The sequence below is a fragment of the Neophocaena asiaeorientalis genome, unplaced genomic scaffold (assembly GCF_003031525.2).
Source record: "Neophocaena asiaeorientalis asiaeorientalis breed wild unplaced genomic scaffold, Neophocaena_asiaeorientalis_V1.1 scaffold228, whole genome shotgun sequence".
NCBI classification, from domain to species: Eukaryota; Metazoa; Chordata; class Mammalia; order Artiodactyla; family Phocoenidae; genus Neophocaena; species Neophocaena asiaeorientalis.
The window spans coordinates 1,715,781-1,787,869 of NW_020173762.1; positions in this window are offsets into that span (position 1 = coordinate 1,715,781).

A 72,089-nucleotide genomic window follows, 5' to 3' on the forward strand; every position below is an offset into this window, starting at 1 on the left:
CAGGGGTTTAAAACAACTTGAAACAATGGGAAAAGAGGCAAATAGAAATTTAGGCTAAATGGATTAAAATAAATTCTTGAAAGAGTAAAGTTTTATTAATTTGTATAAAGATTATCAGAAATAATTAGTATATTGACAACCAAACCAGTAGAAACTTCTCTCCCTTAAACTGTTGAAATTTACCTCTCTGGTTTAATATGTGATTAGATTGCGCAAATACAATTATGTATATGTGAAAACTCTAGGAGTTTTATATGAAGAAAAATCATATACAAGATATCCTTGGAAGTTGACTTTTGCTTTTGGTTTATATTTGGTGTGTAGGAGTGTGTGAAAAAGGAAATAGTACTCAGGAAATTGCCACTTTCGTTTTCTTTATCATTAATTCATCACTTTATATATTTATTGATCTGTTAGGCCACAGAAATAAAAATGAAAAACCTTTTTTGTCTTCAAGAAAATCGTACAGTAATGGTGATGACAAACAGGTTAAAAAAAGGAAGAGATTTAATATACACCATGACACATGCCATATGAAGGAAAGGATAGTGATAAATTAGTTCTGGAATAAATAGTTCTTCTCCAATACATTCTGTTGTATCCTCAATGGACACATTGTAAAGGAAAACAGTAACTTCCATAGATAATTATGTTAGAATCTAAAAGAAAGTTGGGGAGGGAGATAGCACTGAGACACAAACACAAGTGAGGTGCTGGCCAATTTTATTTCCAAGCAAGAGAGTCTAAAATTCTTAGGTACAACATTTGTGTACCTTTCCTAGCTCTTGAGCTTTTTCTAAACATCTGAATATTCAGGAACAGTAAGGAGAGAGTAAACAGCAATTCCTGGGAAATTATTAAGCAATTAAGAGAACTCAGCAAGGATTTAGGTGAGAAACCAGGAAAGTGGGGGCTAGTGGTGGAAGTTTAAAGAAAAAGAAGACTTGAAAAACAAACAAACAAACAAAAAAAACACCAGAGAAAGAAAGATGTCAGAGGAGTAGGAGGACGTAGAGTTCATCTGTCTCCACAAATGCATCAAGAATACATCTACAGGGTGGTGTTAAGATGTCAGAGGAGTAGGAGGACATAGAGTTCATCTGTCTCCACAAATGCATCAAGAATACATCTACAGGGTGGTGTTAAGATGGCAGAGGAGTAAGAGGATGTGGAGTTCATCTCTCTCCACAGATGCATAAGGAATACATCTATGGATGCAAGAATTGTCACAGAACACTAGCTGAACACTAGCAGAAGACCTTGGACACTGGAAAGGACTATAAACATCTCTGAATAACTGGGTAGGATGAAAAAAAAAGAAGGGAGAATGAGGTAGAGATGAAGTGGGATGGGGCCTGCACCCCAGGGCAGGGGAGCTAAAGCAGAGGAGAGATTCCGGAATTCAGGGAAAGCCCTTCTCCAACAGGGAAATAGATTCAGACAGAAGGGAAGCATTTAAGGCTCTCAGAAGAGCGTGAAGTGGCCGATTTGTGACAGACGGGACAGAGTGAGACATACATAGATGGTCTGTACCACAGCCCTATGTGCCCTGGACTGGAACATGTGTTCACAGGTGTGCAAGGGGGCTGGGAGCCGGAGCGTGGGGATTGGAGAACAGGCCCAGAGTAAGAACTGCTGTTGGCTGTGGGGAGACAGACTGAGGGAACAGAAGGGAGGAAATCTGCAGCAGGGAAGGCCTACAGAGGAAGACCAGACTGCCATGGGAGCAGGGCGCTGCTGAGTCACACGCAGGGGGAGGAGCCACTATTCTAGCCTCTCTCTCCCCACATGCCAGCGCAAAAAAAAAAAAAAAAAATACTCCAGAAGGAATCAATTGAAGAATAACTAAGGCAGAAGAACGGATAAGTGAGCTGGAAGATAGGGTGGTAAAAGAACTGCCACAGAGCAGAATAAAGAAAAAAGAATGTAAAGAAGGGAGGACAGTCTCAGAGACGTCTGGGACAACATTAAGTGCACCAACATTTGAATTATAGGCATCCAGAAGAAGAACAAAAGAAAGGGTCTGTGAAAATAGTTGAAGAGATTATAGCTGAAAACTTCCCCAGCATGGGAAAGCAAATGGTCAATCAAGTCCAGGAAGCGCAGAGAGTCCCATACAGGATAAACCCAAGGAGAAACACGCAAAGACACATATTAATCAAACTAACAAAAATTAAACACGAAGAAAAAATATTAAAAGCAGCAAGGGCAAAGCAACAAATAACATACAAGGGAATCCCCATAAGGTTAACAGCTGATCTCTCAGCAGAAACTCTAGAGGCGAGAAGGGAGTGGCAAGATATATTTAAAGTGATGAAAGGGAAAAACCTACAACCAAGATTACTCTACCCAACAAGGATCTCATTCAGATTTGACAGAGAAATTAAAACCTTTACAGGCAAGCAAAAACCAAGAGAATTCATCACCACCAAACCAGCTTTACAACAAATGCTAAAGGAAATTCTCTAGGCAGGAAACACAGGAGAAGGAAAAGACCTACAATAACAAACCAAAAACAATTAAGAAAATGGTAATAGGAACATACATATCAATAATTACCTTAAATATAAATGGATTAAATGCTCTGGACAAAAGTCAACACTGGCTGAATGGATACAAAAAGAAGAGCCATATATATGCTGTCTAAAAGAGACCCACTTCAGACCTAGGGAAACATACAGACTGAAAATGAGGGGATGGAAAAAGATATTCCATGCAAATGGAAATCAAAAGAAAGCTGGAGTAGCAATACTCATATCAGACAAAATAGGCTTTAAAATAAAGACTATTACAAGAGACAAAGAAGGACACTACATAATGATCAAGGGATCAATCCAGGAAGAGGACATAACAACTGTAAATATTTAGGTACCCAGCATAGGAGCACCTCAATACATAAGGCAAATGCTAACAGCCATAAAAGGGGAAATCGACAGTAACACAATAATAGTAGGGGACTTTAACACCCCACTTTCACTGATGGACATTTCATCCAAAATGAAAATAAATAAGGAAACACGAACTTCATGACACATTAAACAAGATGGACTTAATTGATATTTATAGGACATTCCATCCCAAAACAACAGAATACAGTTTTCTCAAGTGCTCATGGAACATTCTCCAGGATAGATCATATCTTGGGTCACAAATCAAGCCTTGGTAAATTTAAGAAAATTGAAATCGTATCAAGCAACTTTGCTGACCACAATGCTATGAAACTACATATCAGTTACAGGAAAAAATCTGTAAAAACTATAAATGAAAAAGGAGAAGTAACAACTGACACTGCAGAAATACAAAGGATCATGAGAGATTGCTAAAAGCAACTATATGCCAATAAAATGGACAACCTGGAAGAAATGGACAAATTCTTAGAAAAGTACAACCTTCCAAGACTGAACCAGGAAGAAATAGAAAATATGAACTGACCGATCACAGGCACTGAAATTGAAACTGTGATTTAAAATCTTCCAACAAACAAAAGCCCAGGGATAGATGGCTTCACTGGCGAATTCTATTAAACATTTATGGAAGAGCTAGCACCTATCTTTCTCAAACTCTTCCAAAATATAGCAGAGGGTGGAAAAATCCCAAACTCATTCTACGAGGCCACCATCACCCTGATACCAAAACCAGACAATGATGTCACATAAATGAACATTAGAGGCCAATATCACTGATGAAGTCAGATGCAGAGATCCTCAACAAAATACTAGCAAACAGAATCCAACAGTACATAAAAAGGATCATATACCATAATCAAGTGGGGTTTATCCCAGGAACACAAGGATTCTTCAATATATGCAAATCAATCAATGTGATACACCATATTAACAAATTGAAGGATTAAAAACCATATGATAATCTCAATAGAAGCAGAAAAACTTTTGACAAAATGCAACAACCATTTATGATAAAAACTCTCCAGAAAGTGGGCATAGAGGGAAAGTACCTCAACATAATAAAAGCCATGTATGAAAATCCTAGAGGCAACATCATTCTCAATGGTGAAAAACTGAAAACATTTCCTCTAAGATCAGGAATAAGACAAGGCTGCCACTCTCACCACTATTATTCAACATAGTTTTGGAAGTTTTAGCCATGGCAATCAGAGAAGAAAAATAAATAAAAGGAATGCAAATTAGAAAAGAAGAAGTAAAACTGTCACTTTTAAAACTGTTTGCAGATGACGTGATACTATACACAGAGAATCCTAAAGATGCTACCAGAAAACTACTAGAGCCAATCAATGAATTTGGTAAAGTAGCAGGATACAAAATTAATGCATAGAAATCTCTTGCATTCCTGTACACTAACAATGAAAGCTCAGAAAGAGAAATTAAGGAAACAATCCCATTTACTATTGCAAAAAAAAGAATAAAATACCTAGGTATAAACCAACCAAAGGAGGCAAAAGACCTGTATGCAGAAAACTTTAAGACACTGATGAAGGAAATAAATGATGATACAAAGAGATGAAGAGATATACCATGTTCTTGGATTGAAAGAATCAAAATTGTGAAAATGACTCTACTACCCAAAGCAATCTACAGATTCATTGCAACCCCTATCAAATTGCCAACTGCATTTTTCACAGAAGCAGAACAAGAAATTTTACAATTTGTATGGAAACACAAAAGACCCTGAATAACCAAAGAAGTATTGAGAAAGAAAAACAGAGCTCGAGGAATCAGGCTCCCTGACTTCAGACTATACTACAGATCTACAGTATTCAAGAGAGTATGGAACTGGCACAAAGCAGAAAAATAGATCAGTGAAATAGGATAGAAAGCCCAGAAGTAAACCCACACACATATGGTCACCTTATCTTTGACAAAGGAGGCAAGAATATACAATGTAGAAAAGACATCCTCTTTAATAAGTGGTGCTGGGAAAACAGGACAGCTAAATGTAAAAGAATGAAGTTAGAACACTTCCTAACACCATACACAGAAATAAACTCAAAATGGATTAAAGATCTAAATGTAAGACCAGACACTATAAAACTCTTAGAGGAAAACATAAGCAGAACACTCTATGACATAAATCACAGCAAAGTCCTTTTTGACCCACCTCCTAGAATAATGAAAATAAAAACAAAAATAAACAAATGTGACCTAATTAAACTTAAAAGATTTGCACAGCAAAGGAAACCATAAACAAGACGAAAAGACAACCCTCAGAATGGGAGAAAATATTTGCAAATGAGGCAACTGACAAGGGATGAATCTCCAAAATATACAAACAGCTTATGCAACTCAATATCAAAAAAGCAAACAATCAAATGAAAAAATGGGTGTAAGAACTAAATAGACATTTCTCCAAGAAGACATACAGATGGCCAACAAACACATGAAAAAATGGGCAACATCACTAATCATTAAAGAGATGCAAATCAAAACTACAGTGAGGTATCACCTCACAGCAATCAGAATGGCCATCATCAAAAAAATCTACAAACAATAAATACTGGAGAGGATGTGGGGAAAAGGGAACCCTCCTGCACTGTTGGTGGGATAAAAATTTGTACACACGTTGGAGAACAGTATGGAGGTTCCTCAAAAAAACTAAAAATAGAGCTACCATATGATCCAGCAATCCCACTCCTGTGCATATTCCTGGAGAGGACTGTGATTCAAAATATACATGCACCCCAGTATTCATTGCAGCACTATTTACCATAGCCAGGACATGGGAGCAACCTAAGTGTCCATCAACAGAGGAATGGATAAAGAAGATGTGGTACATATATACAATGGAATATTACTCAGCCATAAAAGGAACAAAATAGTGCCACTTGCAGAGACATGGATAGACCGAGAGACTGTCATACAGAGTGTCGTGAGTCAGAAAAAAAAAAAAAGAAATATCGTATAATGTCATGGAATGTAGAAAAACTGCACAGATGAATTTATTTGCAAAACAGAAATAGAGACACAGATGTAGAGAACAAACTTATTGATACCATGGGGGGAAGTGGAGGTGGGATAAATTGGGAGATTGGAATTGACATATATACACTACTATGTATAAAATAGATAGCTGATGAGAACCTAATGTATAGCACAGGGAACTCTACTCAGTGCTCTGTGGTGACCTAAATGTGAAGGAAATCTTAAAAAATGGAGGTACATGTATACATATAACTGATTCACTTTGCTGTACAGCAGAAACTAACACAACATTGTAAAGCAACTACACTCCAATAAAAATTAATAAAAAAGGAAAAAATACCCACTATATATATATCAATAGTAGTAGTTTACAGATAAAATTAATTTGTTGAGGAAGAGTGAGATGTTCAGAAACTCCCAAATTCCTGTCTTGGGTAGTATTAGAAGCCAAGGGAGAGATGAGTTTGGAGGAGGTACTTTTGAGTTGGAGGTGCCTGTGTGTAATCTGAATGTCTACTGTCCTTTTCCATTTGGACTGCTATAACATAAATGCTATGGACTGGGTAGTTTAAACAGCAGTTTATTTCTCACAGTTCTTCAGTCAGGGAAGTCTAAGATCAACACGCCGGCTGACTCAGTGCCTGGTGAGAGCTCACTTCCCTGTTCACAGGCAGCCATTTTCTCACTAAAACCTCATGTAAAGGAAAGGGTAGTGAGCACGCTAATAAGGCGCTCTCTAATAAGGCACTAAACCCATTCATGAGGGCTTCACCCTTATGACCTAATCACTTCTGAAAGACCCCATGTCCTAATGACATCACAGTGGTGGTTATTTTCAACATATGAATTTAGAGTGGGACACAAACTTACAGTCTAATAACACTGACCTAGGATAGGTAGTAGGTATTAAAATGTGAGTTACACAGTTGTTGATGGAGCTCTTGATATCTACCAATAGTAAACAAATTAGACCTTAATTTATGAATACGAACAAAGAAAAACAAATTAAAAAAAAGAACAATCTAAACAAGCCTTCCATTGAGACAAAAGAGAAAAGAAATTAAAAATAATATAGTATTTATTCTCAGGAATATTTGACTCATAAACTGATATCAGAAAAATAATTTCAGCATCTATGGTGAATTGTTTTAAAAAATATAAAATATATTTTGTGAATTGGAAAGTGACATTAATAGGGAATAGTCAAATAAATAATCCTAAAGAGTGAAGAAATTTAACAAGGAAGAAATAGTAGAATTCTACTCGAAAGATAAAAGAAAAAGAAATTTTAAAAGAAAAGAAAAAACATGGAATTTAGAACCAGATGATTTGTTATTTATGTACTTTGAAGAAAGGAAGAATGAATGAAGTGGAAGACAGACCATAATCAAAGATATAAGGGAAGAAAACATTACACAATAGCAAAAAAAAAAAAAAAAAGAATAAATAAAGGACTTGCTCTTTAGTTGCTGGGCAAGATTGACAATAAAAATAGCTATACTAGACATTTCCTAATGTCATGTCTTTATTTTTTAGATAAATAGTTCTTTCAGATAAATTAAGAAAAAATTTCTACAAAATCCCACTCAGTAAACAAACAAATAAACAAACAAACAAGAAACAAATATAAAAGAAACAGTTTCGGACTGACTTCAGGTATCTGATATGGTAACAAAAGTTTAGATGGTGTGGAGCAATAATTATTGACTTTTGGGTTTATTGATTTCTATACCCAGAATATCTATCTTCCATTTGTGAAGCTGATTTTAAAAGAATATACAGTTCATCCTCATTTGTGGAGTCTATATCTGTGAGTTTGCCTAATCACTAGAATTTATTTGTAACACTGAAATCAGTATTCATGATTCTCTCATAATTATTCAGGGATAGGCACATGTACAGAAAAGCAAAAAAAAAAAAAAAAAAAAAAAATTTTGAGGCACCCAATGCAAACATTCTCATCTCAAGTCGAACAAGGAGGCTTCAGCCTTTAGGTTTCAGCTCTAATACTGCAAACAAGTATGATTTTCACAGTCTATTTAGTGCCGTGTTTTCTACATTTTTGTGCTTTTTGTTGATGATTTTGCTGTTTAAAATAATTCCCAAGTGTAGTATTGACGTGCTGTCTATTTTTCCTAAGTGGAAGAAGGCTGTGGTGTGCCTTAACAGAAAATGAATGTTAGGTAAACTTTATTTAGGAGTGAGTTATAGTACTATTTCTGTTAAACTCAATGTTATTAAATCAAAAATGTATATTAAATAAGGTGTCTTTAAACTGAAACACACATAAAACAAGATTATGCATTTATTGAGTAATAAAAATGTGATCTGAGGCTCATAGGAATCTAATTCTGTATTTCCTTTGAGGTAATAATTCAGTATTTGCTAGTTCTGTATTTGCCACGACTTTATAAAACAAATGCTGTGAATAATAAGAATTGTTTGTACTTGTGGAATAGAAGGATTAGCCATTTCTAAGAAGATATTTAGAGAATGAACAGTGAACAATCTTCAACAAGAAACAATGCTGATGAATCTCACAAACATAATGTCAGATAAAAGAAGCCAGACACAAAGTAATACATTCAGTGTGAATCCAGTTATATAGTGTTCAAAATCAAGTATGTAACACTACACTGTAGTGGTAGAAGTCAGGATAGTGATTGCTATTGTGGAGGGCATGTGACCAGAGAAGGCACAAGTGCTTCTTGGATGTGGTAAAGTTCTGATATTAATCATGTGCTTGTTACATAGATATGTTCAGTTCTGGGAAATTCATTGAGATGTACAATCATGATTTGTGTCCTTTTCAGTGTATATTAAAGATAAATTTTAAAATTTGATAAAATTGAATATGATGCAAAGTGAAAAGAGTGAACTAGAGCTGCATATATCAATATAAATGAATGTCACAAATGAAATATTAAGCCAATAAACAAAAGTGATTGCAGTGTGTAATACCATTTATATAAATTTTAAAAAATAGCCAAAATGCTATATATTGTTAAAAGATAAATATGCATAAGTTAAAATTTTGAAAGAAAGCATGTAAAGGATAAACATTATATTCAGGAGAGTAGATAATTTGGGGAGGAGAAGAGAAAATTAAGCAAAAGTATTTAGGAGCTTTCAATTATATTATGATGTGACACTATTTCTTTATATGGATGGTAGGTAGACAGATGATTTGTCTAGCCATATCTTGCAATCATTTCATATTTTAGATGAAATGTTTCATCATATTAAAAAGGTACACCTTAAAATAAATTTTACAGAAAATTCCTGATTATTTCACCAAATGTAGGCAGCTCAAATATACAAAAGCAAAGTGTTTAGAGGCTAGTTTTTACTTCTGTATGACACTAAGGGATGGCATTAAAAGTAGGGGTTAGATACAGTTTCAAATTAAAAAAAAAACGTTTAAAATTCAGCTTTGCCAAATGAGTGAATGAATGCTCAGGTAGCAGTAGGTGGTCACCTCAAGAAATTTTCAGCTGCACAAAGCATACATTGACACTTAGTGGGCATTTAGTCATCATATGATTACTAATAGAATCTTGAAACTTTATGATATAGCATAAATAAACCTCCCAGAGTATTATTTACATGTAAAGATTATTCTGAGTCTGTTTCAATCGCAATGTCTGCATTTGTAAAACTGGTATTGAAAAGCATTTACCACATGAACAGGTAATGAGGATTAAGCAACAAAGAACAAAAATACTAGAGTTTAAAAATGCCACATGAATTCTAAAGATTTATTTTATTTTATTTATTTATTTTTTGTTGGGTTAACTTTTTTTAACATCTTTATTGGAGTATAATTGCTTTACATTGTTCTGTTAGTTTCTGCTGTATAACAAAGTGAATCAGCTATACATATACATATATCCCCATATCCCCTCCCTCTTGCATATCCCTCCCACCCTCCCTATCTCACCCCTCTAGGTAGTCACAAAGCACCTGAGCTCATCTCCCTGTGTCATGTGACTACTTCCCACTAGCTATCTATTTTACATTTGATAGTGGATATATGTCAATGCCACTCTCTCCCTTCATCCCAGCTTACCCTCCCCCCTCCCTGTGTCCTTAAGTCCATTCTCTATGTCTGCATCTTGATTCCTGTCCTGCCCCTAGGTTCTTCAGAACCACGTTTTTTTTTTAGATTCCATATGTATGTGTTAGCATACTGTATTTGTTTTTCTCTTTCTGACTTACTTCACTCTGTATGACAGATCCTAGGTCCATCCACCTCACTACAAATAACTCGATTTTGTTTCTTTTTTATGGCTGAGTAATATTCCATTGTATATATGTGCCACATCTTCTTTATCCATTCATAAAGATTGATTTTAAATGTTTGTTAACTATAGGAGTTTCTTATATTTTTTGAACATTATGTAACGAACATTATGCAGTAATCTGTAGACAGACCTGGGATAAGCACAAATCTTATTCATAAAGTCATCTTGCCAATTATCCTTCCTTTGGTGGTTTAGCTAGTTACTCATCATGCAACTCTCTGCCACTTACAACTACTTAATACTACATGTTAACTTTTGTAGCATTATAGATGCCACCCACAGAAAAAAAATAAAACATATGTCATGAGGAATCTGCAAATAAAGTAAAAGGGTTTTTAAAAACTTTAAAAAGTTGGCCTAACATGCCTTATATTCCACATTTGCTTTTGGCTATTGTTACACAGAACAGCAAGCTAAATAAGACAGATTTTCAAGGAGCTGAGCTATAAATTTTTTGCCATATTATTTGATGAAGGTATATAGTGTCATTTTCTACTTTATTAACTTCATGTGATATGCACTCTGATCTTAAAAAATTTATTATTTTGGGAGAGAGAGGAAATAGCTTGTTGAGAATCCCCTCTATCCATAATTTATTGGGCCTCCTACTACTGTTATGCATCTGAAAAACTGATCTGTTTATATTATCTAATACTTGGCTAACGGGATACATTTTGGTTTTTCTTTATCTACAGATGTGACAAAACAAGACTAAGAGATATCTTATTGAAAGGCAATGGGATTTATGAATAATCAAACAGGTAAATCACTTCTTTCTTTTATTGTTTTTTTTTGGCAACAATCCATTTCTATTTAAAAGATTGTCATTATCCTAGTTCTGTCATTGTTTTTTTCTTATTGTAATTTCCATCATTTCCAAGCAATATGTGTGAATTTGACATTGACATTGTTCATGCTGGATGTGCTTTGTTATAACATTATCTTCATTTCCTTCCAAACAGTCTCAGTAAGTAGATTGTATTTAACTAGGCAACAGAATAATTTTCAGCTTATATTCATTTAAGCCTAAGCAGTCGATGTGCCTCTTAAGTCCTTGGGAATTATTAAACAGGATGCCCACTAATATTAGTGACATTATGCAGAAATTTTCCTTAATAAGGATGCTGAGTGTATATTTTCAATAAGGAGGGATATTTCTCTAGATCAGTTGTCCTCACCATTTATTATTTTCTGCAGAAACACACATGAAAGATGATGCTCTCGTAACCAGCACGATCCCACGGATTTATGCTGGAGGGCTTTCAATCCCCCATATGAGTTCACTGTTTTCCACTTGTTCAGAAATGTTCAACTAAATGGCAGTTAAATACTATTCTAGGAATAACTACAACCAACTTTAAACGTTTTTTGGCAAATTAAATTATTTGGGAAAAGCAATATTTTAAATATGATCAGCAACAAATCTTTTAACATGCCTTTCTCTCACCAGCAAGGCATATCAATATCTTGGTTGAGGATTGCTGTTCTAGATGATCTCTAAGACTGTAGGCCTGAACTTGACACTGAAAACTCAGAGATTGGTAAATGGCTATCTTTGCATACCTCATTTATAGAATATGCTCGTATGACATTGGTAACGATTCATGTTAGGAGGATGGGTAAACATCCAATTCCTAGACTTCTTGTTAATCCCACTAAAGAAATGAAAGAATATTAACACTTACTATGCTTTTGTTTTTTCTTATACTAAGACTCTCAACACTCAAAATAAAAGAATGAGGATCTTATCAACCTGGAGGGGTCTAAGGGTGGAATGGGCTTGATCACTAAAAACAAACAAAGGCAACACAAAATTGAGTTTCCTCATTACGATGAAATCCTGATTACTGGAGGAATTATCTGCCTGAAATGATATCTCAGGGAAAGAATGCTTTTAAGTATTTGCTGAATTACTAGGTGCTGTGTTTGACTAGAGTTCTCTGACAGTCTCTACTATGTCATTTAACAGTGAGTTAGACGCAAAAGCCATTTAAAGCCAATTTGTGCATTCTATTAGATGCACAAAACAAGTGTGAGCCAGAGAGACAGCAAATCTAAAAAGAAGAGAAGAGATTCTAACTCACAGGACTCAGTGATTTCATAAGCCCCGAAAATCTGAGCAAAATCATCTGTACATGCACATTTTTAACAAGAAAAGAGTATATAACCTCTATTGGTTTCTTAAATGGGGTTCATGATCTATTTTAAAACACCACTTTAGTATTAACATTTTATAAGGGACTGAGACAAACAATTTTGGTAGACTGGGGAATGCAAAGGCCGTAGTTGTCAATATAGATCACTTTCTGGCCAGTCTGACTAAATCCACCTCAATAGTGTTTTCTTTTTAGTTGAAGGAAGTTGGACACCACATGCAAAATCACAAAACTTTCCATAATATCAAATAAAAATAATTCTAGGGCTAATCATCTTGGGAGTATTGTTCTGTTGCATCTCTCCATTCCATCGAACCAAGGATAAGCAAACTATGCCCCGTGGACCAAGTCTGGCCTACAGTCTGCTTTCATACTGTCTGCCAGCCAAGAAACTTTTATATTTTTAAAGAATTTGCAACAGGAACCATATGTGGCCTATAAAGCTTAAAATATATACCATTTAGCACTTTATAGAAAAAGTTCACCATTGCCAATCTGTGAATTAGACAACTCATTAAGTCTTTTGGATGGTATCTAGAATTTATTGATGGCTACCAACTGCCTAGTTAGGACCCGGAGTCGGTTACACATTTGTAAGCAAAAATGATACAAATTACTTGCTTTCATGAATCTCACATCTGTTTAGAAGACACAAAAATAAAAGAAGTAAGTGAATAAATTATATAATATGTCAGAAAGTAATAAATGATGTGGAGAAAAACAGAGCAAGGTATGGAAATTTGGGAGTGTTGAGGGGCAAGTGAGATGTGCTCTTGAATAGGGCAGTTAGAGTTGACCACGCCGAGAAGGCGATATTAGTGTCCACTTGGAAGAGATAAGGTAATGAGGCCTTGGAGGAAGGGTGCAGCAAATAGCTAGGGCAAAGGCCCTGTGGTGTTGTGTTCAAGGAAGATGGAGGAGAATTAAGAACTGACTTTGTATATCAATAAGACATGTTTTAACTCTCTCTTAGATATGGTTGATCTTAAACGTGTTTACTTTAAATTTTACCACACGTATATCTAACCTTATGTTATTAAAATTCACCCAAGCTTAATAAGACATTTGGATTTCCGATTTAAAATGTTATACACAAGTATTCTGATCTGGTAATTTTGCCGAACTGCTCAGTTCCTAAAGGGGTATCGGTATGATAAGGCATAGATGTGATTTTTAAGCTGACATTAATTCTTGTGTTTAGGGTAATACAATATGAAATAATAAATAAATAACTGCTGCAGAATATCTAATTGCATAAATATGATTAAGCACACAAAAGATTTTTATTTGCCTTAAGACTCATGCCTGAATGAGTTGCTGAGAACTTGTATGGATGTCTTTTAACTCTGCACTGTCCAATTTAGTACTCGCCATATGTGACCATTTAAATTTAAAACAAAAGTAATGAAAATTAAGTAATGCTAAATATTTAGTTTCTTAGTTGCACTAGCCACATTTCAAGTGCTCAATAGTCACATGTTGGCTAGTGGTTACTGTACCAGTATTGATATAACATTTCCATCATCACAGAAAGTTCTATTGGAGAGTGCTGCTCTAACAGAAATACTAAATATGAGTACAATTCATAGAACTTTAATGGAGAATTGGGACAGAGAACTTATAAAAATTAAGATGTATCTAAGAACAAATATCCACCTAAGGGAATAATATACGGAGGAAAATTAGTCAATCAACTATTTATTTATTTATTTTTAAACATCTTTATTAGAGTATAATTGCTTTACAATGGTGTGTCAGTTTCTGCTTTATAACAAAGTGAATCAGTTATACATACACATATGTCCCCATATCTCTTCCCTCTTGCATCTGCCTCCCTCCCACCCTCCCTATCCCACCCCTCAAGGTGGTCACAAAGCACCGAGCTGATCTCCCTGTGCTATGCGGCTGCTTCCCACTAGCTATCTATTTTATGTTTGGAAGTGTATATATGTCCATGCCACTCCCTCACTTTGTCCCAGCTTACCCTTCCTCCTCCCCGTATTTTCAAGTCCATTCTCTAGTAGGTCTGCATCTTTATTCCCGTCTTGCCCCTAGGTTCTCCTGACCATTTTCTTTTATTTTAGATTCCATATATATATGTTAGCATACAGTATTTGTTTTTCTCTTTCTGACTTATTTCACTCTGTATAACAGTCTCTAGGTCAGGTAGTAGAGTCATTTTCACAATGTTGATTCTTCCAATTCAAGAACATGGTATATCTCTCCATCTATTTGTATCATCTTTCATTTCTTTCATCAGTGTCTTACAATTTTCTGCATACAGGTCTTTTGTCTCCTTAGGTAGGTTTATTCCTAGATATTTTATTCTTTTTGTTGCAATGGTAAATGGGAGTGTTTACTTAATTTCACTTTCAGATTTTTCATCATTAGTGTATAGGATTGCAAGACAATCAACCATTTAAATCTAGGTAATGCTTTAGATTAATGAATGACATCTAAATGAGAAACAATTTTGCATTATCACCAAATTATCCTAATAACTTTCTTGAAAGCTACTCTAGCATTATCCTCTTTTTCCAGAAAAAACATCACTTTCAATAAATTTAAGTAAATTGAGTATTGCCATTAGGACTTGTTTATTGACTCTATCCTCTTTTGAATCTGTAGTCTGCATCTTTCTAATTAGACAGTTTCTAGATACTTACATGTGCTATTTATATATGAAGTAGGTAGGAATAAATTTTATTCCAAAAATCCAGCCAGAACACATGTAAAAACAGAATATTTTATATTTATCTGAAGATGTAAATTGAACTGGAATGTTCAGTGCTCCAAGACAGCACTGATTTCCTTAATTAAGAGAGGATAATTTTCTAGCACCATAATTGAGGCCAGCACTGGAGCAGGAAGTCATTTTGGCTCTGGATTAAAGCAATATTAAACGCTTACCCCCTGGGGATTCAGAGGACAAGTAGAAAAAAGATACACTTCAAAGTACCATTCCCTGGATTGTGATGGTCTTTGAAGAAATCTAGACATAAGAATAATGGCTTCACCCTAGACATTACAAAGTTCTTCAGCTACTGAAAAATTTAAGGTGAATAAGGAAAAGATAATGTGATAGGTTTTCATGCAAGGAGCAATTAAATGTTAAAGCCCTGTGATTTGTATATTTAATACAGGCATATAATAGCATTTATAAAGTAGTACATACCACACTGTGGCTCACATTCAGACCATAACTCAGTGTACCAAGAAACATGGCCACATACTGATTAACAAACGGCCAGAACCCCGATGATTTGATGTGGGAAGATATTTTCATATTAAAATGTACACTTGACAAATGGAAATGTTAACAATAGGATTGTAGGTAACCTGTCATAAGTTTCACACAATGAGCACTTAGTTGATTTTATAAACAGAGGAGAGTACAGGACTGAACATATTATAATTGAAAGCTCAAAACTCATTTTCTAATGTAATTTTTTTTCTTCTTAGCTTAATAGAAATATCTGGAAAAATAAAAAAGGGCACAGAACTTGACATTTCTGTCAGGTTGTACCACGATAGGGAAGTGGATGCTGCTATGTGACTGAACATACCTTTCAAGGTGTACCTGAAATGTTTATATTATTAATATGTCCAAAGCTTCCCCGATGAGTAGACTTTGAAACATAAACTACCAGATTTCCAGTAAAAGCTTAAAACAGAACAAAAAGATGAAACAAAATATTTTAGCTAATGAATATTTTCTCACCAAACCTTGTATCTCACCCTTTAGTTGGTCAATAAAACATTGCTAGAAAAAATGAACTTCCTAATACTTTCACTGAAATGTGCTACATTTATGCCCTGGTTTTCAAATGGTGGGGCAGGGGGAGAAGTAGACCATCAGGAAAAATTATGAAAACACAAACACAAACAACAACAACTAATACCTAGGCAGCCTTGCACACTATAGATTTAAGATGAAATTGCTACAAAATGCTTTTGTTGCACTACAGAAGATGGTGGGAGAAAATACAGTCTTAATTCAGGTCCCATAATCATTTTCTGTTACATGTTTAGAAGTCCTGCTTTCTTCCACTGCACAACAATTACACAGCAGAGCATAATTATTTTACAGTCAATTGAGTACATCAAATGAACATATTTGTGAAACCTGATTTATACTTCATACTTGCAGCACTATAATGAAGCACAACTTTACCTCCCACCAGACTTGTAGCCAGTAAAACGGTCAGAAGGACTCTTTGCTTTGGCTCCAAAGCAAAACAATTGAAGTTTGAGCAATTCTTTTGAAGTGAAGGTATTGCACTTAGCTTTTTCCTATCAAGTGCACTGCAGAGAGTGAGGCAAAGGAAGCAATGTGGTATCTGTGGAGAAGCTCCATAAAAGTTTTATGGCTTTAGTTCATACCCTGATTCTTGCTGTGGTGAGCAAGTACATTTTTCATTAGCCTATCCCACAAAGCAATGAGATGGTCTACAGTTAAGTTATGACCTTCTCCATATAAACTCAAACTTGTTTTCATTGTAATTCAATAACCAATAATTATTTATGAAGGTTTGCATAATTACCCAAGATAGTACAGGAGCTTGGTCACATTATGACCTTCATAAGAACTTCTGTGAACATGTTATTCCAAGTTTCTGAAGACATACCCAACTTCTATGTCTTTCTCACACATTTGTACAGTTTGCAAGGCTTCATCTATTTGCAGAGATGGCTTCTTAGTGCCATCAGTGACTTTGACATGGACTCCATAAAACATGTAAATCAGGTATTTCTCTTTTAGATGAAAAACAGTTCTAGGATGGGGCTTCCCTGGTGGCGCAGTGGTTGAGAGTCCGCCTGCCGATGCAGGGGAAACGGGTTCGTGCCCCGGTCCGGGAAGATCCCACATGCTGCGGAGCAGCTGGGCCCGTGAGCCATGGCCGCTGAGTCTGCGCATCCGGAGCCTGTGCTCCGCAATGGGAGAGGCCACAACAGGGAGAGGCCCGTGTACCGCAAAACAAAAACAAAAACAAAAAAAAAAGTTTTATGGCTTTAGTTCATACCCTGATTCTTGCTGTGGTGAGCAAGTACATTTTTCATTAGCCTATCCCACAAAGCAATGAGATGGTCTACATTTAAGTTATGACCTCCATATAAACTCAAACTTGTTTTCCTTGTACTTCAATAACCAATAATTATTTATGAAGGTTTGCATAATTACCCAAGATAGTACAGGAGCTTGGTCACATTATGACCTTCATAAGAACTTCTGTGAACATGTTATTCCAAGTTTCTGAAGACATACCCAACTTCTATGTCTTTCTCACACATTTGTACAGTTTGCAAGGCTTCATCTATTTGCAGAGATGGCTTCTTAGTGCCATCAGTGACTTTGACATGGACTCCATAAAACATGTAAATCAGGTATTTCTCTTTTAGATGAAAAACAGTTCTAGGATGGGGCTTCCCTGGTGGTGCAGTGGTTGAGAGTCCGCCTGCCGATGCAGGGGAAACGGGTTCGTGCCCCGGTCCGGGAAGATCCCACATGCTGCGGAGCAGCTGGGCCCGTGAGCCATGGCCGCTGAGTCTGCGCATCCGGAGCCTGTGCTCCGCAATGGGAGAGGCCACAACAGGGAGAGGCCCGTGTACCGCAAAACAAAAACAAAAACAAAAAAAACCCCCCAAAACAGTTCTAGGATGATGTTCTGAGGCAGTTTCAGAACAAGTCACAGAATTAAATAATAGGTGATATTGTTGAATTTGCTAATTAGCTACATGCAGTGTATATGTTTTCTTTATTAATTGCTTCATTTTAGCCAAATGGACAAGAATATAAAGTCTTCTGATTTCACTCAGGACTAAAGGAAGGGAAATAGGTATCTAGAATCAATGAGAGCACTGTGTGGTCCCTGGTTTGTCTGTAATTCTTTATCTTCAGGGTCTGAGCACGGGACTAATATGGGGACTAAAAAACAAGATTCCTCTATCTACTGTTGACTTCCAAATGAAAAAAATTATTCATTCCTTTCATAATACCTGTGCACAGCAGCTCATGTTGATGGCCTCCAAGCACACTAAACTAACACATTAGGGTAAACAGATGTTTTCTCTATTAACAGTATCAACCATCTGGCTGCAGGCCAAATCAAGTCTTGGGAGTGATTTCAACTGGTCGGCCTGTTAATGCGAAAACTGTCTAAACAGTCTCTCCTGCTAATCTTCCCAGTTCTACAGATGAAGTTTCTTCCAGTGTATGATTCAGCAAGAACAGGAAGAAGAGAGATGATTTCAAAGATTTAATTAATTCTTGCTTGCAATTTTATTCAATTACCTGTTTAAAATATAAAATGTACAAGCTTTCAAGATGCTAAGATCTAAACAATGTGATGAGGAGAATTAGAGAAAACCTAGAAATAATTTCTTTTAAATACTGGAGTCAGCTGTGGTATCTAATTTAATCTTTATTTAAAGAACCCCAGTCCCTGAGAGACCATGAAACTAGGTTGCAGACTGCCTACGAAAAAAATAAAAGAAGAAAAGTAACTTTTGCTAAAAAAATGGGTAGAAACATGACCATCTCACATATTACTTACTTTTAGTCATTAAATATTGTTTTCTCATATATAATTGCCTTAGTTCATTTTAGTCTTTCCTTTAACGATTCTTGAATTATATAAACAAAATATTAATACAGACTTTGTATTCTTTGTCTAGCCTAAATCGAATAAAACAAAGAAAAATTATAATTCATAATAGCATTATTTTCATAGATGTAAGATCCTCAAACAAGGTTTATTAAAAATTAGTTTCTTTAATTTATTCTTCGACACTTGTGGTAAATACTGAATTTTGGACAATTTCCTTTTGGTCTTGCTTTTTAGTCAATTCTTTGCCTCCCAAATCGTTTTAGTTTTATTACCAGATCAGCTATGCACAGTCCGAAATTATAACCCAAGAAGACACATTTTTATAAATGGATGATTCTTTGGGGCTAGAAATTATTTAACTGATATTGACCCACAAAAATGACATCGTCATGTGGCTAATACCTAATATAAATATTTCTTATCCTGTGTATGAGAAACTACAGCCTGGAGGAATGATTAGAAATTGTGTTTTAAGGCTTTTAGCTTCAAGTTTATTTTTAATGGTTTTCTACAGGTTCCATATGATTTCTTGAATGAATGAACTAACACAGAGGTGCAGTGCAATGAATGCACCAACAAAGCATGTGTCATAGTGTGCAGAGAACTTGAAGTGGGTGGATATAGATGTAAATCCTGAGTTAGGCACTTATAAGTTGTCCATTCATTGAACAAATGCATAACAAAACTCCTAAAAAATTCATTAAAATGCTTATTATGTGCTGGGTACTGGATTAAGTCCTTGATATACCATAATGAAAAAGACTGACATTAGTCTTGACCTCACTGTCTAGTCTATTAGAGAAAGCAGACACAAGCTGGCAACCAATAAGATAAGTATAAATAAACATTGAGATCCATGCTATGAAGGAGAGTGATGTGACAGAAAGTAATGGGAATGCAAGAGATTTCTGTGCATTAATTTTGTATCCTGTTACTTTACCAAATTCATTGATTAGCTTTAATAGTTTTCTGGTGGCATCTTTAGGATTCTCTATGTATAGTATCATGTAATCTGCAAACAGTGACAGCTTTACTTCTTCTTTTCTGATTTGGATTCCTTGTATTTCTGTTTCTTCTCTGATTGCTATGGCTAAAACTTCCAAAACTATGTTAAATAATAGTGGTGAGAGTGGGCAACCTTGTCTTTTTCCTGATCTTAGCAGAAATGGTTTCAGTTTTTCACCACTGAGGACGATGTTGGCTGTGGTTTTGTCATATATGGCCTTTATTATGTTGAGGTAAGTTCCCTCTATGCCTACTTTCTAGAGGGTTTTTATCATAAATGGGTGTTGAATATTGTTGAAAGCTTTTTCTGCATCTATTGAGATGATCATATGGTTTTTCTCCTTCAGTTTGTTAATATGGTGTATCACATTGATTGATTTGCATATATTGAAGAATCTTTGCATTCCTGGGACAAACCCCACTTGATCATGGGAACAACCTAAGTGTCCACTGACAGATGACTAGATAAAGAAGATGTGATACATATATACAATGGAATATTACTCAGCCATAAAAAGAAACAAAATTGAGTTATTTGTAGTGAGGTGGATGGACCCAGAGTCTGTCATACAGAGTGAAGTAAGTCAGAAAGAGAAAAACAAATACCATATGCTAACACATGTATGTGGAATCTAAAAAAAAAAGAAAAAAAGTGGTTCTGAAGAACCTAGGGGCAGGACAGGAATAAAGATGCAGATGTAGGGAATGGACTTGAGGACATGGGGAGTGGGGAAGGGGAAGCTGGGACAAAGGGAGAGAGTGGCATGGACATATATACACTACCAAATATAAAATAGATAGCTAGTGGGAAGGAGCCACATAGCACAGGGAGATCAGCTAGGTGCTTTGTGACCACCTAGAGGAGTGGGATAGGAAGGGTGGGAGGGAGATGCAAGAGGGAGGAGAGAGATATATGTATACATATAGCTGATTCACTTTGTTATAGTGTAGATACTAACACACCATTGTAAAGCAATTATAGTCCAATAAAGATATAAAAAAATTGTTTTTAATAAAAAAATGAAAGTAGTGGGACTTGGGGTTTTTAGCTCAGTTGGTATTGGTGGATCAGACAGTGCTTCTCTGAAGAAGGGTCATTAAACTGAGGCTCTGAGAAATAATGGAGGCAGCCATTTGGAAAGTGGTAGAGTGACTGAGACAATGGGAGTGAAATCTGTAAGCCCCATGAGAAGAAACAGCTGAGCATGTTAGAAAATTGAATAAAAGAAAGATACCACCTTTTAGGCAAGATTTTAAATCTCCCACAAACTTCACTGAGAATGTGTAAAAATAGGTCTAATGTGATCTACCCTATATATTTCTTTTTTTTTCCTTAGAAGCCCCATTACAAGTTATTTTTTTAACATCTTTATTGGAGTATAATTGCTTTACAATGGTGTGTTAATTTCTGCTTTATAACAAAATGAATAAGCTATATGTATACATATATCCCCATATCTCCTCCCTCTTGTGTCTCCCTCCCACCCTCCCTATCCCACCCCTCTAGGTGGTCACAAAGCACTAAGCTGATCTCCCTGTGCTATGTGGCTGCTTCCCACTAGCTATCTATTTTATATTTGCTAGTATATATATAAGCCCATGTCACTCTCTCACTTTGTCCCAGCTTCCCCTTCCCCTTCCCTTCCCTGTGTTCTCAAGTCCATTGCCTATGTCTGTGTCTTTATTCCTGTCCTGCCCCTAGATTCTTCAGAACCATTTTTCTTTTTAGATTCTATATATATATGTGTTAGCATACAGTATTTGTTTTTCTATTTATGACTTATTTCACTCTGTATGACACTCTATGTCCATCCACTTTACTACAAATAATTTCATTTCTTGTTATGGCTGAGTAATATTCCATTGTATATATGGGCCACATCTTCTTTATCCATTCATCTGTCGATGGACACTTAGGTTGCTCCCATGTCCTGGATCTTGTAAATAGAGCTGCAATGAACATTGTGTTACATGACTCTTTTTAAATTATGATTTTCTCAGGGTACATGCCCAGAAGTGGGATTGCTGGGTCATATGGTAGTTCTATTTTTAGTTTTTGAAGGAACTTCCATACTGTTCTCCATAGTGACTGTATCAATTTACAGTCCCACCAACAGTGCAAGAGGGTTCCCTTTTCTCCACACCCTCTCCAGCATTTATTGTTTGTAGATTTTTTGATGTTGGCCAATGAGGTGATACCTCATTGTAGTTTTCATCTGCATTTCCCTAATAATTAGCAATGTTGAGTATCTTTTCATGTGCTTTTTGGCCATCTGTATGTCTTCTTTGAAGAAATGTCTATTTAGATCTTCTGCCCATTTTTTGATTGACAAGGGATTAATCTTCAAAATATACAAAAAGCTCATGCAACTCTATGTCAAAAAAACAAACAACCCAGAAACTGCTTTGGGAATAATGATACCTAATGTACATTGATAAATCTTATTTACCATGTATTATTTTTAAGTATTTGATCTGAATTTACTCATTTAGATCTTATAAATAAGATACACTTCTCTCTCTCTCTCTCTCTCGATGAGCAACTGAGATTTCTGTTTACTTACACAGTTAGTAAGTGAATGGCACAACTAAGTTCAAATCCAGCAATCTGACTAAAGAGATCATCTCTTAGCAATAGCACTGCATTCCTGGAATGCCATAATGTAGAAAAAGTGTCTAAACATATCAAATTTGCTCTCATAAATGTAGAAATTGTTATTATCATTATCAATGCTTTACATGACACATAAATATCTCAGCCTGGCCCAGCACTGACCTCTCCTACACGTATATTTTTACAGTTTATCTTTCAATAATTTTGAGAGTAAAATGTTTAATTACAGAACTTGGGGACCACAGGCATAAACTAACGCTGTCTTGGTCAAACTGTGACCAATGGTTGGCATATATAAAATGTGAATTTGCCATCATTGGCCTGATGTCGTTCTTTTAGTGGATACAGCAGCAGTGCTACTACTTCATGAATTTCTTAAGTTGGAAGGGAATTTAGAGGTCATAAAATCCAAATTTCTTATTTATTGTTAAGACCCAGAGAGATGAAATTACTTGTCCAAGATAAAATATGGTTAGTACTATAGCTACACTAGAAACCCAGTGATTTTTTAGGTATTCAAGGCAGGTTTAAGGCAAATGTGTATTTCTTGAGCTGGAATTAAAAGGAATGGATAGAACCTTAGTTATTCCATCTCGTACTTATTCCATCACATACTGGCAGGGATTTTTTTCTTTTCTCTTTTAAATTAGTGACCTCTGTGATAGAGCTGACCAGGACTCACAGGCAGTCCTAGGAATATTTTAGAGAGAGACCATGGGCAGTTTCATGGATTGTGGAATCAGCATGCCTTAGACAAAGGTTGTTAGCTTTGACCTCATCATTGTTTAATTTAATGGTCTTAGGTCAGTCATTTTCTCTTTAAAGCTTCAATTTCCTCACATAGTGACAGAGGAAGTGAAAAAAAATCTTTAAAGTCCTTTGTTGCTTTAAATTTTATGAGAGCGATAGTCTGAGTTTCAGAAAGAAGAGTTGGTAAACAGAGAAGTGAAGACACCACAGATTTCAATTTTGCCAAGGGCTAGTCTTGAGTCTGGTGCATCTTGAACTGGATTAGTGAGTAGGTAGATATTGATTAGGACACTAGTGATTATCCAGTAAATTATGCATGACTGAGTTTAAGTAGACCAACAGGATACTTTTGGACTGTTTCCCACAAGATGGACTAACATTGACTGCTCGTTTTCCGGAATGATGTGGGGCAACTCAGGGCTTTACATATGGGTAATAATGGGAATTTTAAAATTTAGATTCTAAAATAAAAGACAACTAAGGTACTGGAAAGTGAGTTCTAATATTTTGGGATTTTTTTTTAAGTTATTAAGATCCTGAGACATCCATTTGTTACTGTATTTTATATATAATATTGAAGCAATTGCTAAATGTTTGTGCTGTTCAATATTTGGTAATGATAGTAAAAGAAATACAGGTAAATTTTAGGTACATAGTTCTGGAGTCAAATAGGGTTAAAGAGTTGATTGCCTGAGTTAGCAGATTGTGGTGGGAATCAAGTGGGAAGATGTGTATAGAGTGCATACTCACCCTCATTGTGCTTCAGCTCCATTGGCTTTTTTCAATTCTTTGATCGCATTACATTTTGTCCAGCCACAGACATTGTGGACAATATTGTAGCTTGGCTCATTCAACCCCAGATGTCCCTCTTATAGCCTACATTCCTTTAAACCAGAGGCTAAAAAGCTAAAACTGCATTTCATAGTGAGCTTCAAGATGGCGGAAAAGTAAGATGTGGAGATCACCTTCCTCCTCACAAACACATCAGAAATACATCTACACGTGGAACTGCTCCTACAGAACACTCACTGAATGCTGGCAGAAGACCTCAAACCTCCCAAAAGGCAAGAAATTCCCCACGTACCTGGGAGGGCAAAAGAAAAAAAAACAGAGACAAAAGACTAGGGACGGGACCTGCACCAGTGGGAGGCAGCTGTGAAGGAGGAAAGGTTTCCACACACTGGGAAGCCCCTTCGCGGATAGTGGTGGAGAGGGGAAGCTTCGGAGCCACGGAGGAGAGCACAGCAACAGGGGTGAGGAGGCCAAAGTGGAGAGATTCCCGCACAGAGGATCGGTTGTCTGCTCACCCGCCGGGGCAGGCAGGGCTGGGAGCTGAGGCTCTGGCTTCGGAGGTCGGATAGCAGGGAGAGGACTGGGGTTGGCTGCGTGAACACAGCCTAAAGGGGCTAGTGCACCACGGCTAGCTGGGAGGGAGCCCGGGAAAAAGTCTGGACCTGCTAAAGAGGCAAGAGACTTTTTCTTGCCTCTTTGTTTCCTGGTGCGGGAGGAGAGGGGATTAAGAGCGCCATTTAAAGGAGCTCCAGAGACGGGCGTGAGCCGCGGCTATCAGCGCGAACACCAGAGACGGGCATGAGACACTAAGGCTGCTGCTGCTGCCACTAAGAAGCCTGTGAGCAAGCACAGGTCACTCTCCACAGCTCTCCTCCCGGGAGCCTGTGCAGCCCGCCACTGCCAGGGTCCCGTGATCCAGGGACAACTTCCCCGGGAGAATGCATGGCGTGCCTCAGGCTGGTGCAATGTCGCCCCGCATCCATACCCCTCCCTCCCCCTGGCCTGAGTGAGCCAGAGCCCCCGAATCAGCTGCTCCTTTAACCCTGTCCTGTCTGAGCAAAGAACAGATGCCCTCAGGTGACCTACACACAGAGGCAGGTCCACATCTAAAGCTGAACCTCAGGAGCTGTGCAGACGAAGAAGAGAAAGGGAAATCTCTCCCAGCAGCCTCAGGAGCAGCGGATTAAATCTCCACAATCAATTTGATGTACCGTTCATCTGTGGAATCCCGGAATAGACAACAAATCATCCCAAATTTTGGAGGTGGTCTTTGGGAGCAACGATATATATATATTTTTCCCTTTTTGTCTTTTTGTGAGTGTATATGCTTCTGTGTGTGGTTTTGTCTGTATAGTTTGCTTTTACCATTTTTCCTAGAGTTCTGTCTGTCCGGGTTTTGTTTTGTTTTGTTATTTTTAGTCTAGTTTTTGGCACTTGTTATCATTGGTGGATTTGTTTTCTGGTTTGGTTGCTCTCTTCTATCTTTCTTTCTTTCTTTTTTTTTTACTACTTAAAAACATTTTTTTTGAAAATAATTATTTTCTATTTTAATAACTTTATTTTATTTTATCTTCTTTCTTTATTTCTTTTCTCCCTTTTATTCTGAGCCCAGTGGATGATAGGCTCTTGGTGCTCCAGCCAGGCGTCAGGGCTGTGCCTCTGAGGTGGTAGAGCCAAGTTCAGGACACTGGTCCACAAGAGACCTCCCAGCTCCACATAATATCAAATGGTGAAAATCTCGCAGAGATCTCCATCTCAACACCAAGACCCAGCTCAACTGAACAACCAGCAAGCTACAGTGCTGGGCACCCTATTCCAAACAGCTAGCAAGACAGGAACACAGCCCCATCCATTAGCAGAGAGGCTGCCTAAAATCATAATAAGGCCACAGACACCCCAAAACACACCACCAGACGTGGACCTGCCCACCAGAAAGACAAGATCCAGCCTCATCCACCAGAACACAGGCACTAGTCCCCTCCACCAGGAAGCCTACACAACCCACTGAACCAATCTTAGCCACTGGGGAAAGACACCAAAAACAACAGGAACTATGAACCTGCAGCCTGCAAAAAGGAGACCCCAAACACAGTAAGTTAAGCAAAATGAGAAGACAGAGAAAATCACAGCAGATGAAGGAGCAAGGTAAAAACCCACCAGACCTAACAAATGAAGAGGAAATAGGCAGTCTATCTGAAAAAGAATTCAGAAAAATGATAGGAAAGATGATCCAAAATCTTGGAAATAGAATGGAGAAAATACAAGAAACACTTAACATGGACCTAGAAAAACTAAAGAGCAAACAAACAGTGATGAACAACACAATAAATGAAATTAAAAATTCTCTAGAAGGGATCAATAGCAGAATAACTGAGGCAGAAGAACAGATAAGTGACCTGGAAGATAAAATAGTGGAAATAACTGCTGCAGAGCAGAATAAAGATAAAGAATGAATAGAATTGAGGACAGTCTCAGAGACCCCTGGGACAACATTAAACACACCAAAATTTGAATTATAGGCGTCCCAGAAAAAGAAGAGAGAAAGAAAGGAATTGAGAAAATATTTGAATACATTATAGTTGAAAATGTCCCTAATATGGGAAAGGAAATAGTTAATCAGGTCCAGGAAGCACAGAGAGTCCCATACAGGATAAATCGAAGGAGAAACATACCAAGACACATATTAATCAAACTATCAAAAATTAAATACAAAGAAAATATATTAAAAGCAGCAAGGGGAAAAAAAAAACAAATAACACACAAGGGAACCCCCATAAGGTTAACAGCTGAGATTTCAGCAGAAACTCTGCAAGCCAGAAGGGAGTGGCAGGACATATTTAAAGTGATGAAGGAGAAAAACCTACAACCAACATTACTCAACCCAGCAATGATCTCATTCACATTTGATGGAGAAATTAAAAAGTTTACAGACAAGCAAAACCTAAGAGAATTCAGCAACACAAAACCAGCTTTACAACAAATGCTAAAGGAACTTCTCTAGGCAGGAAACACAAAAGAAGGAAAAGACCTACAAAAACAAACCCAAAACAGTTTAAGAAATGGTAATAGGAACATACATATTGATAACTACCTTAAATGTAAGTGGATTAAATGCTCCAACCAAAAGACATAAACTGGCTGAATGGGTACTAAAACAAGACCCGCATATATGCTGTCTACAAGAGACCCACTTCAAACCTAGGGAAACATAGAGACTGAAAGTGAGGGGATGGAAAAAGGATATTCCATGCAAATGGAAATCAAAAGAAAGCAGGAGTACCAATTTTCATATCAGACAAAATGGACTTTAAAATAAAGAATGTTACAAGAGACAAGGAAGGACACCACATAATGATCAAGGGATCAATCCAAGAAGAAGATATAACAATTATAAATATTTATGCACCCAACATAGGAGCACATCAATACATAAGGCAACTGCTAACAGCCATGAAAGGGGAAATCGACAGTAACACAATCATAGTAGGGGACTTTCACCCCCCACTTTCACCAATGGACAGATCATCCAAAGTGAAAATAAATAAGGAAACACAAGCTTTAAATGATACATTAAAGATGGACTTAATTGATATTTATAAGACATTCCATCCAAAAAAAACAGAATACACAGTCTTCACAAGTGCTCGTGGAACATTCTCCAGGATAGATCATACCTTGGGTCACAAGTCAAGTCTTGGTAAATTTAAGAAAATTGGAATTGTATCAAGTACCTTTTTCCACAACAACACTATGAGACTAGATATTAATTACAGGAAAAAATCTGGGAAAAATACAAATACATGGAGGCTAAACAATACACTACTTAATACCCAAGAGATCACTGAAGAAATCAAAGAGGAAATCAGAAAATACCTAGAAAGAAATGACAACCCACCCCCAAAGTTAGCAGAAGGAAAGAAATCATAAAGATCAGATAAGAAATAAATCAAAAAGAAATGAAGGAAATGATAGGACAAATCAATAAAACTAAAAGCTGGTTCTTTGAGAAGATAAAATGCTTCCCTGGTGGCGCAGTGGTTGACAGTCCGCCTTCTGATGCAGGGGACACAGGTTCATGCCCCAGTCCGGGAGGATCCCACATGCTGTGGAGCAGCTGGGCCCATGAGCAATGCCCAGAAATCTCTGGCATTCCTATACACTAATGATGAACAATCTGAAAGTGAAATTAAGTAAACACTCCCATTTACCATTGTGACAAAAGAATAAAATATCCAGGAATAAACATACCCAAGGAGACAAAAGACCTGTATGCAGAAAATTATAAGACACTGGTGAAAGAAATTAAAGATGATACAAATAGATGGAGAGATATACCATGTTCTTGAATTGGAAGAATCAACATTGTGAAAATGACTCTACTACCCAAAGCAATCTACAGTTTCAATGCAATCCCTATCAAACTACCATTGGCATTTTTCACAGCACTAGAACAAAAAATTTCACAATTTGTATGGAAACAAAAAACACCCCAAATAGCGAATGCAATCTTGAGAACGAAAAACGGAGCTGGAGGAATCAGGCTCCCTGACTTCAGACTATACTACAAAGCTACAGTAATCAAGACAATATGGTACTGACACAAAAACAGAAATATAGATCAATGGAACAGGATAAAAAGCCCAGAGATAAGCCCATGCACATCTGTTCACTTTATGTTTGATAAGGGAGGCAAAAATATACAGTGGAGAAAAGACAACCTCTTCAATAAGTGGTGCTGGGAAAACTGGACAGCTACATGTAAAAGAATGAAATTAGAACACTCCCTAACACCATACACAAAAATAAACTCAAAATGGATTAATGACATAAATATAATGCCAGATACCATCAAACTATTAGAGGAAAACATAGGCAGAACACTCTATGACATAAATCACAGCAAGATCCTTTTTGACCCACCTCCTGGAGAAATGGAAATAAAAACAAAAATAAACAGATGGAACCTAATGAAATTTAAAAGCTTTTGCACAGCAAAGGAAACCATAAACAAGACAAAAAGACAGCCCTCAGAATGGGAGAAAATATTTACAAATGAAGCAACTGACAAAGGATTAATCTCCCAAATTTACAAGCAACTCATGCAGCTCAATATCAGAAAAACAAGCAACCCAATCAAAAAATGGGCAGAAGACCTGAACATACATTTCTCCAAAGAACATATACAGATCGCCAACAAACACATGAATGAATGCTCAACATCATTAATCCTTAGAGAAATGCAAATCAAAACTACAATGAGATATCATCTCACACCAGTCAGAATGCCCATCATGAAAAAATCTACAAACAATAAATGCTGGAGAGGCTGTGGAGAAAAGGCAACACTGTTGCACTGTTGGTGGTAATGTAAATTATCTCCACTATGGAGAACAGTATTGAGCTTCCTTAAAAATATAAAAATAGAACTACCATACGACCCAGCAATTCCGCTACTGGGCATATACGCTGAGAAAATCATAATTCAAAAAGAGTCATGGGGCTTCCCTGGTGGTGCAGTGGTTGAGAGTCTGCCTGCCGATGCAGGGGACATGGGCTCGTGCCCCGGCCCGGGAAGATCCCACATGCCGCGGAGCGGCTGGGCCCGTGAGCCCTGGCTGCTGAGCCTGCGTGTCCGGAGCCTGTGCCCCGCAACGGGAGAGGCCACAACAGTGAGAGTCCCGCGTACCGGAAAAAAAAAAAAAAAGAGTCATGTACCAAAATGTTCATTGCAGCTCTTTTTACAATAGCCAGGACATGGAAGCCACTTTAGTGTCCATCAACAGATGAATAGATAAAGAAGATGTGGCACATATATACAATGGAATATTACTCAGCCATAGAAAGAAATGAAAGTTAGTTATTTGTAGTGAGGTGGATGGACGTAGAGTCTGTCATACAGAGTGAAGTAATTCAGAAAGAGAAAAACAAATACCGTATGCTAACACATATATATGGAATCTAAAAAAAAAGAAAATGGTCAGAAGAACCTAGGCCCAAGATGGGAATAAAGATATAGACCTACTAGAGAATGGTCTTAAGGATACGGGGAGGGGGAAGGGTAAGCTGGGACAAAGTGAGAGAGTGGCATGGACATATATACACTACCAAACGTAAAATAGATAGCTAGTGGGAAGCAGCCGCATAGCACAGATAGATCAGCTCGGTGTTTTGTGATCACCTAGAGGGGTGGGATAGGGAGGGTGTGAGTGAGGGAGACGCAAGAGGGAAGAGTTATGGGGACATATGTATAACTGATTCCCTTTGTTAAAGAGCAGAAACTAACACACCATTGTAAAGCAATTATACTCCAATAAAGATGTTTAAAAATAAAATTAAATTAAATTAAACTGCATTTCTTTAGAGATCAGTGCATCAGAATTCCAATGAGGCTTTTTTCCACCAAATAGACACATATATATGAGACTAGGAAGGCAAAAATAAATACTGGTGGGGAAGCCTACTTGTTTCTTTTAATGAACATAGTCTGGGAGTCCTTTTATTTCTACAACATCTGTTAAGAGTATTCTTATGTTTGAATATATGAACCTTTGCTTTTCATGCCGTTGAACAGCCGATGGCAAATCAACACCATTTCGGATGGTAACGTTGGATATATCTTCTGTTTGGGTCATTTTTGACTGTTTAGCATCAAGTTTAGCTCCCTGGACTTCCTCCAATTCTATGAGTTAATAATAGGTGTTAATAAGGGCTCTTCTGCTTAAACTAGCTAGAATGGACTCTGTTGTCTGCAGCTAGGAATCCTAAAGTAATATAGTAACTTTGAACTTTGAAAGAAGGGTGCCTCCTTAAAGTTTATTAATATAAGTTAATCTTTATTCATATATGTATCCATTAAAGGTAATTATTGAGCATAAGATACTGGGTTAGATGCTGCACATAAACTGGTGAATTAAAACAGGTAACCCTAGATGTGGAAGTTAAAAATTTATTTGGAGAGATATAATTAACAAGTTAAGAAACAAATAAATATATGCTCAAATAATAATTAGTGCTAAGAAGAAAATCAGTGAGATGAAGCGATATAATAAAGACACCTATTTAGATCAGAACTGGTTTATGAAAAGAAGCCAGCTAGCAAGAATGTGGGCAGTACATATCTATAGGTCTGAAGGTGAAAAATGAGTTTGGCGCCCTCAGAAATTCTGGTGAATTTTCCATTCATCAGTAATATAACAGATAGTTAAAAAAAAAAGAGTGGTTAAATAAGTAAAACCTATAATTTGGCAGAAATTGATGGATAATAAGTCAATTAAAGAAATGTAATTCTGATGCCATAGCAAAACCAGCAATAATAATTTATTTCTGATGACTGACTACCTATGTAATGATTGTATCCAAATACCATAAAGAACCTGTTTTTTTTTTTCTTAAAGAAAAGTGGATGGTGATGATCTCTTAGATGACTAGATTCTCTGAAAAATATGACTCAAATGAATGTCATACTTTCATGAGAAATTGTGTGACATAATATGGTGGTGGAATTCCTATAATCTCATAAGATGAGGGACTAATATAATTATAGATAGCAAAATGAGCAAGCTAAAGAATGTAGAATACAGAATGATCACTTTGAACATGATCATTTAGCCACTATCAAGAAGACTGTTATTCTTCTACAACACTATTAATTTTACATATTAATATTTCTTTTATAATATAAATTTTCCTTTTATAAGGTCTTACTGCTCTTAAAGTCTAAGCAGTGTGCTGAAGAGTCAACAGTTAGTTCCTGCAGTTTTAATGAAAGAGACCTATTATTAACACATTGGGGAACAAACTGAATCTTCAAGCTTTTGAAGGCTATTGATTATGCTGATCAAATGGTGTGAAATGTTTTCAGTGTTCACAGTTCAGATGTGATATCTTCTAGGATCAGGCACATTTTCTTAGTTTAGCATGTTCATTTGCATGTGAAGCAAATTCCCTTTCTAACCCCTCCTTGTCTGTACCTTTGTCCAGCTAAACCTGGCAAAGCATCTTGTGAGTGGGCACGCTGCCATAATGGCAGATGGAGCTGGGCAAGCAAGTTCAAGGGCCAAAATGTATGTCGTATTTGACTAAGAAAGGCACATTGACAAGAGTGTGTATGGAAACAGCCTTTGGTGTACAACCTTGCCCTCTATGGTTGAGATGATATGACCTACCACTCTAGCTGAGCAATGAATTAACTTCGTAAATCTCAAACATTTAAGCTTAATCAATGCAGATCTATTGTGTAGGAAATTAAGGCTAGAATTCAGGGCTTGTTGGAGGAGAGAAAAATGTATACCTTTGCCCTCAAGATGTTTTTTGAAGGAAATATTGGATGTAGATGTTTCTTCCAAATAAGTATCATCATCAACTACAAAAATCATACTGAACATTTATTCTATCCATGCTACTTGTAAGGTAGTACATCTTATAAACAATTTTTCAGAGAAAAGATTTATGATTTTCCTCTTCACAGAAGCATAAGTACATTATCTGAGCAATAGAAATTTTATATCTCTTTCATCTTTATATAACCTATTAATATATTCAAGCTATTCTTTTCTATTTCTTCAGTTTTACCTTTTCTCTCCAACTGCCCTATTGTAATTTACATTCCACTTCATCGGGAATGAATGTTCTAGAAACATATTTTAAGTCATTATCCACCTCATCTCCATCCTCTTAATCCTGTTCTTGTGATCTCTGCCAATGATGTTACAATTACTCTGGTTAAAAACATTAAGTTCGTCTTTGACATTAATTATCTTTTATTTCTATATTTATTTATTCTTCAAAATTTGCCAGTGATGTCACCAATTTACTTGTTTAATCAATCCTCTGCTAGCTATACACATTTCTGTTACTTTAATTCTTAGCCTCATTGTTTCTCACCTGGACCAGGAAAGCACTCCCTTAAGTATTTAGCATAATGGCTTCAAAGTCAGACAGCCCAGGTCATAAATCCTGGCACAGCCATTTAATGTCTCTTGGATCCTAAAGAATCTCCTAAACAGTACTTATCTCTAAAGAATGTGAGAAGGAATAAAATGACATTATATATACAAATATAAATATGTAGATATTTCCTGTAAAAAATAATTACTGTATAGTATCTTTATAAGCATCATTATTAATGTTTTCTGACTGCCCACCTATCTGTGAAAAAATTCATTACTCAGATGCCATATCTAGCCATAAAATGACCAAACACTACTCCCACCCCACTTCAAATTTCTCTGAGTTATTCCCCTATCTTCACAAAATAAAACCTAAATATCTTAGCATGTACTGCAAGAGATAGTGAAGTTTTGATTTCTAGAAGACTGGATTTAGATCTAAGCATGACCACGTAGTCAACAAATATTTATTGGTGACCTAGTGCATACCTGGCACTTCGAAGGCTGAGGATGGAACAAACAGATGCAACCTTTCCTTATTATAGCTATCTAATGTTGATTGACTTAGTCACTCTGAGCTCTAATTTCTTCATTTATAAGATAGGGATAATGGTACCTAGATTTTGGGCTTGTTTGAAAGTTTCAGTGTGATAGCAGATGGATTATTATAATTTTGTAAAGATATTCCCAGTGATAATTAAGAGTAATCAGATTGAAGTCAGGAACAAAAGCTAAGATTCATAATGTTGAGAGAATGTTCTAAATGGAAGAAAATAACAAAACTGAGCATTTCATTTATGCCCATAGGTGTAAAAGTAGTCTTCTTATTCCTTGGATACATACACGACATCAGTTTCTGTTCATTTGTTTATTTGTTGGTTTTTTTTAAGGCAACCATCCCTAATATATGTGTATTTGTTTTCCACTTATATAATGTACTGTTTTCATTCAACATTTTAGTATTAGTAAACTAACATATTCTTATTATTATATATAAATAAAATATAAATATAATTATAATGTTTTCTTTCGATCAATGGATCATTTTTCTCCTAACCTTTTTGGAGAATAATGGCCTAAAGCATACTGTCCTTTGAAAGTTGGAAGGGATTGGTTTCAGGATATTTCTGGGTTACAAAGAGCAAAGAGGAGAAAAGAAGAGAATTAAAGGGAGAAATGAGGTCATCAGAAAAGAGTGGAAGGAAAGAGGAGTTCATGTAAGTAAAAAAAAGGAAGAGCATTTTTCCACATCTATGACATGGTATGAAAATAGCCCTTTATTTAGTGGTTTTCTTTTTAATTTCTAGATATAATTTCAATATTTTATTTCACATTCTCTCACTGTGGAAATATTATCCTGAAATTTCTAGAAAGAACAAAAAACTAATTAATTCTTCAAAGTCAATTAATTAGAAGACCTAGGGTAGAACTTTACACCTCTACCACTCTCAGCAAATCTATTTGAGGTAAACAAGGTATATTATGAGGAAGTTATAAATAGTTGTAATTTGCATGTATGCATGTAATTTGGTTCATTAACATGTATTTTTCTCACTAGATTGTCAGTAGATCAGGGCTTGAGAAATTTTGGTCATTATAGTATTCCTATCTTCTGCCACAGCTCCTGAAACTAAGTAGTCAATTCTTAGAATTAAAATCCAAATTTCTTATCATATCCTAGAAGATTAATATAATCTCACTTGGCAAAAACTTTTACTATGCCTCCTACTACTTCTTTCTCTCTCTGAAGCTATAATTATACTTTGCTCTTTGCTAGATTCCTAGAAAACACCAAGCACACACGTGTCTCATTCCTTTTGTATTGCCATTCTCTCTCCCTGGAACTCTCATCCCCTAGATATCTGAACGGCTTTGTCCATTACTTGATTCAAGTCTCTGCACATATTTAGAGAGGCCTTCCCTGACTCTCCTGTCTAAGATATCACTTCCTGTCACTCTATATTTAACTGCTTTATATTTCTTCCTAAGTTTTATAGTTATTTTATTCAGTGTATGTTTATACTGAATAAGCAGATACTTATCTAAACACAGGGATATGGCATATACAAACATACAAAACCCACTGTTCTTGTGGAACTAGAATTCTGGCCCAGAGATATACAAGATAAAAAGTTTAAACTAAAATATATAATATTTTTGTTAGTGACAAATACTCTATAAAAATAAATGAAGAAGGGGCTTAGAAAATGTTGGGTAGCCAGGGAGGCCTTCATTTTCAGGTGACATTTGAGTTAAGACAAAAAATGTGAGGGAGCAAGCCCTGCAGTGATCTGACACATGAGCTTTTTAGGAAGAGGACACATAAAAAGGCCCTCAGTTGAGGGCCAAGCAAATTTAATCCACGTTCACAGAAGAGGCCACTATAGCTAGAGCAGTGATATTAAGAAATGAAGTAAGAAAAAAGCAGGTTAGAATAAAAAGAGGGTCTCCTGGGCTTGGGAGACCATAGTAAGCATGACTTGTTACTCTGAGATGGTGGGTTTTAAACAAAAAAGTAGTATGATTGAACTTGGGTTTTAACTAAATATCTTAAGTTGGTGGTGCAGTCGTTAAGAATCTGCCTGCCAATGCAGGGGACATGGGTTTGATCCCTGGTCCAGGAAGATCTCACATGCCACTTAGCAACTAATTCCGTGCACCACAACTACTGAAGTCCATGCACCACAACTACTGAAGCCCGCGTGCCTAGAGCCCGTGCTCCTCAACAAGAGAAGCCACTGTGATGAGAAGCCCATGCACCACAATGAAGAGTAGCCCCTGCTTGCCACAACTAGAGAAAGCCCATGTGCAGCAACGAAGAACCAATGCAGCCAAAAACAAAATAAAATTTAAAAAAATATATAGAATGAAGTGGGGCATAGAAGTAGCATAAAGAGCACAGGAAGCTCCTTCAGTAATCCACCAGGTGATGGTGCAACAGTGGAATTAGTAAGAAATAGTGATATTCTGGTTATATTTTGAAGGTAGAACCAATAGATTTGTTGATGGATAGGCAGCGGGATTTGAAAAAAATGTGAGAGCTAAAGGATGACTTCAAGTAACCAAAAGTAAGGAAGTGCCATGGTTAGACTGTGACAGGAGCAGATTGTGGACAGTGAAGTGGATGCAAGTACATGCCTCAATTAATGGTGAAAGAACAACACACAAAAGCAAGAGGTTATCTAGAGTCATTCAATTTATGATCTACTGAGGGAAACAGACAGCAGATAAATGGAGTGTATTAGAAGGAGATAAGGGGCTTTCTATTGTACATAGGATGATGTGTCACTTGAAGTATATAGTAGCTTTTGTAGCAGATAAACATCAGTGGCTTATACAAATAGAAGTTTCTTGTTCATATATAAGTATAGATGGTGGTAGTGACAGTGGGGTGCTCTGCTCTTTGAAGTCATTCTCTACCCTCCACTATCTTCAAAGTGTGGCTCCTGATATCACCTGGAACATCAACATCTAGATGGTTGGTAACAGGAGAAAGTGTAGAGATCTCACAGGAGAGTTTATAGGGTCAGCATAAATGTGATGGACTTTACTTCCTCCCTCACTGATTTCACTGATTATTATACAACCACATGGTCCCATTAGATGAAAGCGTACTTGGGAAATGTGGTCCATGTCTGGGTAGCCACTTACCAGCAACAGCTCTACACCACAAAAGAGGAAATCCATCTTTGGTGGAGAGCTATCTCTCTTTGTTGCAGGCGATCAAGACATTTTTGACCAAATGGTTAACATTTGAGCAGAGACTTGAAAGAAATGGTAAAGTCAACCACATAGCTCTCTAAATGAAGACATTTTAGGCAGAGGAAATAGCAAATGTAAAGATCCTGAGCAGGCAAGAGGGAATGTACTTTCAGAGTAATGGGAGGAAGGTCAGTGTAGTTGGTGTGCAGTGGCCAAAGGGAGAGTCAGAGAAGCAAAAGTCAGAGATGACCAGGGCAAATGCTAGATCCTTTTTAGTTATGGTCAAAATTTTGACTATGACAGAGATAAGAAGCCATTGAAAAAAATTTTAAGCATTGGATGATGTGATACAGTTTTGAGGAGAATTATTATTGCTGCTATTGAGAAGAGATTATGGAGACATATAAGCAGAAGAGAAGAGTTATGAGGCTACTTTCATAGCTTAGGCAAAAGAAAAGAGTGACTAAGAACAAGCAGGAAGCGTTGGTTGGAGATGGTAAGAAGTGGTTAGATTCTGGAAAAAAATTGTGTATTTTAGAATCAGCATTTCTCCAAACTTTATATTCTAACATTTTAAACCTATAAAAAATTGAAATACTAGTAAAATGAACACAAACATCTTTCACCTAGATTCACCTATTATTATTTTGCTATACTTGCTTTACATCCCTCTATTTATGTGTATATGTAAGTATGTGGGTATATACACATTCGATTTTTTTTTAGCTGAACTCATTTAAAGGTATTTTATAGAAAAATCATGACATGTCATTTCTTAACTTCAGTGTACAGCACTAAGAATAAGAACAGTAGCTTACATGACAATAGTATGGAAATATTTTGAAGACAGAACTGAGAGTATTTCCTGATGGATTATTTGTGGGATGTAAGAGAAGAGTCAATGATGTTTCCAAAGATTTTGGTGGAAGCAACAGGAAGTATGGAGATACCATTTACATAGATGAGGAAACCTGCAAGAGAAACAGGTTTGGGATCAGAGAGATTTAATTTCCCACCATTCTTATCTAGATATTAGTTGGGACAGGGCATAATCTAAAAGTTTGGGGTGTGGAAATTTTCTTGAAATCAAGGAAACCTTGTTTGTGGCAGGATAAAATAGCAAAACCCAGGTGCCAGTATATTTTTAGTTAAATAATTTTACAGAAATCCCAAATTAAGAATGGAGCCATTCCATTTAGCATGCTTTGGCTTTCTGCAGCAGACTACCTCACAGAGACTGCTGTAGAGTTAAAAATATATATAAAGTTCAATATGAATAAGTACAGAGAAAGGTAGTCTACAGAGTTAGTTAATGGCTAGACTGTGACCAAAACCCAAGTTCTTTTTACATCTCTGTTCTATCATTCTAATTGTAGACTTCACTTTGATACTGGTTCTCATCGTATTCTTAAAATAGCTGATAGGAATACCTAAGGTAATTTTTATTTGTTCATGTCCTGTGGACATGAAGGCTCTAACCTAAACATAGATTGTAATTCCATCTTTTAAGCATGTTAGGTCCACTTGAGTTGCCATTTCAACAATTACAGTCATCAGAATCCCTCTCTGGAACTAGGGATGAGATAGATAACTATGAATGAATGAATGAATGAATGAATGAAAAAATAAATTAATTAAATTAAAACTAAAAGATTTTATTAGGGAGAAGAAAGGGTAGGAAAACAACAGAATGCATCATCCAGAAAGTTCTCTTACCTCTCCAAATGCAATCAATTCCCTAAGACAAATATTCTAAATTGTTTCACCATAAATTATTTTTCCTGTTCAAGAAATTCACATAAATTGAACCATACAGTATGTACTCATTTGGGTATGCCTTCTTTGATTCTGCATAATGTCTGTGAGATTTATTTATGTTGGGTATGTATATGCTGGTTCTTTTTATTGTTGAGTTGTACTCCATTGTATGAATGTATCACATGGACATTGGGTTGTATACAGTTCTGATAACTTTTGGTAAAGATGCTATGATTATCTTAACAAGTCTTTGGTGAAGGGAGATATACATATATTTATTTCTCTTGGGAAAATATCTAGAAGTAGAATTGCTGTGTTATAGGACATGTTTAATTTTATAGAAACTACCAAACTTTTCTTCAAAGTAGCTGTGCATACACAGTCCTAAATATAGTAGAGACAGAAATAAGGTCTATAGCATTATCATTTATGGTTATAGATTTGTAAAATACAATTTAAAAAAAAATTTTATTGAAATATAGTTGATTTACAATATTGCATTAGTTTCAGGTGTACAGCAAAATGATTCAGTTATACATATATTTATATCTAACCTTTTTAAGATTTTTTTCCATTACAGGTTATTACAAGATATTGAGTATGGTTCCCCTCTCTGAATTACAGACCAATAGGCATACAGACAGAGTTAGTGGCCTCAATTCTAAAATTTCAACCATGGGTCAAGAGTAAAATATAATTTAAATGATTATGAACTTTTAGTTTTTCATTTCCAAATTACAGTGGGAAGAGAGAGGTGAGAGATATGTCTTATATACTGAGAAGGTACACTAAATCTGTCCAGGGTTGATGAACATTAAACTGCTGCCATGTGATATTTGAAGCTCAGAAAAGAAAGTGTGTATGTATCTTCCTGTTTGAGTGAGTACTCAATACTCTCTTACAGATTCAGAGATGGAGTCTTCAGGAACACTCAGTCACTAGAGTAAAGGAAGGGCCAGGACACAGGACTGAAAACAATTCTTCATTTTTAAATAACATGAAACTCCAAGAAAAGTTATGTCCACTGTATGACATGTGTTTTCACTTAGGAACAGCCTGGTTGCTTGTTAAATTATGACAATAATCAGTTTTACCTCCACCCTGTGAACAGTCAGGTTATGAACCATCACAGCCTCTCACTCGCCTGTACAGTCCTTCACTAGAAACTGACCAATAACTTCATGTCTATTTATGTGACACCATTTGCTAGGTACTGAACGTTTGTGTCATCCCAAAATTCATATGTTGAAATCCTAACTCCAGCATGATGGTATTAGGAGGCAGGGCCTTTTGGAGGTGATTAATTAGGTCATGAGGGTGGAGCACTCATGAGAGGGGTTAGTGCCCTTGTAAAAAGACACTCCAGAGAGCTCTCTCACCCCTTCTTCCACATAGGACACAACAGCAGACAGCTGTCTGTGAACCAGAAAGTGTGCTGTCACCAAGCACGGTATCTGCTAGTGCCTTGACCTGGGACTTTCCAGTCTCCAAAACTGTGAGCAATAAATGCTGTTGTTTAAGTCACCCAGTCAATGGTATTTTTGTTATAGTAACCCCAAAAGACTAAGACACCATCCATGTGGGGTATGGGTGAAGTCTAAGACATGCATTTCTAATACAAATATATAGAGTTCAGTCGATTTGTTATGGCCTGATAGTTCTACTTACTATCTTGTCCTACATTTTATCTCCCTAAAAGTCCTGAAAAATAGACATTTGCATATAATAAACTCTTTCCTTTCTCTCCTCTTTTTAAAAAAAATGTTCTTTTTTTTACTAATTTTATTTAAGCTGTGTTTTCATCTATATCTTCTTGTGTTCATGAACTTGTAAACATAACACTGTGTCCTTCTCCCTTCATTTGTCTTCTAGATAAAAACTGTTCTGTATGACTATTTTTTTTCTAATGTACCTAAAAAGTTTCACCCTCAACTCAAAAGTATATTCTCATTACTTCATTTATGCATGCACTCATGGGCATCCTGGTCACTAAATGAAAGCTGATGCACAGCCAGATTTTAAAAGTGTCAACTCTGTTTAAAATTTGTTTCCTTTCCTTAATGTACATGATGCTTCTATTTGTTATTGGCAGACAAAGCTAAACAATTACAGGCCCAATGCAATATTTTTTTCTACTCTGTTTTGAATAAAACCATTTGATTGAGGTCATTGTTTTTATTAGAGAAAAGATGATAATGTGATTATCATATTTCTAGTTTGGGATCTGGGTCTGTGTTTTGATGCAGTGAATAGTTTGGGAGTCATCTGCTCTGGCTCTTTCTATAGTTATTCGTGGCAGTAGGGAGAGGCAGGAGGGTGGACATCATCCTTTGTAGCCCCTTTATTAAAATAATTTAAATTCCTTTAAAAAGAAGCACTCTCTCTTTCTTTTTCTTTATCTTTTTCTCTCTCTCCTTTCCTTCTACCTTCCCTTCCTCCTTCCCCCACTCTTTCTTTCCTTTTTTCTATATCTTTCTTGGTCTAAATTTCTAGGGTCACATCACTTTCAGGAGGCTTGCAATCCTCTTCTAAAAGACACTGCATCTGGCTTCACCATTTGAGCTCATTCTTATCACCACTCTAAGCTCCTACAACTGCCATCATGTCAGACCCAGCCAATTTGATCCTTCCCTTCATTTTCCTAAATCACCACTCACACGAGGTTATTGTGTAGAATGGACACTTACCAAAGAGGTAGCAAAGAGTAATTAGAGCCCAAGAAAGAACAAAATTCAAATAGAAACCACTGTTCTAAATTTTATCATCTCTTCCATGCCCTAAGGAATTTCTTGATGGCTATATTCTTCATTAGCGCTCAGCTTATCACCAACTCCCTGGGCCTCTTTCTCTACCTGATACCCTTGCTACTTGCACTAGGCCACCAAACTCCAAACCTCAACATTGAGAACAATTTTATCTCCTTGTCTTTCTCTCACTCATGCTCAGACCGACCATGAGACCCTCAACTTTCCTAACGTTGTGGACTCAGCAGATTTCTATTAAGTGTTTAACATACTAAAAGCCATGAAAATCATTTTTTAAAAAAGCAATACTTGATCCTGCTACATTTCTAGTTAAATCTTTACCTTTTTTCCCCTACCTATTGAGATTGCTTATCCATTTCCTCATTCCAGTTATAATTTGAATCAGAGCTCTGAACTCAATGATCTGAATCATTTTTGAATAATCTTAGTAAAAAAAGAAACAGTGAACATGAACCACATTGCATTCAGATTAAATTTTCCTTCAGATGGTTCAAAATAGTTTCCCCTTCATATTTAAATATTAAATTGGGTGTACAAGAAGAGAGTGCCAAGCGGGATAAAACAAATATTAACAAAATAGTGAATCATAGTGAATTGAAAGACCAATTTTGTACTATTTTTCCTAGCTTTGTAAGGGGCAAGGTTAACTGATAGCCTTAATGATGTGAACCAAGGACGCTATTTTCATCCAGCTACACCATATGTTTGCCTCTTCATTTCTAAAGTCCATCATGGAAAAGTAGACTGACAGCTATACTGGCTTCCACCACTTTTACATGACTCGAATATCTGGGAAAGTAAGGTTCTTTCCCAGTCTGCTGAGCAAATTGGAAAGAGAGAGCTACTCATGGCCCCATGTCTGCAGAATATTTAGAAAAACCCTAGAAGGTGCTTAAATAATGTTGGCTATCATTATGAATGAGAGGAACCAGAGTATAGGAGTTAAGAGACAAGGCTCTGGAATGAGACAGCCTGGGTTGAATCCTGACATACCGCTTACTTGTTGTGATCTTAGACAGTTAGCGTCAATTTTCTGGGACTCAGTTTCCTCATCTGTGATAAAAATGTCAATAATGATGACAACCATATTAGGAGGTTGCTCAGAGGTTTAAATTACTTGATACATGTAAAATGCTTAGGATGGTGCTGATGCATTTAAGTACTTAATAAGAGGCCCCTTCCTTTGTTTTTGCTTTCTCCAGTGGTGGCCTGGACTCCCTTCCTCTGTACTTAATGGCTTTGATCTTTAAGAGGTCGGTGAAAAATACGGAACATGGGAAAGAGCTGCTGTTAAAAGCATTGCCGCTACTACAGATTAGGTATGGGTCCGTCCAAAAACTTTAGAAAGGGGTCCAACTGGGGAATCTGAAGTATGTCTGTAACTAATGATACTAGTGGAGATTGACAGTGTATACCTAATGTCCAAATCGAAAAAAGGAAAAGAGTCCAGGCCTGAATAAAATCAAGTGTCTTTCATCTGGGGATCCATGGATAGTGCCAACTTGAAACAACTCATTATAGAAAGAAAAAAATGTAAATCATGCCATGCCAACCATCTCTCCTACTTTTTCTTTAATGCTCAAATTTGGAAATTTTGCTCATCTAAATGTGTATAATCCATCACATTTATTCATCATGCTCATGTTTTGGCAAGTGGGAGTCATGAGGATGTATTAGGGTTTTCTAAATGGGTTGTGGGAAGCCTCTTTATTCCATTCTGTCAGTGTTTCCCCCGGCTTCTGGCACTTGTTAGTGATGTTTATACCTGGAATGTGTCAGGTGAACCTTGGTAACGGTTAGAATATCTCACTGGGAACTTACTTTGGTTGTATCCAATTCTATGAGTCTCTCATTCTTCAGTTTCCAGAATTTGTGTCTGGAATGCGTTGGCTCTGTTTGGCAGAAAGCAGGTTCCGATTTGTGACGGAGGGCTGGGGAAATATTCATACATCTGCTGGGAGGTAGAAATTGAGCCAGGGCAACTGCTGAAAGCATTTGACTTTTGACAACACAGAACAGTTGTGTTCCACATATGCGGCTCTGCAAACAAAGCCAGAGAAGGGAGGAGTGAGTGGTATGTGACCTCTTATTTACCAGGAAGGCACTCTGCAATTAACTTGCATCTCCAAAATTCTAGCTGTGTGATTCTGTGGTTATATGCATGAAAGTGGGTATAAAACTAAGCAAATGGGTAACAATGAACAAAGATCACAGAATTTTCAGATCTTGGCTGGAATAAATAAAGTGGCCTCTATATGAAACAAAACAAAAAATAGATTCAAAAGAGGAAGAAAGCTCAGGTGATACAAATCCACAAAACCCAAACAGAATGTCTGATTTTTTATCATACTGCTCTAATATTTTAAAAGCAATGAGCATCATAGAAGTGTTATCGGCAGGGTTTTATCCAAAGGAAACTTTTCCTTTACATTATCTTGCAGTCAAATTACATGTTTTAATTGAAATCAGACTTTCAACCTTAATCTATGCAGATTTACATTCTTAAATGAAAATTCCAGGATAATATTTTGATTGTGTCAGGCAGGGTACTATGTGAATTACTCATTAGTTCATTTCACTGATGGTAAGGAATAGATTTACTTCAGCCTAAGAAAAGAATGTAATTGGTGGAAATTTAAGTGTTTAATGTTGGGAATAGAAATGGCTTTAGAATCTATTCCTTTGGTTGTATTTAAGAAGGTGAAAATTGAGATACGCAGTTCAATTAATAATCCATCAGCGTGACTCCTCAGTGACAGGCACTTCACTGGCTCTAAAGTTACTACTGCGTATGGCTTGTTGGCCTGGAGAGTATCACAAACTAAGGGAAAATGAACACGCAACAAGTAATCATGATAAAACAGAATTATTCAGTCTCTGACACAGGCATCAAATATGTATTACACACTGTCAGGTGGTTGGGGTTCGACTCCAGCTTCCAATGCTTACAAATGCTTTGATCTTTTGTTGGTTATTCACCTCTCTGAGCCTCAATTTCGTATCTCTCAAATGGAGATAAAATTAGTACCTGACTCTTAGAGTTATTACGAATATCAAATAAATCAATCCCAAATAAATCAATATGTAGCAGTGCCCAGCACATAATAAGTCCTTAATATATATTTTATTATTAGCAGTTTGATAATCTCAGAAATTGGAAACATATTACAAATATCTAGCTTTCCCATAATATCCAATACATAATAATCTCACCCATGCATTTATCTCATTGGTTGATTTAAGAAATGTGATAATGATGACTGTATGCATTCTAAATATTCATCCATTCCATGCCTTTGAATAGTATCTATGTGCTATTTGTAACTACAGGCTATACATATAACTCATATCTAATGTAAATGGCCACAACTCCTCTTATATCTAATTAAAATACTCAACATTTTTACTTGAAGGTTTCTTTAGGTAGGATTAGTTTGGCTACATGAGACAAAAATCACACAAATAACAGTGCATGGATAAGATAGAGTTCATTTCTTCCTCAAGTAAGAAAAGTTTGGAGGTAGGATATCCAGAGCTGGTTATGATCAGGGACCCAATCCCATTCTAACTCTCCTGTCTCCTTAAAGTGTAGGTCCTTTCTGCTAGCTCCAAGAGGTCTGCTCAAGCACCTGCCATCATGTCTGCGTCACAACAATCAGGAAGAATAAAGAGATAAAAAAGAAGGATCAAAGGCACCCTCTAGATATCTGGTGAGGAAGTTTCTCTTTTAGCTTCCTTAGAACAATTCTTCTTACATCTTTTTGGCCATAACTTAAGGACATGACCACAACTAGCCCCAAGAGAGGCTGGACAGTATGGTCTTTATCTGAAGCATCCATGTGTCTTGCTAAGGGTGGGAGGGCAAAAGAGGGCAAAAGAAAAAAAGATAGTGGAGAAGCATACATTCATCAGTCAGGCAGTTTAGACCCAGCTGAAGCACCTCTGCTCCAGAATTGACTGCTACCTACTGGTTAGGTGACTTTGGGTAAGATGCTCCATTTCTTTATGCTTTAACTTACTCATCAGGAACATAGGTATGTTTCAGGAACAAATAGGTTAGCGCATGTCAGCAGTTAGAACAGTGCACGTGAAACATGCTTTTCTCAATGTATGGGAAGCCACTGAGTAGGACTGTGTAGTAGCCACTGAGTAGTAGCTGCCACTGAGTAGACTGTAGGAGAATGCTCCCATCTGTCCAAAGTGTTAAAATGATCACTCTGGGAAATTATATAGAAGGAAGAGAAGTTTAGATATAGGGAAAATAGTTAGAAGACCACTGCTATAGGAGCAGCGATAAGGGAACAGGATGGTGCCAGCGGAGTTGTGAGAAGTAGTTGTATTTAGATTTATTTTGATGGTGAACAAATCAGATTTACTTATGGGGACTGGGAGACAGTTAAAATGACTATTTATCCTTTTATCCTTTTTATCACCATTGTAGTATAACCGTTATCTCCCCTCACTCACGTTAAGTACCACTGCAATGTCTTGCACATGATAAGGGCTGCATAAATGTTATAAGCCAATTCATTTGGAAAGTTAGCTGCCCCTAGTTATTTTGGGTATCTCACATTCATTCTCAGACACATATTGATTTATACAATGATCATAAAGTTATAATCTTATAATGAAAGGTGCTGTGATTAATATGTAAAGAAATTATATAATTTAAGTGAATTGAATTTTAAATAATTATCTAAATCCTACTAAAAACTTAAAACCACTGTTCTAGTTTTTGCTGCTTTACCATACTTTTAATACAAAGACATCAAAAATAGATAACGTTACTCTTAATTTTAGAGTCAATATGGTGGAGTGAAAAGACTTTATAAACACATTGATTGAAGCTCAAATATCAGCTAAAATATTTAGTTTTCAAAGTTTCTTTAGTATTTGAGTCTTTATTCTAAAAGCGCTTCCAACTCAGGGCCCTGTATGGCACATTGTCTTGTATGTCAGGGATTTTGCTGTTGTTGTTATTATATCGTCCATTTAAATTATAATATCAACCTGTTGGCTCAATACCCTTTTCTTTTAATATTTTAGAAATATTATACTATCTTCCTGTATCCATTGACTTCAGAAATTCTTTGATCCTTGTACTTTTGTAGGTGATCTCTTCTGGTAGGCTTATAGAATTTTCTTTTGTCTTTGGTGTTTTTATATTTCACTGCATCTATCCTCTTTTTTAACGTATAGATCGTTTAAAGCTGGCATTTTTCATCTTTTACCTGTCTTTTCTTATGCCTTTTATCTTCCGGGAATGATGTTATCTGATATCAGTATATCTATCTCCTTTTGTATGTCTCTGTATCTCTTTATTCATTTCTGCTACGTTTGTCATGCATCGGATCTTCTAACTCATGTTCTTCATCAGGCTTCATCTTTCTACTTGCTTATCTAATACACTGTTTCATTTGTTTCACCTAATTTTTCTTCTCTTTGATTGATTGTTGTATTTTCTTTCTGATTTAATTTTGCTTATATTGCTTCTTATCTCCTAAGAATAAATTATATGTCATTATCATTTAAAATTATTTGTGTGTCGATTGCAGTAACTCTACTTTGAATGATGTTTTCCAGTAAGCCATTTTATATTTAAGGTAGTTATGTACCTCAGGTGTGACTTCATTCTGCTCTAGGGAGGAGTGTCAGCTACACCATCTGGATTGTGTATGAAAAGGGCTAAAGACAGGCATTAGTCTGTGTTGGACTCATGGAGTTTAAGAATAAGGGAACACTGAGTGCTTGAGTGAACGACTCCATAGCCATAATATACCAAGAGTTGTCTTGGGTGAGGTTTTCATTATAAACCCTTAAAGAGAAGGATAGCTTTGTGAAAGCCACTGTCTGCAGGCTGTAATTCAATCATATCGGTATTTGAACGGGACATTGTGGAGGAGTGAATTCTCATGGTTTTCTGGTCAGTCCTCTTCTGTTTCCTTCAACGCCTTTTGTAGGGAATAGGGCTTTTGCTCACCTGATAATTCTCCCATGGACTTCCATGCTTAAGTCTGGATTGCTCTGGTGAAGGGCCCAGTATAATTTTCTAGAATCTGCTGGTGGAGAGGCAAGAACAGAATGTAAACCTCTGTGACTATCCTTGCACCGAGGTTGTCACACTGATCCTCATTCTTCCTGCATCTAGTACACACCAGTTCAAGAAAATGGTCTATCTCCCCAGGGGTTTGACATTTCTGTTGTTTCGATGGGTGTTTTTGTTGTTTTTAATTTTAATTCCTGGTTAACGTCCAAGTTTTCTTTGGCTTCTATAGCTTCTCCAGATTAATTTCATCAGAGGAAACAAGTACTTCATGACAGTTCTTTATCTTGTATGAGGCCTTACTCTTTAAATATAGGAATGCCCAGGCCTTCAAAAATCTTTAGAGAACACATTCTAAATTGAACATATCAACTTATAACGATGTGACCTTTTATTTTCACATATTTAGTCTTTGATTTATTTTCCAAATGTTGCTTAAACCCCTCCTCAACATTTTCCCTCTTTTTTTCTAGTCATTGGGCAATAAGTGTTCAATATTTGCTTGTAAAACTGCCCATACTTATGCACCTTGAAATGTGAATTAACTTTCTAAAATATAAGCTCTATTTCTATTGTCACACTTGTGAGATAATAAAACAGTAGGCCTGCAATGTGATGCACTATAGTTATATTCTATTTGTTTTTACTGCCATGGCCTTGCAAAAACAAATAACTTCACCAACAAATAATGTAGACAAAATAGGTTTGGCTACAGAAATATTGCAAATCAAGTTGGAGAAAGTGACAGCTTTCTGCTCTTCCAAATATTGTAGGAACAATCGCCGTGAAAAGACATTTTTTGTTCTACCTATCCATTTATGTCTTCCTTCTTAAATTCGTTGAAATGGGTTTTTGTTTGATTATCGAATGGTACATATTTCAGTGACCTAAGCACAATATAGGACATCAGGTACTTAAAGATTCATTTAATGCTTGACATTTTTTTTTTTGGTTTTAAGAGTCCAAAGCCAGTTATAATTATAATATATTCATTAAGGTGTTTATCTAGATGAAGCTAATGGACATGATTCGTTGGAATTTAAAAAAGCACATTAAATAATAATGGAATTTCTTAATGATTAAGAAACATCATAGCCTCTATTAGAAAGAGGGAGGTCGAAGTAGGGAAAACAAATATGTGCCAGCTTTCTAGGCTAGCTCCTTACTCTACTGTATAATTTGGAGGTTAACCTGGCACATTCTGTAGTTGTTTAAGACACATTTATTGAATGTTTTACAATTATGTGTTTTCCCTGTTTGCTTGGGTAGGTGACCTTTGGTTCAGCTTCTGTGTATGTACACAATTTAATTGAAGCTTTTAGGGAGTTCTAAGGAAATGGAATTAGTTTTCAAGTTGTTGTCTCAGAGAAATCTAGCCAGGAGGCGTGAAGGTTCTGGGGTTAAATAGCTGCCTATGTAATGGTGGGACTGTATCATTTATTTTCTCTACTCCATTTTCTTTCCATTTCTTTCTTGCCATGTATTTTATATTTCTCTTGTTGGTAGGTATGTATTGTGAAATAACTGGAAACCAGAATTAAAAGAATGTGTTACAGGGCTTCCCTGGTGGCGCAGTGGTTCAGAGTCCGCCTGCCGATTCAGGGGACGCGGGTTCGTGCCCTAGTCTGGGAAGAGCCCACATGCCACGGAGCGGCTGGGCCCGTGAGCCATGGCCGCTGAGCCTGTGCGTCTGGAGCCTGTGCTCCGCAACGGGAGAGGCCGCAACGGGAGAGGCCACAACAGTGAGAGGCCCGAGTACCGCAAAAAAAAATTAAAATGTGTTACATAGGATATAACATGACCTTAAACAAATCAGTTTCAGATTATATGTGTGTTAAGGAAAAGCAATTCATTTTATATATTATGAATAATACAACCACGAATTTTGGTACAATCAAATGACACTGGTTTCAAAAAGTCACACAGTAAAATTTATACTTAGGAATTATTTCCAAAGCCAGTAATATTTTTAAAAATCCTTTTTAGGGGAAAATACATTTTTACAATATGGATTCATATTTTTTTAAATATGCAAAAGTTATACACAACCAAGTCTGATAAATTGTATAATTAAACACTATATTATTTGGGTAATATTTTTATACGGTTGGTAAAAAATTGAAATTTCACTTAGAGAAAAGAGAATAACTTTTTAGGCTCTAAACTGATTGAGAAGGTAGTTTCTGAAAGTTCCATATGTGATCGAACACAAACAGCATCATTAAAATAGCATATTGACTCAAAGGAGACAACTGTTACAGCACTTATTTGAATATTTAAGTACCATTGTGCTCGTAAATAAATCAGACTCGTCCTCATAGATTCACATTTTGTGCATATGTGCTATGAATACAAGATACTCCCTATTGGTTTCATTTATCGGGAGAAGAGATTGAAAAAAGAGCATGAAAGGAGAGTTGTTAAGTCCTATTTATGTGCAGTAAAGCTCACCTGGACTGAAAACTTTGATGTGAGGAAACAATCTTCCAGGGGAGAATAAGATATTACCCAACGATTATACATGATGCATTGAGTTTGCTGGTTGTTGCATGACAAAAGAAGTTCTCTATGTTGACTCACTCTGCCTATCAGCTCTTTTTTATTAGAGTCAAGAAACATGGGGAAACTGAGTAAAGTTAGATGTTAAAAGAAAAGAGAAAAGAAAAATGCAATCTACTCTGTTCAAAGTTTATCCACATGCAGAACTTGGATACGAGTTCTAAAGGAAATCTGTAATTATGGGCTGGTCCATAGGATTATTAGATTGTTTGGTCATGTAAAAGGCGAGTAAGGTACCATTCCCACTCCTAAATGCCTGCTGTTAATATATAGTAATGATATCTTGGACCCAGCCGCTCCGCGGCATGTGGGATCTTCTCGGACCGGGGCACGAACCCGCGTCCCCCGCATCGGCAGGCAGACTCTCAATCACTGTGCCACCAGGGAAGTCCTAGTAATGATATCTTATTCATCTTTTCATCCTCAGATAAAAACCCAGGCTTTGGTACCAAATAGCTATAGAGGACATTAGTCTCTTTCTTTCTTCCTTCCCCTCCCCGCCTCCTTCTCCTCCTCCTCCTGTTCTCCTTCTTCTCCTTCTCCTTCTCCTTCTTCTTCTTCTTTCTCCTTCTCCTTCTCCTTCTCCTTCTCCTTCTCCTTCTCCTTCTCCTTCTTCTTCTTTCTCTTTCTCTTTCTCCCTCTTCCTTTTCTTTGGTCGGCCCAGCATATGAACCCCCTTCTTATATTCGGGGAATTTTCTACTCTGTGTGCCTTGGTTGCATAGAACCTACCTGTAATTATAGAACCTGAGCAAGATCTTTTGAGCTTTATGCCAGTTAAGGCATGAATTTGTGACTTTTCTTTAACAATCAGGGTGTGGTAATGGGGGCAAGGAGACTGAAGTATTCAACCTGGCCACGGAGGGGAAAGCCATGTGTTCCCAGCTGCAAATGTCCTGCGGTGCCAGGAGCTGCATCCAATGTCTGGCAATAGAAAGTATGAAACCAATGGAGAGGAGATAGAGTGGTTGTTATCCTCAGACTGGCAGGATTTTCATTTGTTCATTTTAATATTTATAGAGATATCACTGTTCTAAACACGTTACACTGGTTAAATTCATCTATGCTTTATAAAAATTTTCTGAGATAGGCACTATTTTTACCCTCATTGCACAGATGAAGTAACAAGGAACAGAAAAAAAATAAGCAGTGTGCCTCAAATCAGGCAGCTATTAAGTGGCAAAGTTGAGATTCAAACTCAGGTAGCACGGCTTTGGTATCTGAGTGTTTAGTCAATTTGCTGTCCAGCATCCCTTTGCTCCTGCCCATTTCAAAGCCTGGTACCAGAGCCGTCCAATAATTCTATGAGTTACCCAATATTTCTTAATATGTTATCTTTATGCTTAAAATATCCAGATTCAGTTTCAGTTGCTTACAGCTAAGGATGCTGCTGATACCATAGTTATCATAGTGATACCATAAATGAATTAGCTATATGATCATTAAGAGGTCAATTAAACTCTCGATTCTCATATATAAAAATTTACATATTTTTAAAATATTACTTATTACCTTATCCTTCAAGCATTGTAAGAATCAAATAAAATAATGTTTGGGAAATTACTTTGTAAACCAATAAGATTAAATTCATTAAATTTCAAATCAACAAATATTATTCCTAACCTCTTAGATGTAATCCCCTTCAGGTAGGTATGGATCACATGATGGTAGATATCACCCACGGTACATCTGTCATTGTCCAGACAGGAAAACAGAAACTATTGTACATATTCAGATAAGATAAGAATTTATTGCAAGAAATTGGTTATAATAGTATTGGAAGGGTTTCAAAAGCAAATGGGGGGACTGTGGCGTTACTTAGACTTCAGTAATTATAGGAAGCCCCTACTGTGCCTATTGCTGGATGAATAAAAGTGAGAAGGAAGCATGATCCAGAGATCAGTAATTATAGAAAGCTCATTCACTCCCTGGAGCTGAAAGCCTGGTTTGAGGTTGACTACCAAAATATATCTGACACCTCACATTAAATTCTAGAACCATTTTAATTTATATTCATTAAAATATTATTTTTCTTAGCAAGTTATTTTTATTAACGAGTTGATTATATTGTTGTTGTTGCAATTAAATTTTTAGATGGGATTCTACTAAGGATGACCACCATACTCTGCTTCTCATCTCAATGACAAAGCTGATAAAACTATTTAAAACATTTGTTGTCATTTCATCAATGCCATATATTGGATATGTCTTTTGTTCAAGCTTTATGGTTTTGGCTAAGGGTGCAATTATTCTTCAAATTCACTACCTTAATACTATCAAGATTCATAGTGGGAAAGAGGTCTTTTAGACTTGTGTTTTAATTTAGCATGGTACAGAGCTGGGTGATTTCTGATTCTTTCTTTCAACTTAGATCTGCAGATACTGACATAATTGACATAAAGTAACCAAAATGATTTCTCCATATCATAGTATGTAGAAATTCTTAGATTCTTCTGTATGCTGATGACATGCTTTATTATTAATAAATAAATGTGGGCTTAAAATGTAGTTATAGCTCTCACCTTATTAGTATCATGAAAAAATTTTCATGTCAACTCTACTAACAGTGTTTTTTGGGGAATTATCTTTCAACACCTAAATAAGCAAAATAATCTATCTAAAATGTAATTCAAAATACCATTTATTAATAGTTAATAACACTGTTTATATATTTGGAATTTCCTAACAGAGTAGATCTTAGAACTTCTCATCACAAGGAAAAAAATTGTAATTATGTGTGGTGACAGATGTTAACTAGACTTAGTGTGGTGATAATTTCACAATATATACAAATATTGGATCGCTATGTTGTACACCTGAAACTAACATATGTTATATGTCAATTACATCTCAATTTTTTAAAAATGCCATTTGAGAGTGTATTTATAATTCACTGTGCTGGACACTTTAGGATAGAGTGCCATCAAAAATCAACAGATCAACAGGTTATTTTATTGATAAGATAATAATAAATTAATAACACTCCTTTCTTCTCTTCAGATAAAAATTCTAGTCATCTTTTTAATGCATATTTGTTTACTCTCAACTTAGGAAACAAAATGCTATTAACCTTTGTTGAGTGTATACAGTTGGGGTAGGTGCATTCCTAGGTATATTACATATGCTATCTGATTTTACTTACGAACAATCCTGTGGGGATATTAATCATTGTTTTTACATTAAAATGGAAACTCAGGAAGTTTAGAGCTAGGAAGTGGAGGAGCTGAGATCAGAACCCACATTTTTCTGATTTCAAAGCAAATACAAGATTCAACACAACAAACTACATGAGAAATTCCTGGGAGGGAAAACAAATTAAAACTCAGTGGCTTCCCTGGTTTCTCAGTGGTTAAGAATCCACCTGCCAATGCAGGGGACACGGGTTTGATCCCTGGTCCAGGGAGATCCCACATGCTGCAGAGCAACTAAGCCTGTGTGCCACAACTACTGAGCCTGTGCTCTAGAGCCCGTGAGCCACAACTACTGAGCCCTCATGCCACAACTACTGAAGCCCATGTGCTTAGATCCCATGCTCCGCAACAAGAGAAGCCACTGCAATGAGAAGCCTGTGTGCTGCAATGAAGAGTAGCCCCTGCCCGCCGCAACTAGAGAAAGCCCATGTGCAGCAACGAAGACCCAACGCAGCCAAAAATTAATTAATTATTTTTAAAAAATCCTCTTTCAGATAATAGGCTCATATAATTTGGTTCATCTGTTTCCAAAACACAAAGGAAATTTTATGGTATCTAAAGACATGTATTTTTTTTGTAGATGAGAAATGGTGGAGTTGGGAGAGCATCCTTATTCTAGGACATATCGTGACCTCAAGGCCACACTGCTGAGGTTTCTGTTGTCTGCAGAGGACCAGGGCAGACCATCCTGGGACCTGAATTCAGAATTATACAAGGGAGTGGAAAAGAGGCCACAGAAACAGTAGCAGGTGTAAAGAAGTTGAATAAAGTAGAGAGAATATGGTTCTGGGGCATATAGCAACAGACAGAAGTCCAGACCTGCTCTAAGAACAGGCGGTTGTCAAGGGCTGGCCTGAGCCAGAGCTGCCAGGGGTAAACAAACCAAAATGAGAGCAACAGTCACACCTTTAATCACTTACTGTGAAAGTATAAGCAAGAGGTTGAACAGGAGAGAGTGCTGGCTCTCCCAGTGTTTCATTTTCCCCATGGAATGTCACCAGGTGGGGATGTCTCACTCCTAATGGCACTCTAAACAAAAGGCTTCTGACGTTTTATCTCTCTGTGGGCTGGGAAGAGAGAGAGAGAGAAACAGACTGACAGAGAGACTAACAGTGGAAAAGTACTGAGCACTGAGTCAGAGTGGGGAAAATTGTCTTCACGCTTTCCCTTCCCATAAGCCTGTCTCAGCAGAGGCACCTGGGAGAGGCCACAGCTGAAGGCGCCCTATAAAGAGGCCTCTGAATGAAGGCGCCTGGGCTATAGGGACATAGCAATGCGGGGTCTCAGCATTGAAGGACCAGAAGTATTATATCAAATAAGATTTTGAGATGGTAGAGTTTATGTTTTCCCCCTTTCATTTATTTAGAAGATGGATGGGGAAAGATGGAAAGAGTTTTTGTGGCTTTTTTTTTTCTCTAAAAAATTAAACCCTAAATTAGGAAGAGGACTTAAAACTAATACGATGATGGGAAAAGGATATTTTTCTTGTCTAAAAGGAAATTAGTCTGGGCTGTGGAAAAACAGAAGGAAGAGCACATGGAAATATGTGGGTCCTAGAATAGAGAGATAGCAAAGCCTAAGAGAGAGATGGTGTCAGCGGACATCTCAGAAGAGAGAATCCAAGGCAGCCACGACCACGATTTCCCAGCCACAAGTGTAGCACAGAAGGTAAGGGCAATTAACAGAGTCGTTGATGACAGAGGACCTTATTTCTCCAGCCTCCTCCCTAACTAAGAGCTTGCCACTACAGAGGGCTCCAGGCCCCTAGCATAACCCTGGTGTAGGGATGAGAACTGAGGTTAAATGCTTAGCCGTCTGAGCAGAATAGATTTGGAGTAGGTAATTAAGTTGAGTTGGAGAAAATTAACTTCTAATGTAAGCTGAGATTAACGTGTGCTGCTGTGCTACTGGCAGGGAATAATGTAATAATAAGCACTTTGTTTTAATGAGCATTTATTGTGTGCCTAATGTTTTAAGTAAAATATTAGATCTGATATTCATGAAAATCCTTGAGATAGATATTGTTAATATCCACTTTTTACAGATGAGGACATTGAATCTTGCGTATGTAAAGTAATATTGTCATGTTTTGGAAAGTTGGTTAGTGGCCGACTACAGACTTGAATATAAGAATTTACCTCTAGAGATTGTGCTGTTTACATTAGCAATGATGTAAAGAAATCAGGTGAAAAATGGGATTAGTCTTGACCAATATTAGAGACAAATTTTCAGTATATGTTCTTCGGTGCTGTAACTCAGATGTATCTGTAGAAATTTGTCTTGGCCTAGAGATGAAGGGTATGCTGGGCCTTGCAGTGGAAGTCAGATAACCTGATAGAGGACGGAATGATTTATGTGGTGGGCCTGGCTTAGAGACCACATCTGTCTTGCCATCACTTATCAGTGTATCTCCATTGCAAACACAGTGCCTAGAATGGGGGGGGGGGAAAGGTAGTGAATAGATACTTAATGCCAATTTGGTAAATAAAAATGATCTGGAACAATCCACTTTTCTCTATAGGCCTCAGTTTTCTTGTCTGTAAAATGGAAAATAAAATGTCTATAATCCAAAATTTTTTAGATAAGATGAGATCATATGAAAGTTTTATAAAATATAAAGATCTATAAAAATATAAGATAGTGCTCTTGTAATCATTTTACAGGATAAAATTCTATAGAAATAGAAATAGAAAATTGAACTTTGACTCATATGTAATCTAGCACTTGCCAAAATCTCTGTGCAAACATCTGGTGTCTAAAACAGAGTCTTAAGCAGCAGGTCAACTATGTCATCCTCTTTAGAGAGTAGTTTATCTAAATGTATTCCTTCTATTAATTTAGAGCATGATAATTAAAATACCTGGATGATATTATTTTAGTTGCTTATACAAAGGCCTTTTTTATATTATCCTTTAGTTTCACATCCTGGACTTTATCTTCCAAGGCTTATTATAAGACATGGTCTTTTGAAGAATGCTTATAGATCAAATCTGAAAACACTGTTCATTATGATAACCTTATATTGAGAAGCACAGTGTGGATGTTGCCTAGACTTTAGTGTGAAGAATGTACTTGCTGTCAAAATGCACTGTGATGTTCCCATTTGTCCAACAATGAAATCTGTATTTACTGTATTTTCCTTATTGCCTTGGTTGCCAGGAAAAACAGGAGCTAAATCCAGAGCTTACTTGCAATAAGTAGTTTATCCCACGTCCCTGATTTAGTTTTGTACTGTTTGGTTCACGCACAAAATTTCTAGTGTATCTTAGCCACTTGCTGTTAAACAACAAAAAATCATTATTGTTAATTATTGTTCTTATATGTGCTTAATTTCCATATGACTTTCACAATCTTTAAGTTGTTCACACAAAACAAATATTCAACTCAAGGCCTAGCAGACTGTAAACTTTAGAGCAAAAGGCTTTATTCCTCTCCTAGTCTGGTTCTCACGGGTCTCAGGTCTTAAGTCTTACTATCTTGTTTCATTTTTCACATTACTTAGTGACCTATTTGTCATACGATATTGGGAAAAGATAATTTTGTAAATTACAACACTCAAAGCACCAGAGGTCTTAACTTCTAGGAGCAATATAAATAATACATTATATTAGAGTCCCAGTTAATTTCCATAGACACAGAAAATAGTGAGTATATATAAAGTTTGTAAATTATTATTATTTTGAGAGGAGAGGGTTAAAAAAGTATAATGCTACTTTTGGGTGTATTTTAGGGCTAGACAATGCTATTAATATGCTCGCCATGATTATAGTCATGCCATGGAAAGAGATGCTAGAAAGCAGAAAGCCCAACTAATTGAAGAAGTTGCAAAGTAGCTCTAAGGTAGTATGTGAGGATACCTTTTGCTAGGTGGGGATGGAGGATCCAGGTTAGAGGACACTTTAGAATGACCATTTATACTTGGTTGATGCTCTCTCTTTTTTTTTTTTTTGGTACGCGGGCCTCTCACCGTTGTGGCCTCTCCCGCTGCGGAGCACAGGCTCCGGACGTGCAGGCTCAGTGTCCATGGCTCACGGGCCCAGCCGCTCCGCGGCACGTGGGATCCTCCTGGACCGGGGCACGAAACCGCGTCGCCTGCATTGGCAGGCGGACTCTCAACCACTGCGCCACCAGGGAAGCCCGATGCTCTCTTTCAGTTTATTAATCACTTAGCAAGCAAACAGTAAAAGAGATCAACATTTAAGTGTGGGCCAGTTCTGCTGCCTGCCCTATTCCTCCTGAGGGCACACTCCAAGTTCAATGGGCAGTGCAGCTCCTATAGAGTAAGGAATCTATCATGTTAAAGCAGATCATGAGAGCAGACTTTTTAAAAAAAAAAAAAAAAGTTAGCCTGAGGACAGGTCCAGATTGTAATTAAACATCTCCCCTGTTACCAGTAAGGTCATTCTACCATTCTTGCTTTGCCAGTGTCATCTAGTTTTGTATTCTGTTTCTTAATGCTATCATGTGGCCTAAGGCAGGCTGGTCCATAGCCTACCATAAATATAAAAATGAAAAAAACGGAAAACAAAGCAAACCCTATTGGATAGAGCTGTAAATATACTATTATATAGATATTTATTTTCTGGGGTTTCTCTACCCAGAACAGAAACAAAGCTTGTTTGAACAATGCAATCTATTGGTACAGGTGAATAATTTTCTCCAAGGGGAAAAAAGACACTAGATAAAGATATTTCTTGCAACTAAAGATTCTTTGATTTCATTCTACATTTAAAAGGCTTAGAATTGAATACTTTGATTTGCAAAAATGAACCACATAAGGATGTGATTTTGACTCTTTGAGAGATTTACTGTAAGACTTTAGACAACTTCTTGATTTTTTTTAAGATCCTCTTGGTGCTTGTGATCATAGCAATTATAATAATGAAAAATACCAGTAGATATTATGAAATTCACAGCATGGTTTATAATAATTGGTATTATTTATTGACCAGAGCTAAGACTTAAAAGTCTATGAAACATTACCTTGCCAGAAGAAGACATAATCAAATGAACAGTGATTTGGTTATTTTTCTTAAGTAGTTAAATTATGGACTCATCATTTTCCAATAATTTTCTTATTACCAAAGGCTAAAACTGTTTTCAATTACAAAGCTCTGTAAATGTACTTCTTGTATTAAGTTCTATTATAACTTTCTGAGTAGCTAGTTTTTATAATGGTTATTGTTAAAAATTCATATGATTCTATAAAGCACATTTGCTTTCTGAGGTTCTAGAAATATATACAGGCATTATGATCAGATTAAGTAGTAGATCAATGACAATGATAGCACTTAAAATATGTACTTAACAACTCTTTTCTTCTGGTTTCTGAATTTTCCCCTCATTTCATTGGGCTTTCTTGGGTGGTTTGAGATTTTCGATAGACATTATTTTGATGGCTGAGATTAAAAAAAAAAAAACACATAGGGAAGAATAAAGGAAATTAAAGGATAATTACATCTTGGTGGCAAGAAACAAGATATAACTTGTTAATTTGAAGCTGTACACGGCACCATTGTGTTTTCTACCTGTTCATAATACAAAAAGCAAGCAGTTATCTGTTCTATCAGTGATCTATTGTTGCATATCAAACTAGCCCAAAATGTAAAACAACCACCATTTCGTTTGTTCACAATCCTCTGGGCCAGCTTCTAGGTAATTCCACTGGTCTGGGTTAGCATAGTTGATCTCTATGGTGACTTGACTGTGGCTGAAGAGTTTAAGATGATTTTGACTTTCATTTTGGCAGTTGACAGGTCTAGGGGACCTAAACTGTTATGCCTTGTTTCTGCTTCATGTAGTTCCTTATTATTCATTAAACTAACCTGGGCTTCTTCACAGGGTGATTGAAAGGTTCCCAAGAGCAAGATGGGATAAGCCACAGAGTAAAAAGTAGTTTTAAAGACTCTTCTTACATCCTGCTAGCTAATATCCAGTTAGTTAAAGTAAGTGACCAAATGCTGATGCAACAGGTAGAGAAATAGAGTTCACCACTTGAGAGTAAAGTCACAATGCAAAGATGGATGCATAGAGTAATTAGTGGCCACTTTTTTTTGCAGTCTACCAACATATGGTTATACACAATAGAACACTCTCCTTCTATAGAATTACTTATACAATTCTTTGTAACAGTCAATAATATTTTGTTTCTATGGGTAATCACCTGGTATCTGAGTATAGCTTTATTATATAGAGCATTTGTTTGTAGTTGTAGACATTCTGATGGAACTCCCCCCTCTTTTAATCTATACTGTTCAAGAGAAAGCATAAGAATAAAATAATGTTATGAATAAAGTGAGATAAAAGCTAAGGCCTTTGAGTCAATTGAAAATGAGATTCTCAGTAGTAAATTTTGATTGCATTAAAAAGAAACACCGATAATGTATTCATAGGAAGAAATGGCACAGAAGTTGAATGAACTTAACTGCTTGTCTCTCCAAATTGAAGCCTCATCACCTAAAAACAATAAATGAGAACTGATAGAAACAAGCTAGAAATTATTGTCAGAAAATACCACAGCGGCAATGAAATACCTAAACTAACTGTGAATTAACTATAAGGATTTTAGTATGTAGGAGGAAGAAAAAAAACTATATAGCATAGCACGTAGACATACATAGTTTAGATGAGGATGACAAGGAAATTGGACTTTCTACCACTTTGATGCAAATGTGAGTGCCCACAATGATTGAGACATTGTGAATCATAATTTGCTTTGTAGCTCTGTTCATGTTGTTCCTTTACATCACAGCTACCAGATGGTTATTATTATTTACTGTTTAAGGCAGGAAATATACATGGTGACCAGTCCTAGACAAATAACAGGTTGCTGCCCCAGAGAGCTTGCAGTTAAGAGACACGAGCAGGTATAATGTAGAACAAACAAGGCAAGAATACTGACTGTCCCCTGCAGCTTGAATACTTAATGAGGCGGGAAAACGTTTTGGAAATCAGTGAAAGAAAAGAGAGAAGAACTTTGGAAAAATATATAAGGGATTATTATTAATCCTTCCTCAGTATCTGTGATTTATTGTGCTACATAGAATGCTGAGGTGTCATGTTACCTAGGCCAAAATGTCTGTATGTCTAGGAATGTCAAAATCATCATTGAGAAAAAAAAAGAAGCGTGAGCAGAAAAAAAAAAATATGAAAAGTTTATGGGTTTTATGAATAGTTGTAATAGGGAGTGAATCTGATGATAATGTTAGAATCATGGAAGAAATTATCCTACAATTTATTTTTAGTAGATAACTCATGATATATACATAGTAGATAGCTCATATTTTATAACAAAATTTTGGGAGTATTTATAAATTCTCTTGGGAGCTATAAATCCTTTATAAAGCTGGATATTCTTAATCTAAAAGATTATTAGAAGGTACCTTAGAGTTTAAAATTTATCCTAATGATATTAAAGGATTCTAAAAAGGGTAAAACTAGTCAGATTTCATCCTAGAGAGATTACTGTAGTAACAATGAGATGAAAGTTAGTGGAATTAGAAGGTTATGACTATAATCCACTTAATAAGGAATGAGAGCCTGGAGAATAGCAGGAGAAATAGCAAAGGTGAAATGATGTCAAGGTGTTTAGAAAGGGAGAATCTGTAGGTCTTTGTAATTAATAAAGAGAGTCAATAATTGAGAAGGGGGAAACCTAGGATAATCAAAAGTTAATGACATCAATTGTGGTGGTGCCATTTATTAATATAAGGAGCACATGCTTTGAAACTTTGAGGTGTCTGTGAGACATCTAAGTGAAAAATGTTCAAGAGGTATTGAATGTACAGATTGAGATCAACAGAGAATTCTAAACTAAGTGCACAATTATTGGAAAGAGGAGATATTCAGTCCAGATTATCAAATGTGTACAGTGTGCCATAGGTACTGAACCAGGTGCTGATGAGACAATGGTGAACTAGACACCTCTTCTCAAATTGCTTACAGTCTGCTGGGCAATGAGAACAATGTTTAGGGGTACAATTAGAAATTGTTGCACATGAAAAATATGCTTGAATTGACTGGGAAAAAAGGAACATCCTTATTCATCTGTCTTGCAAAAACTGTTAATTTGGGGCACCATAGGATTTATCAAAAAGCTGAGTATTATTGTTTCCTTTTAATGTTTGGGGTTTTTTTAGTACAAAAGTAATACATACTCATATGCAACATATAGATATGCAAAATAAAATAATTTATTAACAAGTATTTACAGTGTGCCTAATACATATGAGGTGTTATGGTGTGTGCTGACAATTAATTTCTTGTCCTCTCTGCTCCAGTCAAAGAGAAGTGTGATTCCTTCCTGTCATTCTAGAGTTTTGCACATGTTGTATCCTCTTATTCCTTCTTTTCTACTTTTACCTTGTTTACTCCTATTTGTTCCTCCAGTTTCCACCTTATGTGTTTCTTCCTCTGGGATTTCTCCTTTGACCCATGGTTTCTCCCAGGCAGATTGGGTTATGAGCTTCCATGGCATCTTACCCTTACCCAGCTCTTCGTGTATTTCCCAATACATTGTAATTGCCTGTTTTCTAGCACCGGGTGATTTGGCTAAAAATAATTTGCCCAAAATCATATTGGTCAACTGGACAGTATGTCTAAAATGAATATTTGAAAATCAATACTTCTAGTTACAGGATTTTATTTTTTTCTATTTATACTTAAAATACATTGTTATTAATTTTCTGAAAAACAATTAAATTAGGAAATTCCAACTAAAAATTAAGAACACAACTCTCCCCAAATGTCAAGTTTCTCTTCTTTATATGCATTTTGAGCATTTTATCTTTTGACCTAGAAGGCCAGGGAAGTGCCTGATTAACAGTGTTTAACTTCTGCTTTAGGTGACACTTTTTTTTCCCCTTAAACTCAAGAAACATTAAAATTTAAAGTACTTTCCTCATGCAGAAGGAGTGTGGAGGGAACCAAAATATTTGTTAAACTGGTTTATTCTTCTGTTAGTTCCTCAATGAGTACCTGAACCCAATATTTTATAAGTAGGTATGCTTATGATTCTAATATTTCAGTTTTCATTGTACTGCATGAAGTTTCTACGTAGTCCTGGGAAATGGCTTCCTAGGTCACGTTTCCAATTTGCAACACCTCCAATTTTGTAGTCCCCACTGATTACAATTCAGTGCCAAGTTCTGAGGTTGGCAATACACAAGAACTCTGAACTTGATGCTTTATTTAATTTCATTCAATATTTAATGAATGCTAACAGGCATTGTGCACTTACAATGGTTCTTCAACAAAGTCTAATCTTTAATGCCTTCATATTTTCATTATCCACCAGCTCCATTTTATCTTTTTTTAAAATTTTATATTGGAGTACGCTTGATTAACAGTTATGTTCGTTTCAGGTGTGCAACACGGTGATTCAGCTATACATATACATATATCTATTCTTTTTTTTAATATATCTATTCTTTTTCAAATTCTTTTCCCAATTAGGTTGTTACAGAATATTGAGCAGAGTTCCTAGTGCTGTACAGTAGGTCCTTCTTGGTTATCCACTTTAAATCTAGCATTGTGTACATGTCAATCCCAAACTCCTTAACTATCCATCTTCATTTTCCCTCACTACCAGCTTAGAATCCACGTTTCACTATTACAATCGTTGAGTCATTACTGTGAAAACACCTGGTATTGCATTTCCCTTTCTGTTTCCATCATCATTGCAAAAAAAACTCAGTCAGATTTTTAACTCTGATTTTGGCACATGTAAATGTCATTTGCATCTCTTCATGAATCATCATGCATTTTGCCCCTTCTTTTACTAGTCACTTCTTATTTTTCTTCTTTTAAATCAACTTTTTCTCATTTTTCAGCCAATCTTCCTGCTTTACATTATTTGCAATTGTAAAATGTTGACATATTTACAGAATTATTTCAAGAAAATTAAATGATCAATTATACTGACCGAGATGAGAAGCTGGAAAGCTTAGCAGGTCTTATAAGCCATTTGAGACGTGGATTTCAGCAGACGATTTGATCAGCTTCTAGTATTTGACCTTCACTGTTGTCACAAACCTGATGACATCAAAAATATGATGGCAGGCTCAATAATGATACATATTATTGGTCTTCATTAAATGTATAATCAACATCAGGGAACATTTAGCATTTGACTCATTTAAAAGAGAGCTATGAGTTGATGTTCAATCTTTTAAATTCAGTTGGCTTGAATATGAAACCCCATGGCCAGAGAACAAAAAGAGGGTGAGAGCCAGTGTTCAAAAGCCTCATTGTCCCCAAATCAAGGTCACAGCCTCAGGTCCAGAGAATGAGTTATCACCAGGAAAGTGAGTTTGGCATTTTGGCTTGGTTATACGGTGGTTCTTTCTATAAGATTTTATCCAACTGGGGTTTATCTCTACATCACTCTTGACCTAAATCATTCTGTTGGAACGTTGTAAGAGGCAATATGACCTTTTAAATCTGGAGTTCCCCAATTATGTCTGTGTTAGCAACAAATATGCCCGAGTCATGGATCAAAGCCAGAGTGATGCCACTTTCTGCCTTCCTGCAATGATAGGTACACTGAGCTTCATCACCAGCTCCAGAGTTCTGACTGATGGCTTAGAGATACACAGAGGCCCAACGCCTGGGCACTTCAAATAGTCAGGATGCATTTCTTTTCATTATAAGTATATTCCAGCACATCTGAACTATTGGTATCTCTTTCTATTTCAAACAAAGGACTTTAGATACAATTAGTGCTTTTTCTTTAGTTAAAACATTGGTCAGAACATAGACACTTGAGTTCTATGTTGCACGTTGAGAGGAAGACAAAACCAAGATCTTGTTCCAAGTTTTAGAGCCTCATCCCAAAGGATAGTGCCCTGAAGGTAGAACTAGTGATTTACTCTGTATCATGGGGGTTAGAGGAGTGCCTGGTGCTTCTGAAATGTAATTATCCATTCTCTCCTCTGCATCCCTCTAACAGTGTGTTCATACTCCCATGTATTTGTTAAATCAACAAATATCTATTGAACCCCTAGAATATGCCAACAATTATTCTATGTGTAGGGGATACAGTAGTGACCAAAAAAGACAAAGTTTCTGCCCATGTGGAGTTTATAGCTTTCTTTTATTCAAAAATAAACATTTATAGACCATGCTTTAATGCTTTATGAGGACATATGTCTATTATTTAACTGTGATTACTTAAAAAACAGGGACATCACAAATTGTCACATTTCTCTTTATGATCTGGATATCAAATATGTGGTCAAAAGTAATTTGACCTCAGGGTATCAACTCTTTTGAGAGTTTTAGTTTAGCTTGTGCACTGGAGCTGGTAAGCTGGTAGGACTTTGTTCTTGGCATTCTCTTTGGATGTCAACAGGTGTGTGACAAGAATGGGTTAGAGCCAGGGAGCATTTGTCATTGAACTAAAGATTCTAATACTGATAGACAAGTGCTAGAAGGTGATGCTCCGGTAATCTGCTGACATGAGTGCCTCACAGTCACTGATGACAGAATGGTAGGCCATGGGCAAAGATTCTCACTTCTATCTTTAGATCTCTACTCAGCACAATGACTGCGAGTAGTGTTACTGGAGGAAGATCTTAAGTTTTCTTTCTTCTTCATTTAGGTTATCCTTCTCAGGCTTTTCTTTGTCTCCTTCAGTAATTTTTCATAATTTGATCATTTTTATTTTTAGTGGTGATGGTGAGGATGAGACAGTGAGCCACATTTTGCTGCAGGAGCTATTTGATCTTGTGATTTTTTTGCCCCCCTGTGTCCAAACACTCCAGATAGACAAGTTTAGCTTATAGTTACGTAAGAGTACAGTGAAACCTACATTTGCCCAGAGTGTGAGGTGTATTTTTATTCTCTGGTTCCTTATGACAAGTGATGACCCTGTGCCTCCTTTGTCCCCAGTGACTGAATTAAACTAGCAAAATGATGTCAGATTTTTTAAAGTCACCCTAGAGTAGCTGGGGCCCCAGCCATGCTGGAAGGAAGAAGAAGATAGGATGGGAGGAGAGGATAGCTCAGATTACAAAGGGTGTCTAGGACCAGAGACATATGATAACATTACCCAAATTATGGGACAAAAAGCCACTGGAGAAGAGGGATATATATATATAACAGTGAGATGTAGGTGACCATTCTAAGATTTGGGGGTTGGTGATTCTATTGAGCTATCGCAAGGGTGATAAGTCTGCTCACAGGGACAGAAGGGTTTGCTGAGTAGAAAAACAATAAAGGTGTGGAGGTTGATGTCTTACTATTCCACTGCAACCACCAGGGTTGAGAAGGAAGAGGGCAAGGCCACTAACTGATTTTAAGCATGAGAATGATATCATCAGCGTTATGCTTTAAAAGTATTAGTCTTAAAAAAAAAAAAGTATTAGTCTTGCTTCAGAGTGAAGACCTGTTGTGTGCTAGTAAATCGACTAAAGAGTTTATTAATTTCTATGATGCAAATACTTGCTCCATGGACAGTTTTAAGCTACCAATGGTTTGACAATTCACTAAAAAATATCCCTGAATATTTAACAGTTGGTTTTCATGAACCAGTAAGAGCTGTCTCCAATATACCGCTGGCTAGAGAGCGGAATTTTAATTATTATTGTTCTTTGTTTTTTTTTTAATACCTCAGGTTTAGAGGTAAGAAATCCAGGTAGAAGGCTGTTGCAGTTATTCAAACAAGAGTATGTGGATGATGGTAAATGAGGTAGTGCAGTTTTAGGGAAAGTGGGGAGAATATTTGGATCTAAAGCAAAAATAAAATGTTATAGATTAAAAGTGCCAAATTATGGAGTAACAGTATTCAAGGATGACTTCAGGGTTAAGGTTGGGTAACTGGATAGATGGTGGTCTCCTTCACTAAGATAGGAAGAAGAGGGAGAAAATTGGCATTCTAGGATTAATAATCAAATCCAGTTTGGGATATGCTGAGCTTGAGCTACTTATAAACCTCCAAGGAGATTTGTTCTACTACAGAGTTGATGATAGAACAGAGTCTCTAAAAAGTTGAGTGATGATGACACAGAAAACACAGCTGTTGAACATTGTCTCATTGAAGGAGCAGGAAAGAAAGAAAGGGAAAGTGTGGATTCTAATAGCTTTGTTCTTGGCCTGGAAGAAGGTGAAAGAGTGCTTGGTTGCTATCCTTGATTTACTGAGTAAAGTAGACTGAGGCTAAGGAATAAATAATATTGCACTGTGAAAAGACAGGTGAAATTTTAGGAAAATTATCTACTAAGGATAATGAATAGGAGAGACACCTGAAAGAGTTTCCTAGGAAATATTAGAGGCGCAAATGAAATTTAGATTTGCAGTGCTTTTTACTCAATGTTTTAAATAACTACATGCGGGCTTCCCTTGTGGCGCAGTGGTTGGGAGTCCGCCTGCCGATGCGGGGGGCACGGGTTCGTGTCCCGGTCCGGGGGGATCCCACGTGCCGCGGAGCGGCTGGGCCCGTGAGCCGTGGCGGCTGGGCCTGTGCGTCTGGAGCCTGTGCTCCACAACGGGAGGGGCCGCGACGGTGAGAGGCCCATGTACCGCAAAAAAAAATAAAATAAAATAAAAAAATAAATAACTACATGCCTTTTTAGTAATCATATTACATTACATTATATTATATTATAAAATAGTCTCTAATTCACACTTTCCAGTCACTCTCGTATAATCTCACACTAAGGACAAACCACCATGTGTTTAAAAAACAAACACTTTTTTGCCCACAAATATTCTTTTAAAAAATTTACTTAGTTGTAATTGACATATAACATTAGTTTCAGGTGTACCGCATAATGACTTGGAGTCTGTATATACTGTGTAACGATCACCACAATAAATCTAGTTAACATCCATCACCATACTTAGTTACGAAATTTTTTTCTTGTGATAAGAACTTTTAGGATCTACTCTCTTAGCAACTTTCAAATATACAATACAGAATTATTAACTATAGTCACTATGCTGTACATCACATCCCCATGTCTTATTTATTTTATAACTTGAAGTTTGTACTTTTTAACCCCCTTCACCCATTTTGCACCCAGGACCCCCTCCCTGGAAACCACCAATCTGTTCTTTGTATCCATGAGCTCAGTTTTTTGTTTTGTTTTGCTCTGTTTTTTAGATTTCACATTTAAGTGAGATCATACAGTATTTGTCTTTCCCTCTCTGACTTATTTCATCTAGCATAAAGCCCTCAAGGTCATTCACGTTGCTGCAAATGGCAAGATTTCCTTCTTTTTTTTATAGCTGAATGATATTCTAGCAAACACTTTTATGGTGCTTACCTTATAAGAGTTTTATATATTATACACTCATTTAACCCTCATAGAAATCCTAAGAGGCAAGTAGTATTATTATTTTTCATTTTGCAGATGAAAAAATTTAGTCATAAAAAAAAATCTAGTCATAGAGGATTAGCAATTTGTCCAATGTCATGTGACACAACCAATTACAACCAGTTCCACTGGCTCCAGATCTGATGCTTTTAATCACTTTGCCTGCCTCTCAGTGTAGACTCTCTATAGTCTATTCACAAATGTCACTTATTTTATTTTATCATTATGTAAACTATGCTAAGAGGATATAAAACAAGAAAATGTAAACCAAAAGAAGAGTGAGGCAATAAGTGAGCACATTTCTTCAGTTTTATTGATTGTAACTAGAGGAAATACTAATTGTTCAACACAGGATATAATCTCAGATGGCATAACCCATAAGAATGGAAGAAACATCTCCTATGATGCTATCTGTGGAAGGTGTTTTACTCTCATCGAAAGTTAAGAAAAATCTATAAATTCTCTTTCTTCTCAGCATAGAAGTCATTCCCAGGCAATCATGTACAACCATGGTACTTAAGGGAATCCCTGCAGGATCAGTAGCAACATGGATAAAATGTTAGGGTCATATAAGCACACATGATGAAATCTGTATCTTAAGGACTAGGTATTCTGTAATAGATTGAGATGTCTCTGAAATTAGCATGTTGTTCTATTATAAAGATATGGTCAATTCAAGTTAAGCAGAATGCAAGAGAAAAATTTGACAGTTCCCTAATGGCTCATGCATGTAAGTTTTACTAACACATAAGAACAATGGATTTTATATCACATATATTTTGTGGTCTTTATATATACCAGTATACTAACATTACAATTTATTATTTAGATAATGAGTTATAATGGCTATTAATTTCAACTCATCAATTTAAAAAACTAACAAATATTTTAAATTTTTAAAAAATTTTAATATTAAGAATACTTTAAGTATTTTTAAAAAGAAACAAGCAGACCAAACTGACATTAATATTTAAGATTCTAGTGGCCAGAGATAGATGATCAACTAAGTTGCATTCCTCAGAGAATTTTTTTCTAAGTCTGGTTCATAAATCTCAAAAGGATTATAATAGCACCACACTTTGTCATATTTTAGGTTATATTAATGTTATATTTAAAAATTATATCTGACTTAGATTTAGTGTATGATTATCTATACAATTAAACTTTTGGTATCTCAGCCTATTTTTCTGTGATACCACTAAGCTTGCTGAGAGTACATCAGCTTTAGTCTCACAACTATTTAAAAGCATCAATCCAAAGAACACCATGCTTTTCAAAATGGCCTGTGGCATCCCAGACTCATTTATATTGCATTAGCTACTAATTCAGTAATGTGCTGCTTTTTTGTTGATCTAATAACATGAACAATGAGTTTGAAAAAAACTTTATGGTGCTTATTTAAGGACAAAAGTTTGGTACATTTTAAAAGAGATTTCCTACTTCTATTTTCTCAATATGTGAATCCGTACCACATGTCAATTTAGTTCAAAAAACTAAAGGTGTGCTATGAATCCAAAAATGAGTTAAATGCTGGTGACACAAAACTGGGTGAGACAGAATAAAAGTATTCCATGAGTTCGTTGTGTTATAAGAAAGATAGCGTGAAGCACTCTATTGTAGAAGTATATTCATTAAACACATAGTTATTGGACACCTGCTATGCGCCAGACTCATATACATAGTGTTGTCTCTGAATAATGAAATATTTAACCTTGAGAAAGTTAGGTGAGTTTTCTTGAAGAAGATGATATCTAAGCTAGGTGGTACTGCAATTAGGGGAGCAGCATATGCAAAGATATAGAGATGTGAGAGAGCAAAATTTGGGAATATTTAAGTAGTTTGACATTGCTGAATAATGGAGTACGAAAAGCAGAAAGTAGATCAAGAGTCACATCATGAAGAGGTATAAAATCTTCCTTAATTATAACCATAATCACTATCTTCTGCTCTCATACCTTCTGGTATTCTCCATTCCATATCAAATCAATCCTGAATATTTACATATGAAATTTTTTGTAAAAATCTGATACTAACCTACCCTTTCATTCTTGGTAACTCATTTTTTACTCCAGGCAAATTAGTATTGGCTGTTCTCCTAAAGTATTTAACACTCTCTCACTTTTCCTCTTCATTCATGCTATTCCCTATGCCTGAGAAGCTATGTGTATTTGTTATAATTCTATGCTTCCTTGAAGCCATAGGTCAAAAGGCACAACTGCAAAAAACATTCAAAGATTTCCCAACTGGGTATTATCTTTTGTCTTCCTGGAAACCCCTGGAGTTCTGATAATTCAAGATATTTTTCTTTTGGAAATTTCTCACAACATTAAGCTTTTAATTTGTGTGTGTTTCTGCCTCTCATAAGCTTAAAAGTTCCTTTAATGAAACAATGTGTATTATTGATCTTTTATTTCTTGCTATCTATATTAATTAGAAGAGCATAGGATATAGTAAAAAAAAAAAAAAAATCCCCCAAAGTAATACCTCTACTCAATAGAAGCTTATTTCATGCCCGTGGAAAAGTCCTGGGCAAGTGTACAGGTTAGCTTGTACACATTTAGGAACCCAGGCTGTCAGAGATTCTGCAATTTTCACCAAAGTACCTTCCAAAGCTAACATTGGCATTGACATTCCAGCCAGCCGAAAGGGAGAATGAGCATGGGATGTGAAGAAGTTTTTATAGAACTGGCATACCTCACTTATATTCCCTTAGCTGTAGCTTTGTCATATGGCTACACTTAACAGAAAATGAGTCATACATTTCTAGTCTACATAATTTGGGTATTCACCTACTAATCTCTGCTATGTTGGGTGGTTATAACACCTTACATATAATATTAGCCAATATTTATAGAGCATTTATTATGTCAGCTTTTCCTAAGTGACTTACATGTGTTAACTTATTTACAAAACCTTATAAATGTAGGTGCTCTCATATCTCTTATAGTTGAAGAGATTGTAAAAGAGGAAGTTTAAAAAAACTGTATGAAGTTCACATAGCTAGTATGTGGTAAAGCAAGGGTTTGATCCCAGAGTCTGTATGCCATACTGCCTTTAGGTGACTAAACTCTCAATAGATGTCCACTGAATTAATACAATGTAGGTATTTCAAGTAACTAATCAGCTCCAGGACTCAGGGTTGAAACACTAACATTCACATTTCAATTGCCATACATGCAAAATGGAGAAATGGTTTATTTGAGCAAACCTCAAGAAAAATGTTAGGGGTCTCCTTGTAAAATGTTTACAAAGCACTTTTAAAAGGACGTTATGGAATGGTTTATAGTATCAGATTGAGTTTCATCAGCATATTACATGGAGATTTTAGGCAATAGGCCATTTTTCATATTTCATTATTCACTATAATTCTTAATCAATAGATGAAACTCTACAAAAAATATAAAGGCAGTTTACCTACCCTTCATTTAAAACACTGCCTGGAGGTGACTGGTATGCCAGACATCCTGGAGACGCTGTATTGATAGCCAAGCCTCTGAGTGAATCAATGAATTTGTGCCTTGAAACCAGTTCAAAAAACATTTTACCAATTCATTGAAGAATACTGAAGGTAAAAGTGTAATGGAAAGGCCTTTAGTGAGTGGGGTCATCCATTCTTATAGTTTGTTTTTATTTTTTAATAAAAGGTATCCAATATGTCTTAACAGGTCATCACTTTTTTAGTTTGCTTCAGTCTTAGACTCTATTCTGTGTGATCCCCTCTACCAAGAAAAGCATTTATTGAGTTCACTTTCAGCAGCCAACTGCAAACTTGGAGACTCCTGACTCAATCAACCAAATCCAAAGCATTTTGCAAAGCATTAACCCTGATGTTTCTTAAGTCTTCCCTTTATTAATTGAGGGAAGTGTATTTATTGCTTCATAGGCATGACTTAAATATTAAGATTGGGTTTAGTATGGCTATTTTTATTATACAGATATACAGTAGTGACTGCCACCTGTTGAGTTCCTAACAACTATACCACATTCTTTTGATAACGATACTTCAGTTTTCATCTGGGGTACTACCCATTCTTCCATCCTTGATTGAGGTAGGTTTTTATCTTATAGGTTGCCCTATACCCGGGTCTAGACAGAGAATCACATTGTTTGGTTCAGAGATGGTCCAAGAGAATTCATGAGATTTGGAATAAGGGTGCAGATACAGATGGACAAACTCTTTTCTGCTGAATTGAAGCTGGGAGGATGGGAAGCTGGCATTACTACAGCCATTTCTCTTTATTTCACCCATTAACTTATTAACTCACTCAACAAAATGTTATGCAACACCTACCATGTGTCTAGCACCGGCACTTAGGGTACAGAAATAAACAAAATGGACAAAAATCCTGATCAGTTAGGTAAGAGTCAGCCTGGGAATGGAGGTAACACAGATGAAGTAGAGCTGAGAAATTAAGTGATTAGCATTTTTTGACATTTTTTGTGTCCCAGTATCAAGCCTACTTTAGAAGTTCATACTGGCAGGAAAATTCTATTTCACAAGCCAATACATTTCCTTCTTAAGTTAGTATAGGTTAAATCTGTCACTTGTATTCAAATATTGTTTACTTTGTTGGATTATGCAATTAAGATATGCTATCACAGAAAGTACAGAAAAGTTTAAAGTAAATAAAAATCACTTCTAATGCTGCAATCAACTGATACTCTGGTGTATTTACTTCCAAGAAGTATATTTAAATAAATAGATACTTATTAAATATTTTTAAATGACTTCTCACGTAAAGT